Source organism: Hyaena hyaena, unplaced genomic scaffold, assembly GCF_003009895.1.
Source record: "Hyaena hyaena isolate Hyena2069 unplaced genomic scaffold, ASM300989v1 scaffold_7, whole genome shotgun sequence".
NCBI lineage: Eukaryota > Metazoa > Chordata > Mammalia > Carnivora > Hyaenidae > Hyaena > Hyaena hyaena.
The window spans coordinates 4,026,720-4,098,808 of NW_024080639.1; the positions used below are offsets into that span (position 1 = coordinate 4,026,720).

General features: G+C 44.5%; 1 long non-coding RNA gene across 1 annotated transcript; it reads right to left on the reverse strand.

Moving 5' to 3' along the window:
* Nucleotides 1–36,719: 36,719 nt before the first annotated feature.
* Nucleotides 36,720–44,471, reverse strand: LOC120237975. Its single transcript, XR_005530104.1, has 3 exons — nt 44,440–44,471; nt 36,987–37,090; nt 36,720–36,828 (listed from the first exon to the last, which is right to left on the reverse strand). It is a non-coding gene; the product is annotated as an uncharacterized LOC120237975 (long non-coding RNA).
* Nucleotides 44,472–72,089: the final 27,618 nt, after the last annotated feature.

Here is a 72,089-nt window from a genome sequence, read left to right on the forward strand (position 1 = left end):
ACCTCAAGTTTGCCAGTGTCACCCAAAATGATAGCCGAGATTTCCAGCCAACAGCCTGAGGGACAGGCATGACTCAAGAACTCGCTCGCTGGCATTCACGTCCCAGGATTGCCCCTCCCCCCGCCAGTTCAGCACAGCTGGGTGCCTGAGTCCGTGGGACTTTGGGGTACAATTCAGGGTGCCCCTCCATTCTTGGCAGCCTCAGCAGGCAGGTATTTCCAGAGAAGCAACCTTCAATAGTTCCAGGTGAAAGGTGGAATTGTAGGGCCCCCAGCCCCTGCCTGGCAGTCCCTTCTCTTCTGCTCAGTAATGGAGTTCACCTCCCCTGGGGGTCCCTTCTTAGCCCCCGCGAGAGCGGGACATGCTGAGATCTCGCAGGTTCTCAGGGGCTGTTCTCTCTCTGCGCCATAGCATTTTAAGTAAATTACAAGGCTCTTATCGGTGGTGGGGGCTTTATTGTTCTGCTAGGACATCTCCCTGTGTCAGAGAAACAATAACTTGTAAGTAGTACTTTTTTAGGTTTACCATGCAGACAGACTAATTGTATCTTTTAATCTGGGTCAAACTGCTCTTGCTTATTACAAATTGGCTCCGAATCCTAAAAAGAAGGGGGGGGGGGCAGAATGTGAAGAACATTTGCAAATAATTTAGAGGCAGAATTACCTTCAGACAAACATGATGTCCTGTTGGGTTTAAATGGTTCCCTGCTCCTCAGCCCGATGAGGCTCTGGCTGACCCCGAGGGAGACCGGGGGACAGAGAAGACCCTCCATTACGGACTCTAGCTGCTTATGTGGATCATGAACCAGGGCAATAGCACATAGGATCAGGTATGGCAGGCTGGGTGATTGTCCCCGAAAGCACTAGGTCCTAATTCCCGGAAGCTACAAATGGTGTCCTATTTGGGAAAAGGGCCTTTTAGAAATGACCGAGTTAAGGACCTTATGTGGGATCACCGGGCAGGTCCTAAATGAAATCTTTCTTAGGACGAAGAGGCAAAGGGGGAGGTGACCCAGACAGACAAGTAGGCAGAGGTTGGGGTGATGAGAGCTCACAGGCTAAGGAATGCCAGCAGCCTCCAGAAGCCGAAAGAGGCAAGGAATGGGCTCTCCCCGAGAGCCTCTGGAGGGACCACGACCCCGCTGGCATCTTGATTTGGGTCCAATAAACCTGATCAGGGGCTCTGGCCTCCAGACCGTGGGAGAATACATTTCCTTTGTTGTAAGCAATCGGGTTTGTGGAAATGTATCATAGCAGCCTTAGGAAATGAATTCACCAGGGGACTCCTGTCAGTGGCGCACCCCTGTGCCCAGGGGACCTTCCAAGCCTGAAGAGGCCCCCAAGGGACATGGAAAGTGTCCTGGAGAGCATGGCCCTTAGATTGGTGTCGTCCTAGGTTCTAGGTCCTGTGTTGCTCCTTCTTAGTTGCATGACCTCAGACAAATAACCTACCCTCTCTGAACCTCGGTCTCTTCATCAGTAGAACAGGGATAACCACAGACCCCCTAGCAGTGTTGCTTGGGGATTAAATGACACGGCAAACGTAAGCCAGAGCCTGGTGTGTCACGGTCTGACAAGCAACCAAAGTTATCCTTTTTCAAGAAAGGTTTTTAAATTTTTATTGTGAAACCTTCCTTGATGTTCTAGAGCTATTATCGGGGTGCTCTGGAAGTACCCTGGGGCACTGTAAACTGTACCCGTACCCCCCATGAACCCAGCAATTAGTCCGGTGCCACTTGCTTATGTTTATGGGCTCAGATCACTGAAGACTAATTTCTCCTAAGCTCAAAACAGTTTATGGAAAGGGTTGATGACAATGGACAAAAATGGAACCCAAGCCAGGAAGGTAACCCCTATATCAAGGGGGGGGGGGGCAAGAAAGATATATATCACCTAATTGATTGAAGGAAAAGAAAGTTCCTCTGATAAAAGTGATAGAAAAAAGAATTAGTCATATCTATGCAGCTCTTATCATTCATACAAGGTTAAGGCGAAGGTGGCATTTACCTATACAAGGTGTGTTTTCAAGGGTACTTCTGGCACTCCTAAATGCCTTCCCAGACAATAACTTTCACCATTAGAGATTTATTCCTTTGGCGAGTTCAAACATTTACCTATTGAGAGCTGGGTATCACCAAAAAGCCAATTCTAGCCATTAATATCTTGGTGCAATTTGTAATTTAAAGTCTTTTGGTGGCTTCCTGATGCTGCAAGAAAAACCAGAATGTCTTTTCTACGGCCTCCAGGGCTTGCATCGTCCGACTTCCTCCTTGCTTTCTTTGTGTTTCTTCTGATTGTTCCAATGTTTGATGGTCCCCACTGCCTTGGGTCTTTGAGAAAGCTGCTCTATCTGGTTAATAGGCTCTTTCTGCCAGTAACCCTTGAACTCTTGAGGACAGAAGCAGGGGTCTGCTGCTCATTTCCGGATTTTCAGAACCAGGGTCAGTACCAAGTGTATATCTTACTTATTAAGTACATGTTTGTTGAATGAATGAATGAAACCAATGTTAGAATGGCAGCACTGAAAACATGGTAGAATTTCATTTGTTTTATGTAAGGAAGAGTGGAAAATAAATGTCAAGGTTAGAAAGAAAGAGACAATGCTGCAGACAGGCTGCTTAATAAAGATTATGTTTGGGCTGCGTATCAGAAAAAATAACAATTGCTTAAGATAAATAGGAAGTCCTGAAGCGGGCTGGCCGAAACTGGCCCAACGCTGTAAGGATGATCAGAAACCAGTCTCCGGCATTTGTGTTCCATCAGTTTTATGACAAGCTTCAATCCTCAAGTTTGCCCCAGGGTCCAAAAAGGTTGCTAAGGCCCCAGCTATCACATCCAGATTCCAGACAAGAAAAGAGAGCAAAGGAGTGACTGTTATATTACTCTGTCCCCAACCCCCACCCAACCACTTGTGTTTGCATCCCATTGGCCATGCCTACTGGGGAATGTAATGTTTTAGTTAGACAAATCGCCTGCCAAATAAAATGGTGAGTCTGTTGGTAAGGAAGAAGGGGAAAATGCCCATTGGAGAGGCAGCCAGTGGTCTCAGCCACAGGGGTTAAGGCCTTGGAGGAGGGATCCAAAGCAGTGTACTTCATTCATACACTCCACTTACTCATGGAGACAGACTGACCCCCTGGAGGCCGGATAAGAACCAGGAAGGGAGGAAATATGGGGATAATAGGACATAGTTCTCACACCCGGGATGGTCACATTCAAGTAGGAGGCGCAGGCTGGGAAGAAGCCAAATCCAGACAAAATGGGAGACTGCCAAATACTACAGATGTTGAGAGTAATTCTCTTTCCCTGGAGGAGGCGGCGAGTCCAGGAGGAAGCAGGAGACTTGGTGGATGGGTACAATTTTGCCAAGTAGGAAGCTTGGCAAAGAACCCATTTCGGTGGCATAAACAGCTCAGGCAGGGACAGGGAGGTCACATAATGTGAGCATCCAGAGGTGAACATTAGCAGAGACAAGAACCCAGCAGCTGGAAGTAGCCCCAACAATCAGTACTGGGTTTCTCACCATCGGTCCCATCCGGCACCCCAGTTTTCCTCTCACGCACCCTGGTTTTTACCCCGGAGTCAGGTAAAATGGTAAAATGTTTTGCTCAAAGTGTACTTACTTGGAAAAAAAGTTTCCTGAAGGCTTTATGTACTGCCTCTGTCACTTAAACTCTAAAAACGTTAACATTTTTCAAAGTGTCCAGGATATGTACGTACAAGGGTATATGTTATTATACAGATTGTGCAGTCTGCCTTTTGTTTGAATATTTGAAAGAATTTAGTCTTATGTGTTTTCAGACTTAAAATCTTTTAAATTTTGTTTAACAAACCCTTTGTGTATCAAGGTACTCTTTCCCTCCATTGTAGAATTTGTTTATAAAAATTCATTCCTTAAAAAAAAAGTAAATAATAAAAAATTTTTAAAAAATTCATTCCTTGAAAATTTTGGATCCTTTCTAATATTAGCCCCAACATTTGTACTATATTGCTTTTTAATATGTTGAAAACATTTTTGTAAATCTTATTCATCTGGGTAATATACCCTTTTCCTCTTGCTTCTTTTTCTTACCTGGAAGCAAGAGGTGATAGCTGGAGCCTCAGCAACCTTTTTGGAAACTATAGGATAGAAGTCACATGGCCTTCTATCTGTGTCCCCAGTGAGTCTATCCTTCCCCACATCAGGCAGGGCCTTGGCTTATCTCTTCCCTTTGCCTCGAGAGTCTTTTCCACTCTTTACCTAGTTGGACATGTCTCACCTTCCTCATCTCAGATCAAACATCGCTCCCCATAGAAACTGTCCACACTGTTCTCTCCAGAACAAGTCCACTGTGTCCTTCTCACACAGCGCACCTTACTCTGTGCTTCATGACATTTATTACAGTTGGAGATACCTTTCCTTGTGAGATTATCTGATTAATGCTTGTCTCCCCCATTAGACATGAGCTCTGAGAGGCTGGGACTGGCTCTTTCGGTCTGTGGCTTGGAGAAGCTTAGCACAGAATGGGCATCCAATGGAGTTTCATTGGATTAATTGATGTGTGTGTGTGTGTGTGTGTGTGTGTGTGTGTGTTATAGCTAGACATTGACAGGGGGTTAATGTCCAATGAAGATAAAATGCAGAAAATTAATTGTGCTCTTGTATACTTTAATTCTGAGAGTTAATTGGTTATTTGATGAAAGCCTGCTGCCTTGGTCAGAGATGTTAGTACAGGCGAAGACTGGATGACCAGTGGTCTCCCGGCTTAAAATGGAAGGCGTGGAATCCAAGCATTTATGAAATGCAAATATCACTTAGCAAAGGTCTAGAGCCAGGCACAACTTCTGTTTTAGATGATTAGCTTTGGGCACGTCCCAGAATAGAGCTATGGAAATACCGGCCGCTTATTTACAGACAGACCGTCTCCTGTGGCTGGTCAGCTTCCATTTCTTCACCCAGAGACGGGAGAACCTGACTTCGCGGATTTCACTCGTTGGGAATTTGGGATCACTGCTCTCAGCTGGGCTGCAGTGTGCTCTAAGCCCCCTCAAAGGAAAGTATTTCCGGTAAATGAGCCCAAATCGCAAAATTTCAAGGCAGAAATTCAATCCAGGAAACCAAGGCACCCTACAGCAACATCGAAGATTCTATTTGTTTATAATTAATACATGAATTGCAAAGTATCAGCCATTATTCATCGAAGTAGGGGACTCCTGAGGGTATTTGTGCCAGGTAATGCTGGTGGCCTTCCTGGCATTTCTGTCTGCAGTTAAAGATAACACAACTACCTTTCCTTGAGATTAGCGTAAAAGGAGGGAAGGAGGGGAGAAGGAGAGGGAAGGGATCTGCAACTGATATTTGCCCAGGAATCAGTGTGCGGGTCACGGGGTTAAGTGCTCTCCACACCGCTTCCCTTAATTCTCCAGCCACTCGGAGATAGTTAGCGTTATGCTTTCCATTTCACAGATGAGCAAAACTGAGTTTCAGAAAGGTGAAGTCACCTACTGAAAATTGCAAGACCTTATTTGCAGGGTGTCAAATCCAGATCACGTCTGGCTGGAAAGCGCATCCTCTCCCAGCACATCAGAACCACACCATTTCCAAAGCCTACAAGCTCTGAACTTTATACGTGTACAGGGGCCTTCCAAAGATGAATGTAAGTGAGAAAGGTTTAAATGCTTCGCTGTGGATGTGGATGTGTGTGTGTGTGTGTGTGTGTGTGTGTGTGTCTGTGTGTGTGTAAGAGAGAGGGAAATGCCGTGTAAACCATACTGAGGTACCTCCTTTCCAATGAGAGCAGTTGGAAAATGTTTTCAAAGTCTGGCAAACCAATGCCAGTGAGGTGGTGGAAGAGTAGGAACTTTCTTACCTCTCTGGTAAACGAGTATATTGGTAAAATCATTCAGAAACACATGCTGCCGGCATCTAGAAAAACTGAAGATTCCGATGCCCCATGGCCCAGCATTTTCTCACCCTGGGTATATGCTAGAGAAAGTTTTGCACATTTTCATCAGGAGACATGTATAGGAATATTAGCTGCTACAGTGCTTGAAATGCAAGGGAAAAGAATCTAATCAAGCTAAGGATCCATTAACAAGACAATGGATAAATCAAGTGTGGTCTTTACTCCATGAAAGGCTGGGGGGCGGGGGGAGATAGGGAAGCTGAACTAGAACCCCAGGGCACAACATGGAAAGCTATCAAAACAACGTTGGGGAAAAAATAGTCTTCAGCTGCTGGAGGCTACCAACAGTGTTATAAAATTTTTTTAAGTTTAAAAGCAGATGGACGCATACAAATGTAGTGATGTTATCAAAACACGTATGGGAAAATTCACAACAGCGCTCAGCACCGCGAGGAAGGAAGGAAACTAGCATGAGGAAGAGACTTCGACTGTGTTTTCAATGTTTCCTGTCTTAAGCTGAGTCTTGGGGACCCCAATATTTACGAAAATACTCTCAGTGGCCTTTTTTTTTTGGCACACCTGAAATATTTCAGCACAAGATAATGTTAAAAGAAGAGAAGGGAGCGTAATGGTTTGATTTTCCATAAGAAACGCCCCTGGGGGAGGGGTGGTCCCTGTCCATGAACCGGGGGAAAGCCTATTTCCCAGTGCTTGGCCAGTGACACCCCCCATCGGTGGGCAGTCCTGCTAGCCTCACAGCCACACGTGGCATGGCCTGCAGGCAGTGTGTGTGGCGAGCCTCCCAGGTGGCCCCCGTGGCTTGTGGCAATGCAGTGTGCATTCCCCGGCAAGTCGTGCTCCCCCCAGGTGAGGGATGGGATCGCTCCATCTCTGTCACCTGCACAGAGAAGGAAGTGCCGTAGAGAGACAGATTAGATCATCTATTATCAAGTAGACAAAAGATAGACTGAGGGGGCACCTGCAGCTCGCCAGATGCTATATCCATCATCAGAGGGGTGGGAAAGGCGGGCCTTACCCACCTGCTCCCCCAGCCAGCCCAGCCCTTCCAGGGAAGAATTAGACACGAGACTGACTCACAGACCAGTTCCCTCAAAACCGGCCTGATGTTGGGGAGGGAGCCCTGCAGGCAGGGACAACTGCTCCTGGGCTATAAAAATAGCCAAGAAGAGAGGGTAATCTTGAAGGTTTGTGCACTCTGGCCAGTGACAAAACATGGTGAATATATCCCTTAGAACTTAAAAAAAAAAATCCTAGTCAATACTATAGCTGTTGTCACCATCATCACAATCATCATCATCATCATCATCACCATTACCATCATCATCATCATCATCATCATCATCACCATCATCATCATCATCACCATCATCACCACCATCATCACGATCATCATCATCATCATCACTGTCACCATCACCACCGTCATCATCGCCATCATCACTAACATCATCACCATCTCCATCACCATCACCATCATCATCATCACCATCATCACCACCATCACCATCATCACTGTCACCATCATCACTGTCACCATCACCATCATCACCATCATCACCATCACCACCATCACCATCATCACCGTCACCATCATCACCATCATCATCACCATCATCACCTTCATCACCACCATCATCAGTATCATCAATATCAAATGCTTCCTCTAAGACAGGAATTCTAAGAGTTTCACCTGCATTTTTTTCATTTATCCTTGGCAACATCTTTACAACAAAAGCACTATGAATGTCCCCGTGCTATAGCAGAAGAAACAGAGGCAGGGAGAGATGAGTAAACAACCTGAGGTCTCCCCAAGTGGACTCCCACAAACAGGCCATATCCTTTCACAGACATCGCTCCACAGGTGAGAGGTGGGGGTTTTGCTGTATTCCCAAGGCACCCTGGGCAGGGATGGCACATCTGAGACACCTGCAGCTGACCAGGCAACCCCCTAAAACACGAACCCTGAGGGGTTATACAACATCCTCCAGGACACGAAAGACTCTTCATAACCTTATGAATCTTTGGAGATGAGCATGGCTGTTATCAGAAAGCAGAAGCCTGGAAACACCTAACCCATTCCCACAGAAAGACCCCAGTCCTTGAGGTCTTGAGAACGCCCCTCATACTCCAGCTATTCTACCTGGTGGACTTTGGGGAGTGGGCAACAGAGAATGGTGAGCTTTACCATCACCACTCATGCTGTGCCTAATACCTATGAAGGGGATCCAAATAGACCACCCCAAAACATGCATCCTTGGCATATTGGTTATTTTAAGTTGGTTGTTTTTTTTTAAAAAAATGACAGCAGCACCTGGGTGGCTCAGTCAGTTAAGCATCTGACTTCGGCTCAGGTCATCATCTCACGGCTCGTGAGTTCAAGCCCTGCGTTGGGCTCTGTGCTGTCAGCTCAGAGCCTGGAGCCTGCTTCGGATTCTGTGTCTCCCTCTGTCTCTGCTCCTCCCCTACTCTCTTTCTCTCTTTCTCAAAAATAAATCAACATTAATTTTTTTTTTAAATTAAGAAAACAGCACACACAGGTGAAGCTCTGGAAACTGAGTAGAAGTTACCCTTTTATAAGAGGCATTTACATTTATAAAAGAAATATCCATTTTAAGGGCATCTCCCTTGCTACACCAGGATAGGGGGATGGTTCAATCTCTAAAAACTCTTATCAGTGGAGAAGGATAGAACTTCAATCAGCATCAGACTTTCCCCTGTTGACTACACTTTTCCTCCCCTGACTGCATCCACCTCCAATATCTTCATTTATCATTAGCTAAAGATAGTATTGAAGCTGATGGCTTGGGCAATTTGGGGGAGTGGCTCAGTTTTCCCGGGGCCCTCTCATGTATACAGAAGATACATATACATGCTCTTAAACTTTCTCTTGTTAATCTATCTATCAATTCAATTGTTAGATTATTATTACGAGACCAGCCTAAGAACCTAGAAGGGAAGAAGGAAGTCTTTTCCACCTCCTCTGCATTCAGAGCACTTTACCATCTGATCTGGAAACCTCTTTTGACATCTGCTGATACTCTGTTTCAGTGAGTTTGAGGGAGCACCCAGGTATGGACATTTATAAAGCACCCACAGGCTACAGGCACCTACAGACTTGGCACACACTGCCTTAGGCTATAGAAGTTTCTGTTATAAAGGAGACTCAAAATGGAGTCACTTGTGCTAAACAACGTGTAAAGTAAAAGACAGTTCCTAATTGCTCACTTCTGAGTTTTCACTAGAAATTAAGGGTTTCTATGGGTTAAAAGTTTGAACATATATAATTAAAACTACTTGCAATAAGGGAAGGAAATTTTTTTTTTAATGTTTTATTTATTTCTAGGAGAGAGAGAGACAGCATGAGCAGGGGAGGGTCAGAGAGAGAGGGAGTCACAGACTGAAACAGGCTCCAGGCTCTGAGCTGGCAGTCAGCACATAGCCTGAAGTGGGGCTCGAACCCATGAACCGCGAGATCATGACCCAAGCGAAAGTCGGACGCTTAACCGACTAAGCCACCCAGGCGCCCCGGGAAGGAAATTTTATGTGTGGTCAGGACTGGATAAGATTAGAATGAATTTAATGAATTAAATGAGTTTTAATATAAAAAGCAAGTCGGAACAAAATTAGAATTTGGTTTTCTCTCTGTTAAAAGGACAAACCTTTTTTATGTTTTAGTCTGATCTTGATAAGAAATTTTAATGGAGGAGCCTGGGTGGCTCAGTCAATTAAGCATCTGACTCTTAATTTTGGCTTAGGTCATGATCTCACAGCTTTTGGGTTACCCATGTGGGGTTCTGCACTGAACATGGAGCCTGCCTGAAATGCTCTCTCTCTCTCTCTCTCTCTCTCTCTCTCTCAAAAATTTATTATTTTAAAATAAATAAATTTTTAAAAATAAGAAATTTTTATGAAATGTTTTTTTTCTTTACCTTTTAAGTAATCTGCCAGGAAAGCAAAGATTTTGTGTTTTGTCAAAATAATTTCCTGTGTTGTTTTTATGAAGTCTTTGATTACTTAATAAAATTGAGTCTTCTGCATTAAAAGAGCTAAGTTTTACTTACAAATATTTAACTAGCTGTATTTGCTTGCAAAAATCTTTAATTGTCACTATATTTAAATGAGTAAGTATTGGTTCAGAGTGAACTATGATCCCATTTGACAAGTGTTTTCCTTTTGGCATTTTTACCAAATTTCTCAAAATCAAATGCTAAATGAAATCTTTTTGACCTCAAATTAACTTTGAGACTTTTCAGAGAGTCCTTGAAACATCTCAAAAGGCTGTTCTCTCTCCTTATACAAAAAGGGGGATTTTAAACTGATGAGGCATATTTGATATGTTAAATTACATGGAAAGTACTGAAAATAAGAATACTGAGCTCTCTTTCTATTGTATTTGTGTATGTTGTATATAGTCTAGAAATTATACGAGATTCCCAAAGTCTGATATGTCCTGGTATAATGTTTTCAGCCATAATCCCAGTTAATACCTTCGAATACTGTATGTTACAGAAGTAACCAAATTTCCTTATCAATTCCATTAAAAATAAACTCTCATCAGATCTCTAACAATGGACATTATTAAAATCTTTTGGGGGCACCTGGGTGGCTCAGTCGGTTAAACGTCTGACTTCGGCTCCGGACATGATCTCACGGTTTGTGGGTTCAAGCCCCACGTCGGGCTCTGTGCTAACAGCTAGCTCAGAGCCTGGAGCCTGCTTCAGATTCTGTGTCTCCCTCTCTCTCTGACCCTACCCTTCTCACACTGTCTGTCTTCTCTCTCACAGAAATAAATAAAAAACATTGAAATTTTTTTTTAATCTTTTGTAATTTGCAGACTATTATTGTTTTACTCTGATATTTTGCAAAAATCTTCCTGCAAAATACTTTGTCTTCAAGATTCAAGGAAAGGACTTTGGACACGTAAAAGTTTTCTGATAACTTTAAGATCATAAAACTTAACTGGGTAAGACTTTCCAAAACTAATGAAAAACCTAGATTCAAGCAGAATAGGAATTAATAACTTGGGGCTAAAAAAAACCTGAGGATGATTATACGCTTAATATGTCTTTTTGTTTCAAACATTACTGGTTCTTTAATGTTGTGCTTTTTCTAGATTTAAAGAAAAATTTTTTTCTCTTAAGCTATCTATGACTTTTAACAATTTGGTAAAGAATACCTTTGTAAGCAAAGATGATACATTTACTTTTTCTCTTTACCTGGTCCCTGCAGATTTTAGAAACTCTTTTGAGTACTTTTATTTCATGGCAATCCATTAGTTACTTGCAGACGTTTAGTAAGAATCTGTTCTTCTTATAAAAGGACACGGTTGAATCTGTTGGCCATGTTATCAAGGCTTTAGATGAAACTTTATATTTGAGAGACTCAGATATGACCTGGCCATTTTAAGGAACTAAGGTTGACTTTACAGAAACAATAAAGGCCCTCAAAAAATTCAGCCCAATACTTTGCGTCCAAGACTCATGCAAAGAAGTCTTAAAAAGAGCTTATATGGTCAGTCACTATTCTCGGGGCCCTTATATAAACAATCACCCAACGCTAATGCCAACAAATTTGTTTTACTGGGATTATTCCTGGGGGAAAACAGCGATAATTGTAAGAGAAAAATTATGTTTGCACCACTGTCTACATTAGATTCTAATCCTGTTAATCATCTTTGAGATTTTGTTATATATTTGGAACCTGGACCGAGTCCTGAATCCTTCCAGTTTCAAGTGTCTGACTATGACTCTTCCAAAGTAAACGTTTCCAATTTTCTCCCGCCCTCTGATGTGGAATCAATAAGAACAGAGACTGACCTTGAAGCTCCTTGACAGAGACTATACTGGGTCCTCCTCACTACCCAGATGGAAGCCAAACTTCAAGTACTTGAACCCCAGACTTACATCTCACAGCTGAAGAAGCCTCCATCTGACCTCCAGCCCTGTGCCAACACTGGAAACCTCCAAGTGAAATTGACTAGGAAGAGAAGTGGCCAACATCAAGGTTGTCAGCTTGCTGCCAAGATGGCGGATCAAAACTCCAGTTTCACTAAACACAAAACTCTTTCTTCTTTTTCTTTCCTTTACTCTGGTGCTGGCCTGGAAAGATAATACCGTCATCCATATGTCCCAGGTCACTGCTAAGGAATTTAAAACAACATTTTACTTTAGGCTTGGAGAAAACCTAACTGACTGCTGGTTTGAACAGGCTAATCCCTGCAATGAGCCCATTAAATGCCCTCTTAGCAGGAAGTGGTTTGTACCCTGACAGCATTTGTCCTTGCTGAGATGGTTCTCACTCTCCCTGGGCCTGTGAATGTCTAGATTGCTGGCATGTGGCTAGGCAATTTCTCTTCCCCAGCTTTCCACAAATCAACTAAGAAACCTCATTGGTTCGTTCCCCTGGATTTACATCATGAAATTCGAAAGAAATTACTAGAAGGCCTTCATGATTGAGGATTTCTCCGTTTGGTAGGACTATACTTCTTTGATTAGGAATAAATGCAAATAAGAATGTGATCAGAAACCTCTCCTTAACTCTTAAAGATATTACAGGACACATTGCTGAGACAAAGACTGCCCAAGCAAACCTTAGACTCTGCCGTGAAAGTTCTTGATAACAGGACTGCCCTTGATTATCTTTCGGCTGAGTAAGGAGGTGTCTATGCTATGGCCGACACCACCTGCTGCGTCTGGATTCACACTCCTAAGGAAGTCGAAACTCAGTTACGTAAGGTCACTGAGCAAGCCACACAGCCTAAAAATGCAACATCTTCATAGGGTCTTTCTTGGACTCATTTGATTTTGATTGGTTTGCGTCTTGGGGGACCATGGCTTCAACGTTCACTGCATTGGGACTCATCTTGCTTCATAGTCATAATAATCTCCCTGGTGTGCTGTATTTTCTCAAAAGCTTTAAATGCATATTCACAGCTGCTCACCACCAAGCAAATGGCTTTCCTAAGATTGAGACTCTAGAAAGGGACCAAAGAAAACAGCCAATGTAAAATGTAGGAAGCTGAAGCCTTGGCCTGTGAATATCATAGAGGTTGAGCAAAAACCATCATGACCCGTGAATGCCCCATAAAGGATCAACAAATGCTGTCAGAGCTACAGAGCAGTAGCTCAGAGTGGCACTAATGCTTTAAACTTTTATCAGATCTCTCGGTTAGACAGAGGGTCTGATCAAAAGAGAGGAATTGTTCAAAAGGAGACAGGAGCTCCAAAATGGAGTCACTTGTGCTAAACCCCACATTGGCTAATGAAGACTTAGTCTCTAACCTAATTGGAATTTCAACTCTTCAGGAAAATAGCATTTAACCTGTGGACGCAGAATTGCCTGGTCAGCACTAGCAAGGGAACCTATCCAGTAGGCCCTTCTGATCCTCTTAGAAGGACAACCTTCCCTGAAATGATAGCTTCTTTGCTAATAATTTCCTTTTAATGCCCCCTTTCCACCTTTACAAACTGTTCCTTTTCTATGGCTCTGTGGAGCTCCTTTCCACTTGCTAGATGAGATGCTGTCCAATACACAAATTGTCTAATAAAGTCAATTAGAGTTTTACGTTTAATAAGTTAATTTTTTAAAAATAATGTTTATTTATTTATTTTGAGAGAGAGAGAGAGCAGGGGAGGGGCAGAGAGAGAGGAAAAGAGAAAATCCCATGCAGCCTCTGTGCTGTTAGTGCAGAGCCCCACCCAGGGGGGGCTTGATCCCACAAACTGTGAGATCATGACCTGAGCTGAAATCAAGAGTTGGCTACTTAACCAACTGAGCCACCCAGGCATCTTTACTAAGTTGAATTTTTAAAATAGTCCTAGTGTGAAATTGGAAGCATCCAACTCACAGGAGAAGAAGGAGGAGATGGCGAAAAGAGAAAGATGGTAGCTTTACTGGCAGAGGAGAGAACTGTTTCATGGAAACATGACCCACTTATACATCCTCTTCTCCTCCCTTAGGGACACAGGTGAGTGATTGTATCATGTAGGGAGGAATTACCTTCCAGAATTTCACAAGCTAAGAACTGACCTCAGGTCCACCCTAATCTGGCCCAGACCCCCTTCCTTACTCTCCTGAAATCATTCCGTCCAGAGCCGGGTTCACATTCAAAGTCAGCTTCCATTGTCCTAACCACTGGATGCTTGGGCAAATCACACCTTCCCAGTCCAAGGAAAGTATATTAGTCTGCTTGGGATGCCATAACAAATACCACATACCAGGTGGCTTAATCAACAGAAACTTATTTCTAATGGTTCTGGAGGCTGGGAAGTCCAAGATCAAGGTGTCAGCAGGTTGGGTTCTTGTGAAGCCTCTCACAAGTTTTGTAGATGGTATCTTTTCCCTGTGTCTTCCCATGGCCTTCCTTCTCTGTATGTCCTAATTTCCTCCTCTTATAAGGACACCAAGTCAGATTGAGTTGTGTTACTCTAATGACCTAATTTTAAGTTGATTGTCTCTGTAATATTTATTTATCTTTGAGAGAGAGACAGAGCTTGAGCGAGGAAGGAGCAGAGAGAGGGAGACACAGAATCCGAAGCAGGTTCCAGGCTCTGAGCTATCAGCACAGAGCCCAACAAGGGGTTCGAACCCATGGACCTTGAGATCATGACTGAGCCAAAGTCGGTCGCTCAACCTACTGAGCCACCCAGGTGCCCTGAACTTGATTATCTCTTTAAAGGCCCTGTCTCCAAATACAGACACATTCTGAGGCACTGTGGGTTAGGTCTTCAACATATGAATTTTGGGAAGATACAGTTCAGTCCATAACAGAGGAGAGAACAGCTTGCAGAGAAATGCAGTGAGTGTAAGGTCATCTGACGATTCTTTGGTCCATTGGAATCATCCCCTGGGTTGACATTCCCCTCTCATTCTTTTCGCTCCCCCACACTCTCTAAATCTTGACATATTAGAAGCTATCACACTCACTAGTGATACTATATTTTCTCTTTAAAGCCAAAATTGGAGCAGATTTAAAGCATCACTCTAAGTGCAGGAGACGAGCCCTGGAGAATATTATTATCCAGTATCTACATACTATATCTTCCAAATTAGGCTCACCTGCATTAATTGATTAGCTCATGAATAGCAGCCATTAATTACTGGTAGACTCTTCTCGGAAACTTCTTATATGAATTTTTGGAATATTCACTCAAGACACGGTCAACAGAGATGCCCAAAATATTCTGGAATTCCAAGTGTTTAGAGGAGGCCTGGCCCAGCATTTCCCCCATCAAACTGAATAACCTGGAATTTATAAAACCTGGGGTTAGGGCTGGAATGGATACGAAGGAGAGAAGACAGAATGGAGTTGAGGGAGCACAGATGATCACAACTGGACAGACAAGAGCAGCCTGCCCCTCACCCCTCACTGAGCCCCACGTCTTTGATCATCTCCAGGGAGATGCTGCCCAGAGGTGGTCTCCTCCATAACCCCAGCGGAAGAACGAGCCCAAAACACCTCCTGACTGACCCAGTGATTTCAGCTAACAATATGGCATTAGGAAGTAGCATTAGGGAATTGTTCGCATGACTGGAGTAATTTTAAAAAGCATTTGCCAAATTCCTATGGACAATGGCCAAGGTATATTTTACTAGGGCCCTCGTTCCTTGGGTGAAAGCCTCTAAATGCACTGTGGACAGAGCCTACTAACCTGTAGTTGCCTTTGGGTACAGAGGAAATCTCCTACTCTGGGAAAGCATTGTCTGCACTCTACCCCCAGTCAGTGATCCTTGGAGAGAAAATGGTGCCCAATCATCTGCCAGAGGGATCCTGCCCAAAAGAGGGTCCCTAGGACAGTCTGGTGCATAGAAAGCACTGTAAAGCAGCTATTACTGTGATTCACTCTAAGCTCCATGGGGGTGAGGACTGTGCCTCTCTGGTCCACCATTGCTTAACACAGAGCCTGACAGGGTCCCAGAGTAGTGAGAAGAAACGGTGGGTCCCAGGCAGATGAAACTATGGTAATAGCAGCAAGTAAGGACCAGAATCGTGCTTTGTAAGATAAGAGCTACTTATCTCACACTTGGCGCTCATATCACGCCTTATGACTTGAGAACAAGGATTTATGTTGTATGTAAAATGCAATCTCGTAAGTTTACATACTATATTATTCCATGTACATAGCATTCTAGACGTGACAAAATTATAGGGTTTCGTGTACACAGAGCTGTCACATTTGTCCCAATGGCCTCCCCACCCAAATGGCAGTATCTAATTCCTCTTCCTCTATGCCATGGCTTAATCCAGTGTCAGGCTCCAGAGTAGGTGTCACTATCAGCTTACTGAATGAATAAATGAATGAATGACCAGATAGAGTCCAGGCAAGGAAAGCAGGTGGACAGAAAGGAATTCCAGGGAACCAGGCTAGACCTTTAGAGAGAAATTCAACAGTCCATAAGGTGAATCCAAAAGAGAGGCCAGTCATTAGCCCCACAATGACACTTCCAACCAGGAATTCTGTGGTTCTAAAGGGCCAGGGATTTCCAGGTGCCATTAAAACAGGTGAGTGGCTTCACCGGGCCAGAAGGCTAGAGGTAAACCTGCAAACTGGGTTCCAGAAATGGACCCATTTGCCCAGCAGACTCTGTTCTTTGCAAAACAGCTGCTCTAGGTTGGGGGGAGGGGGTGGTGTCTCTGGGAAGCCTGGGTTCCTTCCAGGTGCTAATCTAGAGCCAACTCTGTCCCTGGTCTTCCCCCCCTTCTCCTAGGTCCAGATGTCCCTTTGCACCCACTGTCAGTGCCTCCTGTCTTAGGAGTAGGTCTAAGATGCTAAGACTGCACGGTTCACATCGTCAACACTGCAGCTACCGGGAGCTGGATATGTATAGGTTCTTTGGAAACAGTCTGGAAATGGCTGAGCTGAGACCTTCCTGCCCAGCTCATGCAGAGGAGAGCAGGAGGTCTCATTAAGCTGCCTCCCCTCACCCCCTCCCTTCCTGGAGCCTGGTGTGCGGGGACCAGCCGTCGATAACTTGGCAGGGGAAAGAAATCTATGTTTTGAAGAAAATGGAGCTGAAAGCATTTAACCTCAAATCATAAACAGAAGCAATAAATTAGAGAGAGGCCAGGGAACAGGAAACCATAAGGGAAGAGGCCCATTCCCAGCAAAGAGGAGATGACAATCTTCATGGAGATGTGGGTGCCTGGGGCCAGGCGGTGGGGCTGCTGGGACCATTGAGGGAGGAGTCTGCCCCCGAGGGGATGTTCTGAGCCTGGCCTTCACTGAGTTCTCCATCCCATTATCCCCGGAAGCCCAATCCAAGGCAAAATCCTTTCAGGACGGTGAAAGGGACAGAGATCTCAGTGGGAAATGGGCAAGTTTTAACAACCCAGCAAGGAGTGCATAATGTAGGCTCCCGGGGAGAGGAGGGGAGAGCTTTTTGAAGAAAGGGTACATTTCTAGCACTTCTTCAGCGGCTGACTTGATTTGCAACTTTGGGCAACTCGCATCAACTCCCTGGCAATGCAACATGGACAAAATGGACATGGACAAATGTACTTGTACAACGTGTACAGAATGTAGAGCTGTTCTGAGGGCTTACTCTGGGCCCATTGAGGCAGAGACCAGTGACACGCAGCTCTAGATTTCCAGAGCTGCCCAGTGGAGGTGGGGGAGAAAGAAACACCAGCCTCTCAGCATGACATCAAGCAAGGCAGCCAGTAACGGGGTGTCCCACGTGAAAATGATGAAAAAATAAGTCAGACCCAGGTCACAAAGCAGCTTTACCACATCCTGCTTGATGGACCTTGGGCAAGATTTTTCTACCTCTTGGAGCCCGCGTTTCTTAGATATAAGAAGCAGGGACTTCATCATCTCTGGGGAAATGTGGTCAGCAAGGTCAAGTGCAGGAGTGTGAATCACACGGAAAGAAAGATTCAGAACGTTGTCCTGATGCTGCATGGGTGTGATCTGGAGGTTTTGGGGGTGGACTTCTAGAAGCCCTAGTGAGGGTTGCCTCGTCCACGAGCTAAAATCCGAAGAAGTGTCGGGCAGTGAAGCTATTCTCGCATTTGGCCCAGGATCGGCACTAAACAAGTGTTTGCTGAACGAATGAGAGAGAAAGTCAGAGAAAAAGCTAGTAAATAGGAGCATTACTTCAGGACTGACTTCCTTACCTCTGAGCAAGACCCTCAGCTGAACCCCTGAAAATAAAGATTTTATTTATTTATTTATTTCCTTGATGAACATATAGTACTTATTATGCATGAGGTATCATTCTCAGTGCCTTACCTGAATAAGCTCATCCAACAGTCACTACAACCCAGGCAGGTGATGTCACTATTATCCCCATTTTACAGGTGAAGGAATCTAAGCCCGGATTAAGAACTCAGCCTGAGGTCACATAACTGAAAAGGTAGCAAATCCGGCTTTGACCCCAGACATTTTGGCTTTGGGAAGTCACACTGCTACTCCAGGAAGGTCTCGTCCATCTACAGCAGTCAGCTCAGATGGGTAGCCCCTGAGAGGGTTTCCAGAGCCCAAGTCCTGCCTTCCTCCTCTGTTTCGAGTCAAGGGGCCCTCACCATCAAGCCCCCTCAATATTACTAAGTCCTCTCTGAGCCTGGGCTCATGGCTTGAGTCTATGGCAGTCTTTCTCTCCAGGTCCTCTCCGAAAAAGCCCTCTTACCCAGCTCCTCTCCAGGGCCTCAAGCAACAATGAATGACAAATAGGTCTGCCCTTGTGACAAGTGAGGCTAATCAGTAGTGGTTACCCACAATACTAAGTGAAAAAGTAATCAGGGTCACATTTGGACTCACCAGGAAAGATACCCTGGTCACCGATGACCCAATGGGCATAGGACACAGGTTTGCTGTCACTGACCTAGTTGAGTGTTAACTCAACCCCATGGCTGAGCCCGCAGTCCTTTGCCCTCATGACCAACTGGGCTGGACATCTTCCTCTGGTCACCTGTGAGCTGAGAGGCCATGATGCCAGACAGGACTCCTCTGGTTGCAGGTGACGGAAACCCAGCGCTACACTAACAAACACAGAAGAGGAAAGAACTGGTTCACATCGCTGAACCATTCCAGGGAGGATTTCTCACCCTCTTTTCTCTCTATTTTCTTCTGTAGTATCTCATCCTCGTGTAGATTCTCCAGCTCAGGATGGCAAAAATAAATGGCGGCCAATAGCACCGAACATGATCGGCAAAAGTTCCAGAATTGAGTCTCATTGGCTTGAGTTGTGTCACATGGCTCCCTTTGAACCAATCATTCCATCCAGGGAATGTTCTAGCAGGCCATGCCTGGGTCACATGACTGCCCCTGAAATGCGATGGGGTTTTGGGATTGGAAGTCAATTCTACTAACATCCTATGAATCTAGAGTGGAAGAGGGCTGGATCCCCACGGGAAACATGGGATAATTTTTCCCAAAGACTGGGAATGGATTCTAGGCTGGCAAACATCAGATGTCCACCATGACTTCCAGGTATTTGATCTCATTCAATGGGTATATTTAGTTCTTAGATCTCCCTCCTATTTTGGTCTATTCTCTGGTGTGGCCTGTTTCTAGTAGAACTAGAAGGTCAATGTAGTCCTGAATAAGAAAGAAACACTTGCCTGTGCTTTCAAAGGGAATAGATCCTGGTCATTTGTGTGCCTTTCCTCCTTTCCTCTATGGTGACATCAACTAGCTATGCTAGAGCTAGCTGCCTTCTTCCCAAGTTACCAAAAGAAGAGAGGCCAAATGTCAAAGGCCATGCCACTGGAACTGGTACCCTTATACAAGGGGAAAAATCACAGCGGGGTGGGGGCCGGGGAAGGGAAGGCCCAGGATTGGTCTTGAGGTCACCACTCCTGCATCCACTTCTCCACCACCACTGCCACCTGACTCTCCTGCCGGGTCTAGCGGGGGAAGAAGGCAAAGGAATGAGATGGTAGACTGAGACCCTGTTGTGGCAGATCTTGACTACCATGAGAAGGAATTTGGGCTGGTGCAGTTGAGCCAAGAAGCCCTTGTGGGATGAAACAGTGTTTTCAACGGGTCTTTCTGGGAGAAGTGTTTACGGGATGGATTGGAGCAAGGAGTCCCACCATCTTTGCAAACTAGTCCCTCTTGACCTCGACTCTCTGGGTTCTCCCTCAGAGAACTCTGCTGGGGAGATGGGTCCTCTGCTGGCCTTGAAGGTCACTCCCATCAGAAGGGAGTGCTGTTCCTTAAGAATTTTTTTTTAATGATGGAAAGATTTCAGATGCAATCACAAGTGTAGAGACTAGTCTAATCACTGCCCCAGCCCGTGCCCATTCCTGGGCTTCACCAATTATTAACTCAGGGCTACTTTTGTTTCATGTGCAGCCCCACCCATCCCCGCTCCACCCTGGATTACTTTGAAGCTAATCCAGACATCATATATCTTTAAGATGCCAAGATTGCGAGTGCCCCCAGAAGATCTGGAGATTCCATTCTTCTTGAGAGGAAAGGAATCCGGTCTGTTATTACTACGTCACTCAGCAAAGGAGCGTTTTGCCCTTTCTCCTCCACGAACATAGCTCTACTCTCCTTACGCGATACGATGCCTCTTTATGGAGGAAAACTGCGCTCTAGTTACACTTGTCCAGACACGCTCCGCGGGGCGATGGCAGTGTTCTCTCCCTGGGCCACCCCCATTGATTGCCCTCCTCTTGCCATCTTGCCCACCCCCAGCGCTGCCCACTTTCTGGTTCCGTAGCCTTGTTTTCTGGCATGCTCCCCACTCCCTCCCTCCTCAGGACCTCAAGACACACAGATGGTCCAGGGAACCGCGACGGCCTGAAAAACCGATTTCCCATTTCGGAATCCCGACACACAGCCATCTTGTTCCCATGCACCATACGAGCCCACAAGTTTCCGCAGATGCAGGAATCAAAGAGAGACTGGCCTTCTACAGTAAACATGGGCTGACCTTGCGCTTTCAAATTATATGATATGGCTGCCCCAGCAATACTCCTTGAATAACTAATAAATGCAAAAGAAATTTGGGAGGGGGGAAAACACCCCAACAAAAATTATTATTATTACCTAAAGAGCTAGAGAAAGATAGCAAGGTCCTTCTAAAGTTACAACATCATCTTTAGCAGCTGCAGGGTACATTAAAGCAAGAGGCCGGGGGAGGGAAGATAGGGCATATTTCAAAGCTGACTGTTGCAGTTACAAAACGCGAGGGGGGTGTTGTGTGGAATACGCCAAGTGTTTGAAGTGGACAAGATTTCTAGCATGTTGCCTTGATGCCTGTACATACTTAATAACAGATGTTTGGTCTCTCTAGGCAGATAATTGTCCTGCTGTAAGGTTGACTTGACCTGCCTGAGCCGTTCAGCTCCGAATGCCACAGCAGTAACAAATGATCCCAGCTTCTCTCTGTTTTACTAGGGGAATGCTCAGCCACGCTTCCTTTTAAGCACATAATTACTCGGCGGCAACTGAAACCCATACATCCCCCTCTCCTAATGGCCACGGAGCCATTCGGCCATAATTTATGGGGACAGGGTTCAAAGTTTTAATAATATTTGGATAATATCATTGCCCACACGTCAGTGGCGTCATGATGAATAGAAGGAGAGCAGGCTTATTTCGATTCCATGCATGACAGTGCGAGCGTTAACGACTGGGTGCCCGCCATGGCCTTTATGGAAACTGCCACCAGGCCATCAGCTCATGAATTATAGATCTGGGCATGAAGGATTATAAACAGCAGTGGGGATCACACAGGGACGCTTGTTCATGAGGAACTGTCCTGTTAGCGCCTTTTCCTTATGCAGATAAATGAATTGCAGGGAACACCAAAATGGCGTAAATAAACCCTTAGTGGATAACGTATTAGCACATCAACATAAAAAACCCAGTGCCGGGGCCTCCTCGGGGATATTTATGTTTATACTCTCTGCTCAAGTGGCTTCCTGGTTTTTTGGCTTCTTCCTGCTCACCTCATAATTCCTACCTCCTAACGGCACCTCTGGGCATGGTTCTCGGATGCTTGGCAGAGCCCGTTGGCATTGGTACACCAGGCTGCTCAGAGAACCCCTTCGGGGCAGGCAGACGGGTAAAGGATGCTCATCCAACTCAAGGCAGACTTAGGATCCCCTCGGCAAAATCATGAAGTACCTCCAACAGAGGAGCCCCCCACAGGCAAGGGCTCATGGAGAAAGAGTGAGCCTCTATGTCCTTGAAGAGCAGAAAGCAGAGAGATGGGGTCATCCATGAGCCAGGGAGGGAAGAGCCTTGAAGATGATTGAGTTCAACTCACACCACTGCCAAAGAGCAGGTGGGAAAAAATGAGACCCAGAGAGGAGAAGGAACTCCCCCCACCCCCAAACGATACAACTTTGTTGCCAAGCCAAGATCCCTGACTCCCAAGTGTTGCCCCAGGCGGCCTTATCTGGCCCGAGTTTTCTCTCCCCAAAATGTAAACATTCGACAGCAGTCCCAAATGATAGCGTTAAGCCTAAAACAACGTTTGCCAGCTTCCTCCTGTTAGTCTAGACTGACTCACCCTGAACTTTGACAAGACTCACGTGCCATGAGTAATCGTTGGACTTGCTCGATATCCATTTAATCTGAAGGATTTATTTGGAACGAACAGCAATTATAGCTGCACCTCAGAATAACTGGGAAACAGCACATTTAAATCTCTGTAAATAGCTTACTGGAGTTCTGAAGAGTTCCGTAGCTCCCCTACGCTCAGGTTCTGATCTTGAGCTGTGGAACAGACCAGGAGCAGAGCATCCTGGCTTCCTTCTCTACCGTGGGGCACTGTGTACAATGTGTTCTGCTTTCTAGAACATCTAAAGACATGTCGTCTTCTTGTTTATCTTGCCGGGGAAAAGGAGGTAGCCGAAAGACAGCAACATTTATTGAGCCTCCACATTTTCTGAAATTCTCACACAAAAACCTTATGAATTTATGAACACAAGTACAGATAGAGCCCTGTCGCCACCACTATAATCAGGATACAGAGCAGCTCATCACCCTCAAATCTCCCTTCTGCTAGTTTTTTAAAAATCAAACCCTCTCCCAACCCCTCACCCCTAACCCCCATCAACCACCGATCTGTTCCTCATCATTATGGTTCTGTCTTTCAGGAATGTCGTATAAGTGGAATGATACAGTATGTAACCTTTGGAAACTGGCTTCTTTCACACAGCATTATTCCTTTGAGATCCATCCAAGTAGTTGCCTGTATCTATAGTTGCGCTTTTTTTTTTTTTTTTTCTTCTGAGTAGTATTTGATTGCAAAGCCTCCGCTTAGAGTCAGGCGTGTACCAGGCACGTTATGGGATGATAATAACAGCGAACGACTGGGGAGCCCTGGCCTGGTGTTTCTACATATTCATTCGTTGAATCTCTCAACATCCCGCTGGGGCAGCTATTAGCATCGTGTCCATTTCGCAGATGGGGAAACAAGCCCTGGAGAGGTTACCTAGCCCACCCCAAGTCACACAGCAGGTAAGTTCAAGAACCTCCTGTAAGGTTAGAGAGCAGTCCGACCTTGCTTTTCATAAATAATCATAAATGTCTCTGGTAGGGAGATGAAAAATTTAACTCCCCCGGAAGTGCCAGTGACAGAGAGCATTCCCTTCCAGAAGCAGGCGGTGCTGGGGACTGGGGCTAAGGGTTTCCCCTCCCCCATGTCACTAAGGACCACTTCCAGGTTTTATACCCACTCACACACACCCTAGGAGAGAATGAAGCTTTACACAAATGCGACAGCTGATAAATAGGAAACATCCCCACCTCCACCCATCCTGCCTAGTCTCAGCGCTTGGGAAGGGGACCAGACCTGAGAATTTGGGATAAACTACCATGAATCCCAGGGCTGCCAATCTCAGGCCTCCAGTAAGGCAGTCGTCAACAACTGTCTTACCCAGCATCCTTCAAAGCCCTTCATGTCCCCCCCTCCACTTTTTTTGGAACCATAACTGCCTATAAACATAGATGTGGATTCTAGGAGTCATCTCATCCCAGAATTGGGTATGTGGGGAAACTGAGGCCCAGAAAGAGAATGGAATTGCCCAAAGACGTACAACCAATCAGCAGCATTTCCAAGACGATGGGCCCTTCCCTTCACGGACTCATTCACCCAACCGTCCATTCAATAACTACTGGACTGACTGTGCGCTAAGCACTTTTCTAGATGCTGGAGACAAATGGTGAGTAAGATACAGTACGTGTCCTCATAGGGTTATAGTTTGGGTAGGAAAAAAGACATGAAACAAAAGATCATGAACAAATAGATCACTTAAAGCTATAATAAAGACTGTAAGATTGTCTTAAGACTCACAGCATGTGCCCCTATAAGCCCCTCTGTTTCCATCTCCTGAAGGAACGAGGGTGAAGTTTCCTATAGCCACAGATGCCTCCATGGGCTCTCTACATAAGGTCGTGCAAAACTATACTTACATAGTTCAACAGCATTTTATTATAGATGTCGATGCTGCCTTCCAAATATCACTAACAACTTGTTGATGAGGCAAAGTGAAGTCAATTGGTCACCGCGGTGGAGAACACAGTCTTGACAGAGCTTTAAGAGCATCTGAAAGAGGAACAAATAAGGTGAGGTTTGTACCGAGATTCTAAACTCTGGCTTCAGGAGTTTGCCAAGAGGCAGGAGGGGGAGTTGGTTAGAATTTGGTAACTGCCATGATGTAATAATTTAGGAACTGATGGAAACAGCAGGGTGATTTGAGGGGAGGGTTTCGAAGAGTCTTAGAGTATAAAATGTTGTTGGATGTTTTCTACTGCAGAGTTTATGGGATATTCATGTAATGAACAATAAAGTTAATTGACTGGGCAAAAGTAGTCATAGAACAGTAATGTTATGCTAATGCAGACAATAGACAAATAAAACCATGTGATTTTACTGTAGATACTAAGCCATGATGGGTAGATGATTTTGGTTCTCCTAGAAGTAATACCTGTTCTGAGGGCGCCTGGGTGGCTCATTCATTGAAGCGTCTGACTTTGGTTGAGGTCATGATCTCACGGTTCATGAGTTCGAGCCCTGCATTGGGCTCTCTGCTGTCAGCACAGAGCCACCTTCGGATCCTCTGTCTCCCTCTCTCTCTGCCCCTCCCCCACTCATGTGCACCCACTCTCTCTCTCTCTCTCTCAACTATAAAAAAACACTTTTAAAGAAAAGAAAAAGAAGTACTACCTGTTCATTCTAAGCCAGCCCAAAGAGGTAATAATAATAATAATAATATCCCCCATTCCACGTCAATCAGTGAGTGTTAGGAAGGCATAAGGAGACATATTTTACAGATGTTCAACTCTCAAGCGGAGGGGGGCCAAGAAGCTCACCTGAGGCCTCTGGTTCAAAGCAAGAGAACCAGGATTCAAGTGCAAGTCAGTGTGTCTCCATCTGCATTCTATTGACACCCAGCTAAAGAAGGAGAAGATGAAAATTACCCATCATCCCATCATGCCATCACCAATAGTCAACGGTAACCCTTTGGTGATTACCATCTGAATCTTCTCTGTGCATATGTGAACATACATAATTTTAGTAATAGTTCAATTTGTTTTACTCAACTGTCTCAAGTTCTTTGATCAAGCTGTGTTTTTCTTTCTTGCTGGTCCAAACCTTGGTGCCTTTCTGGGAAAACACTGCAAAGTTCCTCTGGAAGCCCCCCTGCCTCTTGCACAGTTAGCCATACCATTCAAATGGGGTTTACCACCCTACCCTGCCCTCAGAGTGCCCACGTTACCCTGGTCTGGCCACTCGACTTGGACTTGAGTTAAAGTGATTGATTCTGGGAGTCATGTTATGCAAGCCAGGCCAATGAGAGTCTTCCTAGAAATTTTCTGAGAACACTGAGGAGGAAAGTCTTGCTCCTCACCTTCTTCATCAGCTCTACTGTTTCAACCTTTGTATTTGGGGTAAGTTGTTCATTCGGCCCTGAATGTTCTTTCTCCCCAGTCCAACTGAAGAACTTTACTTCAGATTGAAAAGCTCAAATTGAGGGTCTTCTCTGTGAAAGCTACTTGCTTCCCAACCACCACCACCTAAACCACCATTATCATCACCACTGCCATCACCTCCACCACCACCTCCAGCACCTTCACCATCACCTCCACCACCACCACCACCACCATCTTCTCCACCACCACCTGGACTGAGCTAATCATGCAGCCTTTGTGCCATTCCAGAAAGGTTATCACATACTCGCCGGGGGCTTTGCAAGCTGTTTGTGCAGGTTGTTTGTATACTCACTGGACAGGGAGCTCCTTGAAGACAGGGATCCTTTGATGGAATCCTGAGCCCCCAGCAGTTTGCACGTGGCCTTGCCCACAGCAGGCAGCACACGATCACTGACCGATGGAACGTGAGATTCTGGTGTGACGCAGATTTCTGCGCAAGCAGCTGTGGTAAGGTTCTCAGCTCACTCACAAGTACTATGTTGCTAATGATGATGATGATGAGGGGGAGGAGGAGGAGGAGGAGATCTATCACTTCATGCCAGTCATTGCGCAGGAGTCTGCGAATTGAAGGGGAGGCCTGGGCAGGCTTCCAACCCAGGGATTTCTCACTCGGTAGCCTGGGAACTCCTGGGAGGCTTGCACCGACCTTGGTTCAATCAGAGCTCCCGCCCCTGAGTCTTACCAAACAGGAACCGGAAGTCAGCCAATATTTGTTAAGTGAAATGAGTTTTATTCCCATTTATTTACTCTTTAACCTTAGAATGAGGTCCCCTAGTAGAGTACTTTTCAAATTTCAAGGGGTACGTCAGTAATTCCTTGGACGGCTTGTGAAAAAAACCTGATTGCGGACCCGCACCAAGAGTTTCAGATTCAGCAGGTTGGGGTGGGTCTGATTATTTAATTTCTAACAAGTTCCCAGACGGTGTTGATGCCGCTGGTCCAGGGACCCCAGTGAGAACCACACTGCCCCTGTGGGAGGTGGAAGGCACCGGGACTATGCACGGAGAAGCCAAAAAGGACCACACTTCCCCACTCCATCTTCTCCCATCCCGTTCCCCACCTCAAAGGGCCTCCCTGGGGTCCACCAGGGCAAAGGTCAGAGGTGTCATCAGCGTCCAGCCTAGAAGCCAGGACAGGGGCCGGGGCGGACCCTACCTGGGGAAGGGGAAGATCTCTGGGTCCGAGGGGCCTCCTGTTTAGCCAACAAACAGACGGGGCTAAATCCCCAACTGGACCTGCTTTTTCAGTAAACACGGTGCAGGGCCGCCTGTGTAAACACGCATTGTCTACTGGAGGATTAAGAGGAGCAGGGCCTGGGCTGTTTTTTCTTTCCTCCTTTCTTCCTTTTTTTTTTTTTTTAAGCACTGAGAAAAGCCATTAAGGGATTAACACCCCGATTTATGAAAATGGAGGATGATAAAGGAACAATGGGGTGGCAGCATTGTGTAAACGACATTGATTCATTTCAGAGACAGGACTGCTAACTGGGAGAAATGGAGAAATAAAGAAATAAATGGAACAATGAGAAGATGCTTTTACCAGCTTGTCATTAATTAGCCGAGAGTACAATTGTTTTATTGTCCTTTTGAAAAATACAAAATTGGTAGGAAAATACAAGCAGTGAGCGAAGTGATTATTCTCTGTCACCGGCTGACATCTGCTTTTCCTTTTCTTCCGAAGCTCTCGCCTCCGGAAGTGTTTCATAAGGTAGGAGAAGAGACATCTCCCCCGCTGCTGAAGAAGATTCTTGCGAGGGGTGGGAGTCCAATGAGCCTCCCCCTTACCTCCCCCCCCCTACTAGGACTCCTCCAACTTCTTGGCAGTGGAGGGTGGGCTCGACCCTGGTTCTTTCTGGCCTTTGCCAGTGAGGGAGTAGGTGGGAGGTGGCCTCCTGGGAGGTCTCCGTAAACAGGTGGGAAGGGACAGGCACCCGGTGGCCGGGGGGGAGGTGAGCCTCCAGGGGCAGGGAGACCAGCATGGTGTGCCCCCACGGGCCCCCAACCTGGGCTTGGTGGCTGGGCCAGGCCAGCACTGCAGGCTCAGATGAGTCCCATTTCCTATACGGTTGGGAGCAAAAGTTTGAAATATGCCCACATTGGGATGCATGTGATGAACGGGCTTCTCCAGATCAGGAAAGTGGGCTCAAATCCTGACAGCAATGGCGCTTCCAGAGCCGTAGACCATCCCAGCCTAGCTTTGGGGAAGACACAGGAACACAGGTGTGGGACCATGAGACTCTAGAGAAGACCCCTCCAGGCCTAGAAGCTTCCGGTAGTATGAGCTGAAGGGACAATGCACGGCAGAAGATTCAGGTCCTGGAGGCTGGCACACAGCCAGTCTGTGGGGGACTCCCGATGGATTAAGTTGGGCGTGTGCTGTCTGGACCGTCCTCACCCAGCCAGCCCTGGCTTGAACCGTGCAGTGGGGTCGAGCTGAGGCCCAGTCAGCCCTCCATGTGTAAGGGCCACTTGGAAACGGGAGCGCCCCGTGTTCAGATTCTGAGGAGTCCGATCTAGAAAACGTGGCCAACTCTGGCTATTTCTAGAAAGAGTCAAGCCATCACGGAAGGGTTAACAGCCCTTATAAAGAAGCGGGGCTCACAGAAGCAAACAGGGTGCCCGGCAAGGAGGCTGTAAACAGCTTTCCCATTGTTCTTGCCTTCTGTGACTGTTGGCCATTGTTTGGCCTTTAATCTGGAAACACTATGGATATAAATATAACGATCTTTATAGCATTGTATCTTTGCAGGCAAAGATGAAACAATGCATCTTTGCATCTCAAAGCTTTATATTTACATAAAGCTATCTTTATTCGGGAAGATTATGTATGTATGTCTCAGATAGAAATGGTGAGCTGTCTTGGAATCTTATCCATTCACACCACCCGCTCCGTGTCCCCTGTGTGCCAGGCACTACTCTAGCGCTGGGCGTAGAGCACTGAACAAACAAGAAACCCCCCACCCCCGCCCCCGCCCGCTGTAGAATTTACATTGCTGGGGTATGAAAACAGAAAATAAATATCTAATGATAGAAACCGGTCACATAAGAATTAGGACTACAGAGAAAACTGAAGCAGGTCCAGGCGGTAGGGAGCGGGGAGGAAGTATTCTTTTCTGTGAGGCGGTCAGGAAAGGTGGCAGCTTAGGTGACCCAGGCAGAAGGCAGAGCCAGTGCCTGGAGAGTTTGACGATCCAGCAAGCGCCCGTGAGGCTGGAGGGACAAAAAAGGAGCAAAGTTCAAGACAAGGTGCTTTTAAAGCCATTGGTGTTTCCTCTGAGGGCAGAGGGGGCCACTGAAGGGCTGTGGGCACAAGGGGTGCCCTAATCTCATGTCTCTGGCTACAATGCACAGCACAGCCCAAAGACTATGTGTGTAGCTAATATCCTCAGCTTGACCACGCATTCTAAGGCGCCGGCAGGGAGGGGCCAAGCAGGTGCTAAAGGGAATGGACAATAGAAAATGGTGGCAAGTATGGCCAACAGGAGCCCGCTTCTTTCTCTAAGGCGGCGGGCGCTTGTCAGTTCCTGCCGCTTCTTGACCTTGAGAGATATCTAGCCACCTTAAAGTGAGGCTGGATTCTTAAGCGAACTCAGCTGATTTTAAACCTTTTACAATCAAACAAAGCAAACTTGAGGCCAGACAAGCCATCTGTTTCTATTCTCCCTAAATCCCTCACCAGGCAAGGAGAATTCATGCAATACATCGTCTCACCCTTTGTTACCTGGCTTCCAGGGAGCTCAGGAGGAAGTCTAATTTTAAGGCATCATTCTCCTGCAAATCATAGGCAAAAACCATCCTTTCTTCTTCCAGTTTTCATAGTTGCCTATGATCTTGGGACACCTGGGTGGCTCCATGGGTTAGGCGTCCAAATTCGGCTCAGGTCATGATCTCGAGATTCACGAGTTCAAGCCCTGCGTTGGGCTCTCTGCTGTCAGCAAAGAGCCCGCTTCAGATCCTCTGTCGACCTCTCTCTCTCTCTGCCTCCCCCAACTAGCTCACACACTTTCTCTCTCACAAAAATAAATAAATATTTTTAAAAATATGATCTCAAATGTCCAGTTGTGGAACGTGTGCTTTTTACATAAACAACCTCAAATTACATGAAGTGAGGAGTGATTTCTAGCAAAACGCCACTGTAGGAGAATAGCTACACTCTATGGCAACCGTGTGCTAGGGGACGGGCGGGGGTGGGCAGGGAGGGGAAAGAAACGTATGGCAATAACAATATTTGATGAAGTATTTGTGTTGTTTGTGAGGTCTGGGCTCTCGTGACTGTAAGTGTCCCCGGACAGAGCTTGCTGTCACTTCTCTGCATCTGCCTCCCCCCGGCCCCTCCCCCCAGATTATGTTGCTGCCATTCCTCCCATTCCTAATTATTCCTGTTCTGCCCATGATTTGAGTGGAAATGGGCCCTGCCTTCAACATTCACACTCCCAATGCCAGCTCAGCCTGCCTAATGCTTTGATTCCCTAGAAAGGCACCTCTGGCTCATGCCAGTTGGAACCCACGGGAGGGGAAATCATTTGCATCTCATGTGCCAATTCTGGTCAGTTGGAAGTGGCTATCAAAAGCACATGTGTTAAGAAGGAATCTGAGGTCATGCTTAGGTTAAGTAGGAAAATGCAGGCTGGTAGATTAGGGATGTCTGCTGTCATTAGCAATTAGGCCTTTTCCCATGGTGGGAGGAGGGGCAGGGCAGGAGTTATTCCAGCCCTTTCTAACAGAATCACATACAGGGGCATAGGTGAACCCAGAAGCCACCAAATGCAGGCGGCCCCCCATTTTGTTCGGTCCACGGCTCTCAGCCTTTGGTGGTAAGAGCTCTGGATTCACATTCTGTCTGTCACAGGGGAGCCTGGGTGGCTTAGTCGGTTAAGCGTCCCACTTTCGCTTAGGTCATGATCTCGCGGTTCGTGGGTTCGAGCCCCGCGTCGGGCTCTGTGCTGACCGCCAGCTCAGAGCCTGGAGCCTATTTCAGAGTCTGTGTCTCCCTCTCTCTCTGACCCTCCCCTGCTCACACTGTCTCTCTTTCTCCTAGAAATAAATAAAAATATTAAATAAAAAAACAAAAAACAAATTCTGTCTGTCACAGAGACAACTTTGCTAAACCTTTGTCAAGTTCCTTAACCCCTCTGAGCCTCAGTTTCCTCATCTGTAAAATGCGGATAATAGTTGTATCCTATTTCACGGGACAAAGGGGATGATGATTAAATGCAAAGACCTTAACTTGGTTACAGTTAAGTCTAAGTGGTCATTCAATATTATCTATTATTGCCGTTATTAGCAGGATTTTTTGGAGAGTTACTGCTGGGTCTGCCTGTCCATAGCTCTGTCAACTTTCCTCATTCTGTGAGTTTCACCACATCCTTGCATCATGCCCTACACCCAACACCCTCCCCTCCTGTCTCACCAGTCACTGTCTCCGGGAGATCATTGTCTTTCGTGCTGTTGGGCTGTTGCGAAGGCTCAGCTCCCCCTCAGCATCCTGCCCTCCAGCCCGCCGCTGCTCTGTTCCTGAGGTTCCCTCCAGCTGACTCTTGGGAAAACCACTGAGTTCACTGGACCCTCCGCCATCTTGATCCAGTCATGGCCCCTCTGCCCCTGTCGGTGGGAAGACTCAAGTACAGCCAAGACAAGAATGGCAGATAGTGAGACTGTCAGAGGCAGGGGACCCCAGTGTTACCCACAGCACCTCCCCAGAGATTCCTTGTTGACTGACAGGTGGTTGAGGTACAGTCTGTGGCCTTAACTGTGTCCTGCACTAGACTATAAACAGCCTGGGGGAATGGACATATCACGGTCGCCATATGCCCCCTGCCCAGGCCCCAGGGGGCACTCAGGAAAGGTTTGGCAGATTCTTCCAGAAAAGAGTTAAGATAGCAGGGCCGGACCACTTTAGCTCTACAGGTCTATGCTTATGCGTCAGTGAAAAGGGGTAAAATTGCTGTTATTTCACTGAGTTCTTGCAAAAGCATATGATTTACTTATAAAAAAAAAGGGAAAATAGGGCACACTTATGGTTAGTCCTCTTTAACGATGTTTCCTAAACTTTGCATTAGTCAGCCACTGACTGAAGTGGATTCATCAGCACCCTTCTTCAAGGGACAGAAGCCCAACGTCCACTGCCTTGGGCCAAACCAGTGTAAGAATAACAATAAGGAATTTATGGGCTCACACAGATGAGAAGTGTCAGAGGCAAAATCCTGGCTCCGCTGGCATCCCGGCCTATTGATCTGACCCTGGAGCCAGGCGTCCTAAGTTCAAAGCCCGGCTCGGTCACCTTACAGCCACAGGCTCTTGGGTGAGCCACTCACCAGTCTGGAGCCTGGTGAGTTTCCTCCTCTCCTCAAAGGGGGTGGTGATGATAGAGCCGACCTTGCAGAACCCTTGTGAGGATCAGGTGATGTGATATATAAGCGTTATCATAGCACCCGGCACATAGTAAGCTTCTAGAACTATGATTTCTTAGCGGCTATTTTTGAATACTTATTCTTTCGATCAGCCAACTCATTAACCTCCATTCACCACTTTCTGAGTCCTGGAAGGAGCAGAGCCCACCTCTCTCAGGCAAAGGATTTAAAAAATGACAGATACCCACCCTCCTGAGATCCCTTGCAGCCAAAAAGGAGGCGTGTGACCTGTGCTCCACCAATCAGAAATGTCTGCCGAGGTTATTCCCTGGGAAAAAGTTGGGCCTGGGAAGCATGCTTGGGGCAGTGGTGGCCCTCACAGCAAGGTGGGGTCTCTGGGGGACAGCTGTGGTAGGGCCACCCCACAGGGTCGGCAGTGCCTCTCTATGAGTGGAGCGGTGGCATTCGCGCCCTCGCTGGACCTTTCCATTAGATGATAAGGGTGCCTGCCTGCTGTCTGTCCTCTGAGCCTGTGTCTCCAGGTCTCCCTGAGCCAGTGGTGAGCCTCTCATACGCCTGCATTAATTCCTTTCCTTCCTAAGTCAGGCTGAGTCGGCTTCTTTTACTACATACCCTTCCTGATTCAATAATGCAGGGCAGAGGCTGTTCTCAAAGCTCTGGAAAGACTTCAGCTTGGATTCTTTGAAATGATTCACCTCCTCAAGATGCCTCTTACCATGACCAAGCCAAAGTAGCATACCTAGGTGCTAGGACGCTGCAGCTGGCATTGACTCACACCCCCCCACCCCCCTCGAGAGGCCAAGAGCTTGTACGCAGCCTACACGGTCACCAAGAGCCCTGGAGGCTGTGCTCTGCCCACTACTCACCCCACCAGGGTGCTGCCTGCACTCTCCAGGGAAGAGGGGGTCGAGAGGAAGTCATGAAGGAGGTGGGGGGGACAGCGGAGAAGCTCATGGCAGCTCTGCACTTATGGTACTAGAATCAAAGACTAAGATGGCTCGGGCACAGAAAAACGTGGCCAGTACAGCCTGGTGCCCACCCAGAGACAGCTCACTGGAGAGGAAACCAACTGCAGTTTCAGGAGGCTTTGAAGGTCCTGGCAGATTGAAATCAAGCAGCCGGATATCTTCCCACAGTGGTTATATATGCATAGCTTCTGAGCCACAACCTGCCATGGCCACCAGCGACCATCCTTCCCTTTGAGATGGCCAGACCGCTGTGGGGAGCTAGTCCTGGTGAGGGGTGGGGGGAATTGGGTTTATTCATTGGCCTCAGGGCCAACAGCAGCCATTGGAATTACCTGGAGGACCTGTTAAAATGTGGATGGGGGGAGGGGGCACTGGTGTGGCTCAGTCCGTTGAGATCCAACTCTTGATTTCAGCTCAGGTCATGGTCCCAGGTCATGGGATCGAGCCCAGTGCTGGGCGCCATGTTAAGCATGGAGCCTGCTTAAGATTCTCTCTCTCTCTCTCTCTCTCTCTCTCTCACTCTCTCCCTCTCCCTCTCTCCTTCTGTCACTCTCCCCTGCTCACTCTCTTTAAAATAAAATTTTAAAAAAAGCAATTGCAAGGCCCCATTTCAGAGTTGCTGATTTGGAAGGTCTTGGGGGAGGCCTGGAGAATTTGCATTCTAGCAAATTCCCAGGTGATGCTCATACTTTGAGAACTATTGATTTAGGTTGAGTGACTTAGAGATTTTTCATCTATATAATGGGCAAAGTGACCCCCCTCACCAGATGGTCCTCAGTGGCGATTACGTTCATGGGTGTGAATGGAACGGTCTACATCTGAGTTGTTCATGATAACGCTAACAGATGTTTGCAGAATCAAGCTGGCGTGCAGCTATGCAGTCATTAAGGAACATGAACCCCCATAATGTGCTTGCACTGCTCAGACCATGGAAGTGTGAAAGGGATCCCCACCACCCCAGCAGCAGCCTGTCCATGAGACTTCTCATTTTACCCTCAAAACCTTTTGGTTTAGTACCTTTATTTCACACAAGAACAAGTTAGTTCCAAGATGTGAAGAGATGTCCCAGAGGCCACCGGTAATGGACACTTCCCTGGGTGCCTGGGCCTCTCCCAGTTGGCCCTGGCTCTTCTTCTTGGAATTGACTTCCTACCCTCAGGGGCTGACTGGATGTCATCTTCATGCTTCGTGACCCTGACATTCTGGCCAGAGTTGTTGGATCAAAGGTTGACCTTTGACCTAGGCCAGTCCAATTAGTACCTCCCTCCTGGGAATGTAGACCTGCTCCTAAGAGACAGTGACTGGGTGGGTTAACCAGAGAAGGGAGAGGAATAAAGGGAATAAAGCGCTCTCTCTCTCTCTCTCTCTCTCTCACGCACACACACACACACACACACACACACACACACACACACAGAAAGCATCAGAGACAAGATCCAGAGTGTGCTGGAGCTTCTGAGTTCCTGTTTCCAGTAACTTCTTGGGACCCCACTACCTTCCTAACTCCGGATTCCATATTATAGCATAGTAGAGAGTAAAGGTTTTTTTTTATTTTCATTGTAAGTGAAAGAAAACATATCAAATAACCTTATATAACAAAGATATTACTGAATGTTGTTCATGTAACTAAAAAGCCCAGAGGTGGCTCTGGCTTTAGATGGGGGTGGTTTGGTAACTAATATTATATGAGCAAAGATTCAGTTTCTCTCTGTCTCTCTCTTCTGCCTTTTGTGATGAGGAATTATTCTCAGGAACCATACGGTCCTTTGCAGCTCTAGGTTTTTCTTTGGTGGTAACAAAATGGCTGCAGTAGTTCCAGCCCTCACACCATAACCTAAACTATTTAAAGGAAGAGGGAATCTCTTCCAGTCGGCTGTGTACAAATCCTCGGATTCACTGTCATTGCCAAAACAGGGGCCACGTGCCCATCTCAGAACTAGTTGAACGGGGAGATAAGACATGATGGTTAGATTGAATCAGGCAGGATTCTCCCTTGGAGCCAGGGCTAGGGTCTTATCTTCCCACACTACATGAATGAAGATGAAAGTAAGGGTTCCCCAAAAGACAAGCAAGCATTTTTGGTGGAGACAGGAGGCAAGGGAGAGATGTTACAAAGACGACCAACACATTCCCACTATATCCTATAGCCTTAATAAATGTTTCTTTGTAAAAACAAATATTTCTTGAGTCAATTTCTAACTTTTAACCAAGGAGTCCTAGCTAGCAAGGTATATATGATCTTCCCCCCTTTATTTCAACTAATTTACTCTAAATCATTCCTGGGAGCTCCCAGGTTACTCTGCCCAGTTTATGCAAGAAGAGAAAGAAGTCAGATCACTCATCAGGGGAACAAAGTCAGATTTAAAATAATTTAATGTGTATTTAAAATTTTTTTTAATTATTTATTTATTTTGAGAAGACAGAGTGTGAGTGGGGGAGGGACACAGAGAGAGACACACGGAATCCAAAGCAGGCTCCAGGCTCTGCACTGTCAGCACAGAGCCCGACCCAGGAATGGAACTCACGAACTGTGAGATCATGACCTGAGCTAGAGTCAGACGCTTAACCGACCGAGCCACCCAGGCACCCTGAGAAAGTCAGATTTGATCAAGCTCCCTGTCTCTATGAAAATATAACAGAAATGTAGTTATTGTGACCAATAATAAGATATAAACAAGATCTAAAAGAATGAGTCTCTGTAAAATTATTAGGATCAATTGAAAATATTTTAAATGCAAATCCTACATATTTCATAATGGTTCATTAACTTATAATAATCCATTTCAATCAAGATTTTGTTGCTTGACTGCTACTGAACACATCTTAGTTTGAGTCATTGTGATTTTTTTTAAAGACTTGTTTTACTAGATGTCTTATATTCCTATATTATTCCTATAAATATTTGCAGAGAGGAAAACTTGCAAAATCTTACTCCATGAGACTAGCACATAACGTTTCAGAACCATCACAAACGCTGAAGCCATAAATAATGCTGTATAATTTGCAGGATGGGTGTAATTGCCCAGGGAGAAAATGCCAGAAACAATAGCCATGCGCCCTTTTAGGAAATGCTGACTCACCAATGTGCACGGTGGCAGAGGGCAACGTTGTGTGGATAACACACTGAAATCTCAGAGTCAAGGAGAAAATTGAAAGCGTTGGGCTTTTTGCACGAAGACGTCTTAACAGTGCATCTGTGTTTGCTCAAGAGGAATATGGGACTAAAATTGTGTTGAAACGTGTACAGAAGCCCTTTCAATTCACTTAATTTCAAAATTCCAGCTCTAAGAAAGCACTGCAGGATACCTGCTTGGTGGCATTTTTCTCCTTGGTGGTATGTGAACTGGCCAGTTAATAGCATCTTGGATTTGACCATCTCATAACCTAAAAGCTCACGCAATGTGCTTCCACGTTACTGTTATTCTCGTTCCACTTACTTTTGCCACTAAGGTCCATTTTCCAATACCTCATACACTACTTTCTTTCTCCCCCCTCCCCCCACATATACACATCACAGCCTGAGGAGAGTGAACCTTTCATGTTCAGCACATTCGCTGGTACGGGCGTTATTTGTGGTTCTATGCGAAAGGGTACGTACATTTTACAGACAATTTTACAGTAGTACAAATGCAATTATATTGAAACGTTTCCTGTGGTTGCACCCCATTTCCTCCGTGAATCTCAGGTCTGTAAAACAAAACATAGGAACCATGTTCAAACACACTACCGTTTACGGACAGGCACTGATAGCTCGCATGCAAACGGAGAACAGATCAAATAAACAAATGCTTAGTGGCGCCCAAAGAACTGTAAACAAGATGCGAACAAACAGTGGGCACATTTACTTCCTGCTCAGGCATCAGTTCCATGTTGGTTGATCTTCTGCTGTGTCTTCAAATGCCTCCACCTGGATGGGATTCATCAGCCAAGTCGCCTTCCATCTCTGTTTCTAGAAAATCAAGGCTGGCATTAATGCTAGAACCATGTGAAAGCCTGATCATGCCTCTTGGCAAATCTTTCTTCTCGTTCATGGCTGATCATTCCATTACGTCATAATTATCATACAGCTATAGCGTAAATACATAGTTATTTCCATCTCTCCATCCAGATGGTCGGTTACACGATAATTACAGTATGTTTGTACTTACTGGGTTTAATTACCAGATAATCAGGAAGAACATGCAAATTGCTAGGTTGTTGTTACACAGTACATTGAACCAAGTAAAACCTGTGTATTGCATAAAAGTAAACAAGCTCGTACATGGGATTGTGCACTGTAACCTGTGACGGCAAGAAGGCCGGAGGTTTGTTATGGGGCCATTGTGCAGGTTAGCATTACACTTGCTGAGCTTGGATTAATGTCCAGATTATAATGAAATGTAATAGGAGACACTCACGCTGCCACACCCGCCACGGGAACAATGGGGGACTGGCCACAGGAGTGGCCGAATAAGGCGCCAGTTCTTGGCTCTGGAGTCCTACTCCGTTCCAACCAAGTGCATTCCAGAGTCACGTGTGCACATCTATTCCCAGCCCAACCGTGTACCTGCCCTGGTTGGCAGAGAGAGACTGCAAACCACCTACCAAAGAAACCCTCCCAGGAATAAAATGTCACTCTGGGTAGAAGCCACCTTAGGGTTCCCTGGTGTGTCCATTCTGCCACAAGTACCATTGCTAAGAGTCACCCCAGGCTCCAAGGGGAGCTGCCTGGGTCAGTGTCTTCTGATTCCCATGATCAGATCACTGTCTCATGTCCTGTGATTGGGTCACTGGCACAGTTTGCTACCTTCCCCTTTTGACTTCCACTTGAAATTCCATGTTGGTCTAAAGAAGCCAACTTCATCTCCTGCTCTCAGGAGCGAAACCTATGACCTTGGCAATCATCACCTGCCCTCTCCCTGCCTCCAGCGATTGGTTTAGAGTTGAACATAAGCGTCAAGCCACTGAATCCACTCGTGGAATAGAACATTTTCTGATTCCAGGAACGAGACATTTTCTCTTCCCTCCTGTGTACGACCAAATCTGAAACCTCAGAAGCCACAGCAACGCATCGTGCAATTGTAACGGAGAAAGTGGGTCTTAATATCGTTGAGCCACAGGTTCAAGCTCTACCTAAAACCTAATCTATATTTTCCAATTACATGAGTGAATAAACTCTCTTTGTTGTCTGTGCCACCAAAATCTGGGTTTTTGTTATTTACAATGAGAAGTGTAATAACTTATAAAGTTGCCTGGCATGCCACAGAAAATCTCATAAATATTTTCTTCTGTCTCACTGCCCAGACATGAGCAGCCTTCATGTTCTGCTCTATCATTTTTTTCTCCAGTTTAATGAGATAAAATTGATGCATAACATTTAGTTTGTGGTGGGCATGATAATTTGATATATGCACATATTGCAAAATGATGACATGGTTGCAAATATTTTTTTCTTGGGATGAGAATTTTTAACATCTACAGTTTTAGCAACTTTATTTATTATTATTTATGATTAATTATAATCACCATACTGTACATAATATCCCCAGAACTTATGTATCGTAAAACTGGAAGTTTCTACATTTGACCACTTTCACCTCCCCGCCCCCCACCTCTTGCAGCCGCCCATCTGTTCTCTGAATCTATGAGTTCAGGTTTTTGAAGTCATCACACATAAGCAAGATAATATATTATTTGTCTTTCTCTCTCTTATTTCACTAAGCCCTGAAGGTTCACCTGTGTTGTCGCAAGTGGCAAGATTTCCTTCTTTTTATGGTTGAATAATATCCCATTATGCATATATACCGTATTTTCTTTTCCCATTCATCTGTCGATAGACACTTACATTGTTTCCATAACTTGGCTCTTGTAAATAATGATGCAGTGAACATGAGGGTGCAAATACTTATATACTTTTTGAGATAGTGATGTCATTTCCTTTTGAAGTCAGGGCGCCTGGGGGGCTCAGTCAGTTAAGCGTCCGACTTCAGCTCAGGTCATGATCTCACAGCTTGTGGGTTCGAGCCCCACACTGGGCTCTGTGCTAACAGCTAGCTCAGAGCCTGGAGCCTGTTTCAGATTCTGTATCTCCCTCTCTCTCTCTGACACCCCCCCCCCACCTCCGCTCATGCTGTTTCTTTCTCTCAGAAATAAATAAAACATTAAAAAATTTTTTTTAAAAATGAAATATACCCAGAAGTGGAACGGCTGGATCATAGGGTAGTTCTATTTTTAGTTTTTTCGGAACCTACATACTGTTTGGATAGTTGCTGCACCAGTTTTACTCCCAACCATAGTGCACAGGGTTCTCTTTTCTTTACATTCTCCCCAACACTTGTTATCTTTTGTCTTGTCTTTTTGATGACAGCCATTGTAACAGGTGTGAGGTCATATCTCAGCTGGGTTTTGATTGGCCTTTCCCCGATGAGGAGTGACGTTGAGCACACTTTCCTATACCTGTTGGCTATCCGTGTGTCTTTGGAAAAATGTCTATTCAGTTCCTCTGTGCATTTTTAAATCCGATTGTTTATTTTTTATTGTTGAGTGGTATGAGTTCTTTACATATTTTGGACTTTAACCCCATATCAGATATAAGATTTGCAAATATTTTCTTCCATTCCGAAGGTTGTCTGACACATCGTTTCTCAAGCTCACGAACTGATTGCTTTTCCTGCGGACTTGAGATGGCATTCCAGCCGACCTATGGGAAAGGCAGCTCCATCCCTGGGAAAAGAGAAAGCTTTCTTCATCCATGGGTGGGGGCTGGGAGAGGCACACGCGTCCAGGTTTTGCTCTGTTTCCCGTAGAGAAGTCTGGGTAGAAGGACCTACAGGCAAATCGGGTGGAATATTACGTGTGGCGACTCAGAGTTACAGGCCATGATGGACAGGAGCCAGAGACACTGCCAGCAAGCCCACAGAGACCACTGACTTACAGGACTAGAGAGGAAAGGAAAGTGGGGAGGGGCCTTGGGATAGATACGTGGGGTGGCCCCACACTTATGGGTGAACGGCATACACTGGATCATTCCTGAACAAGGGGCTTTTATCTCCCTCTGAGTCATGACTTGAAGCAGCCATATCAGGCTGGACATTGACTTATCCCCACTCATTACCTGTCAAGGTATAGAGAGACAGAACTATCCCAGACGTTGAGTCAAAGATACATACACCCCATGTGGCCCTTGCGCTAATCCGTCTAGCCTCCTCCAAGTGAGGCAAACGAGTAAACAAGCAGTTGCCACACAACATGGCAGTCGCCAGTCTAGAAGAGAGATGAGATGTAGTGCGCAGATGCAAGGAGACAAACCAGCCAAATTCAGGTTCAGGGACAACTTTCTGCAGGAAATGACATTTGCACGAATACCAGAGGGATGAGCGGGAGGGGAAGTGCTCCAAGCAGAGGTGAGAGCATTTGGCAGAGAGGAAGAGACAGACTTCTGGGAACAGGAGGGGCCCATGGAGCAGAAGGGCAGTAGGAGGGGTGTGATGGGAAGCACAGCCCCCTAGGCAGGGAGTTCACGGTGTTTCTCAAGGGCAGTCCCTAATAGGAGGAATGACATGATCAGATCTGCCTTTCAGTGGGCCCTGGCCCACATTTTGTCTTGAATGTATCTCTAAGCTACTTTTCCAAGGTCTTCTTTGGGGCCGTAAAGGGTAAGGGGACAGCACCAAGAAAGCTCGAAACATAAGTTCCTTATAAAATCCACGTGCGGCAGAAATGAAGCCCCACCCGTGGGTTTCAGATGCACGTGCACTTCAGCCACAGCCCCCTTTGCACAGCTGTGTGATGCTCAACGTGCCGTTGGAACACTTTCGATAAATCTTTTAAACTCTGCTTTTCCTTGAAGTAGGAAGCCTTGTCATCAGAGTGTGATTAGCTTGCAAAGCAGCATTTTCCAGACTCTGTTCATGAGGCTTGATGGAGCCCCCAGCCCTGCCACATACCCTGCTTTATCCTGGCCAGGAGGTCTGTGGACCATGAGGCTATATCGGTAGCCTCTTCCTTCCTCTTCCGACACTAAAGCATGAGAGGGACATTAACCCAGGATGCTGTCAGAATAGGAAAGGGCACCTGGGTGGCTCAGTTGGTTGAGCATCTGACTTGGGCTCAGGTCATGATCACATTGTTCCTGAGTCTGAGCCCCGCATGGGGCTCTGTGATGATAGTTGGAGCCTGGTTGGGATTCTCTGTCTCTCTCTCCCCAACCTCTCTCAAATAAATAAAAAGCATTAAGAATAAAAGACTGTACCTTGAGTGTGGTGGCTGGGGTCTTCTGGCCCAAGACAGATGACAAAGAAGGGCAGGAAGTAGATTTTCATTTCCATGAGTTGGCCTCTGTGACATTTCTATTTTTTAAATATGACTAGACATCGTTATCAGAGGTGGAGGAGGAGATTATTAGCAAGAATAATGATCTATAACAGCACTGGACAATAATGGCTATCAGTCAACCAGTTTTTAGAAGGTGCCAGGTCCAGAGCTAAGCATCTTCCATGAATTATCTTACTTTATCCTCACGATAACCTTGTGAGCTGGCCAATATCATTGTTCCTATTTTATGGATGTGAAAAACTGAGGCCCAGAGAGGTGAACAGCAGCAGATGCTGTTGGGAGGATTTGAACTCAGGCCATCTCACTGGAAGGTTCGCAATATGCTTGCCCCATGGAAAATCTATTCCTTATGAACTCGTGGAAAGTCGGTCCCAAGGCCCCCTGGGCCGTAGCTTCTGTGCTGCCCAGTCTAGGACAGAAATCCGCCTGCTTCCCGAAGCATTTCTCCCTGGTGAACTCCCCTGTTAGAACCACAGGGCTGAGCCAAGAGAGGTCCAATCACCTGGGCCAAGTTTTCATTAAAATGTGTGCGCGTTTGGGGGCTTAATGATTATTTTCAGTCCCGGTTCCTGCTTATTTGGTTTGGGTTTTGCACGATTAATTAGGAGCCTAAATTAATGAGAAGGGAAACACGTGTCCAGCTGGTCCTCCCAGATGTTCCTGGAAACAAACTCTCCAATTTGCACAGCATGACAGTGTAAACATGACTTGGGGAACTCGCTCCGCGCTGGTTCAGTACCCAGCACTCCTGGCTGTGAGGAACAGGTCTTGTCTGGAGGGTACGCTTTCCCAGGTCTGAAATAATGTCTTCCCCTGTGCTGGCTGATGTCGTTCTCTGTTACACTGCTCGCCTGAGTCCCGGGAAGAAGGAAGTCTCGACTCAGAGCAAGAGATGGAAACGAAGGAAATGACGAATGAGAAAAGCCACTCCTCATAAAGATGGAGGACAGAAAGTTCTCCAGATTTCACTGGTGATGTCACTCTCACCGGTGTCCTGGGGTACAGAAGTCCAGCTTTCCTTTCCATCCTATCCCTGTCTCCCTTTTATCTTTAGGATGAGAACAGACCAATCTCCCGATTCCAGTTACATCCGGTTTGGGGTGGTGACTGGATGACACTCAATCAGAATCCGTTAGAATCATCTGGTCTATGGCATGAAATGCCATCGGGGGACCCTCCCCATCTGTGGCCCACACTTACAGGAAAAGTATCACCAATATTGAAGTGGACAATACTAGGAAGTCCACAGAAGATCAGGGGGTTTGACACTGTCTCTCTTTCAATGTATTGGGCACCTATTTTGTGCAGGTGTGAGGCCCTGGGGCTGTGAAATGAACAAGGTAGGCATGATGGCCATCCTCAAAGAGCTTATGGTCTGGCTGTAACTCCTCAATCAGTCACAACCCTGACCAAAGAAAGACACTGACACGGTCCAGAAGGTCCCTTGGGGAGATACGTAACCTGAATATTATTCAGTCTTACAAATTCTTTTGGGAAAGTCAAATTGCAATCACAATGAGATGGCCTATGTTCCTGTAAGCATGACATGCCTAAAAAGTAAGGCTTTACCTAAAACGTAAATGCCCTTTACTTAAATAAGGAATGAAATTCTGACGCATCCTACAGCATAAAGGAACCTTGAAGACATCGTGCTAAATGAAAGGAGCCAGACACAAAAGGGCAAATATTGTAAGGAGGGACCCGACAGTTGTCAAATTCATATTGACAGAAAAGAGTCATTGCCAGGCCCTGGAGGGAGACAGGCCTGGGGAGTCAATGTTTATTGGGTAGAGCTTCAATTTGTGAAGATAAAAAAGTTCTAGAGATGGATAGTGGTGATGGCGGCACAACATGGCGGGTGTACTCGATGTCACGGAACTCTGTACTTACAAATGGCGAAAATGGTAAATTCTCTTTGCGCTTTACCACAATAAGAAAAGAAGGAAGAAGATCTGTTAGGTCTCACTGGACACAGTTTCTGGAGCGATGGGCAGGTTGGGAGGAGCCTCTGTAAACAATCTCCCACTCTACCTCCCTGCTGCACGCCCTTTATTCAAGTCAGACCATCACTGATACACAGAGCATTCCTTCAACAACACGTTCCCGGATACTGCTGTAGGCACGGGGAACACAGAAGTCATCAGACAGAGAAGGTCCGGCCCTGAGGGGCTTACATTCTAGTGTAAGTCACCCAATGAGCAAGTAAATTGCAAACCCCGCCCCCAACATGCTTCGCCCCGGCACTATTTACACTTACATTTTTAAGTATATATCACTTTTTTGTGCTGTTTAAACTTAACTTTTATCACATCTAACATAATACCTGTGTTACTCATTTATCCAGTGTGCCTGTGCCTGTCCACTAGAATATAAGCCCTATTAGAATGATTTTGTTGGGGTAACCCTGAGCCTGGCTAGAATAGTACCCATCACATAGTAATCGTCCATATATGTGTAAAATAAATGAAAGTAAACAAAGATATTACCAGCATAATTTGTGATTATCAGAAATATTTTACTTTTTATTTTTTCAGTAGTTTTTTTTTTAAGATTTCATTTTTAAGCAATCTCTACACCCAACGTGGGGCTCAAACCCACAACCCCAAGGTCTAGAGTTGTAAGCTCCACCCGCCAAGCCAGCCCCAGGCATCCCTGTCAAAAATAATTTAAAGATAGTTATTGGGGCACCTGAGTAGCTCAGTTGGTTAAGCTTCTGACTTCAACTCAGATCATGATCTCCCGGTTCACGGGTTCCAGCCCTGCGTTGGCCTCTGTGCTGACAGCTCAGAGCCTGGAGCCTGCTTTGGATTCTGTGTCTCCCTCTCTCTCTGTCCCTCCCCTGCTTGCACTCTGTCTCTTTCTCTCTCAAAAACAAATAAACATTAAAAAAAAGATAGTTATTTTTTAGTTATGTTAAAACATACATAAACCTTAGCATTTTAGCCATTTTTAAGTGTACATTTCAGTGGCATGAAATACATTCACCTTTTAGTACCACCATCACCACCATCCATCTCCAGAACTTTCCAACTGTCCCAAACTGGAGCTCAGAACACAGCAGATTATAACTGCCCATTACCTCTCTTCCCTCAGCCCCTAGTAACTGCTGTTCTAGGTTCTGTCTCCATGAATTTGACTACTCGGGTAAATGGCATCATACAATACTTGTCTTTTTGTGACTGGCTTTTTTCGTCTCGCATAATGTTTTCCAGGTTCCATCCATACCATAGCGTGTATCAGAATTTCATTCCCTTTTAAGGCTAAATAATATTCTATGGTATGTATATACCATATTTTATGTATCCCTTTCTCTGTTGATGAATCTTTGGGTTGTTTCCGCCTTTGGGCTGTTGTGAGTAATGCCGCTATGAACGTAAGTGTACAAATATCTCTTTAAGGCTCTGCTTTCAATTCTTTTGGGCGAATGCCCAGAAGTGGAATTGCTGGATTATATGGCAATTCTGTTTAATTTGGGGGAACAGTACTAATGCTTTCCACAGCGGCTACACCATTTTACATCCCCACTAGTAATGCACTAGGATTCCAACTCCTCTATATCCTCACTAACACATGTTACTTTCTGCTTTTTCAAAAATAGCCATCCTAATGGGTGTGGGGTGAGACCTCACTGTGGTTTTGATTTGCATATCTCATAATAATTAATGATGTTGAGCACCTTTCCATGAGCTTCTCAGCCATTTGTATATGTTCTTTGGAGAAACTTCTATCCGAGTCCTTTGCCTATTTTCAAACTTGGCTTTATGGTTTTGTTGTTGAATTGTAGGAATTCTTTACATATTCTGGATATGACTCCCTTCACAAATATTGTCTTGAAAATTTTTTTCTCTGATTTTGTTCATTGTCTTTTCACTCTGTTGATAGTATTGTCAGATGCACAAAAACTTTTAATTTTGATGAAGCCCAGTTTATCTATCTTTTCTTTTGCTGCCTGTGCTTTTGATATCATATTGAAGAAATCACTGCCAAAGCCAATGTGTCCTTATACTTTTCCTCTATGCTATCTTCTAGGAGTTTTATACTTTTGGCTCTTCCATTGAGATCTTTGATCAATTTTGGACTAATTTTTGTGCAAGGTCTAAAGGTAGAGTCCAACTGCGTTCTTTTGCCGGTGGATACCCAGTTTCTCAGCACTGTTTATTGAAACAGTTGTCTCATTCCCATTGAATGGTTTTGTCACCCTTCCAGAAAATCCTTTGATCATACATTTGAGGGGTTTTCTGGACTGTCTATTCTTTTTCATTGGTCTCTATGTCTGTCTTTATGCCTGTGCCACACTGTTTTGTTTACTGTAGCTTTGTAGGAAGATCTGAAATGAGAATGTTAATACCTCCAACTTTGTTCTTTTTCAAGATATGTTGGCTCTTCAGAGTCCCTTGATATTCTATATGAATTTTAGGATGGAGTTTTCTGTTTCTGCAAGAGCATAGTTGGGATTTTGAGACCAGTTTAATCAAATATGTGGATTGCTTTGGGAAGTGTTAATATCTTAACCATATTGAGTTTTTTTTGTCCACAAACACTGGATGCCTTCTTTTGATTGATTGACTGATTTTTTATTAATTTTGTGGGGAGCCGAGAGAGAGAGAGGCAGAAAAAGAGAGAGAGGGAGGAAGAGAGAGAGAAGGCGAGAGAAAGAGAGAGAGAGAGAGAGAGAGAGAGAGAGAGAGAGAGAACGAGCAGCAGAGCAGCAGAGAGAAAGGAGGACAGAGGACCTGAAATGGGCTCAGACACTTAACTGAGTGAGCCACCCATGTGCTCCTCTTCTCTTGATTTTAGTCATTAATTTTTTCAACAGTGTTTTGTAGTGTTCAGTGTACACATCTTTGACCTCCTTGGTCAAATTTATTTAAGTATTTTCTTATGTTTGATGATATTATAAATGGAATTGTTTTCATGATTTCCAGATTTTTCATTGTTAGCATATAGAAAAGAAACAATTTTGTGGGTTGGTCTTATATCCTACAACTTTGCTGAATTCATTCATTAATTATAACAAGTTATTCATGGGGTCTTTTTGGTGTTCTATATATAAGATCAGGGTATCTGTAACCTGAGATTATTGTTTTTTCTTTTCACTGTGGGTATCTTTTATTTCTTTTTCTTGCCTAATTGCTTTGGCTAGAACTTTCAGTACTACTTCGAAAAGAGTGGCAAAAGAGGGCATCCCTCTTTTGTTCCTGATTACAAGGAAAGGCTTTAAGTCTCTCACCATTTAGTATGATGTTTGTTGTGGGCTTTTCATATATGACCTTTATTGTATTGAGGTATTTTCCTATTGTTCCTAATTTGTTGAGTGTTTTTTGCCATGAATGAGTGCTGAGTGTGTCAAATGCTTTTTCGGCATTGGTTGAAATGATCATGTGCTTTTTTTTCTGTATTCTGTTAATGTGGTGTATTACATTGATTGATATATCAACGATAATCATCTGTTGAACCATACTTGCATTCCAGGAATAAATCCCACTTGGTCATGGTGTATAATCCTTTTGATACACTGCTGAGTTCCATTTGTTAGTATTTCTTGAAAACTTCTGCATTAATATTCATAAGGAATATGAATCTCAAGTTTTCTTTTCTTGTACTGTCATTGTCTTTGATATAAGGTTAACGCTGGCCTCATTGAATGAATTAGAAAGTGTTCTCTCCTCTTTGTATTTTTGCAAGAGTTTAAGAAGCATTGGTGTTAATTCATTTCTTAGTGTTGCATAGAAAAAAACCACTGAGTTATTTGTTATTTGGTCCAAGGATGTCCTTTATTGGGATGTTTTTGATTGCTGATCAATCTCCTCATTAGTTATAGATCTACCCATGCTTTGTCTTTCTTCACAATTCCGGCTTGCAGGATTGCATGTTTTCAGGAATTTGTGCATTTCATGTATGTTATCTAATTTGTTGGCTTACAATTCATCATCCTTCTTACAGTCTTTTTCCCCCATAAAATCAGTAGTAATATTCCCACTTTCATTTCTTACTTTAGTAAATTGAGTCTTTCCCCTTTTTACATAGTCAACCTGGTAAAAATTTTCTCAATTTTGTTTTCAGAAACAAACTTTTGGTTTAATTTATATTCTCTATTTTCTGATGTTTGTATAACCATCTAGTCTACTTTGGGTTACTGTTTGCATGGAATATTTTTTCCATCATTTCACTGTATCCTAGTTACGTCTTTAGATCTAAAATGAGTCTCTTGGTGGTAGCTTCTAGTTGTATCATGTTTTTGCATCCATTCTGCCCACCTATGCCTTTTGATTAGGAAGACCAATCCCTTTACCCTTAAAATAATTACTGGGGCTCCTGGGTGGCTCAGTTGGTTGGGCGTCTGACTCTTGATTTCGGCTCAGGTCATGACCCCAGGGTCATGGGATCAAGCCCCACATCAGGCTCTGCACTGAGTGTGGGGTCTGCTTGAGATTATCCCTCCCTCTTTCTCTTTCTCTTACCCTCTGCCCCACTCCCTCACTTGTGCACTCTCTCTCTCTCAAAATAAAAATAATTACTGATAAAAGAAAAGACTTACTTTTATCATTTTGTTATTTGCTTTCTGTGTCTTATTAGCCTTTTTGTTCATTTCCTTTGTTACTGTCTTCGTTGTATTGAGTTGATTTTTTGTAGTGACACATTTTGATTCTTTTTTAATTTTCTTTTATGTATATTTTATAGATTTTTCTTTGTGGTTATCATGGAGATTACATATCACATCCTAAAGTTATAACAATCTATTTTGTGTTAATATCAACTTAATTTCAATGGCATACAAAACTCTACTCCTTTACAGCTCCCTCCCTGCTTCATTTTATATTACTGATGTCACACACAAATTACATCTTTATGTATTGTGTATCCATTAACATAGGTTTTTTTATGCCTTTGTCTTTTAAATCCTATAAAAAATAAAAAGAACTCCAAACCATAATTACAATAATACTGGTTTTATATTCACCCGTGCATTTACTTTTCCCAGGGATCTTTATATTGTCGTATGGTATGGCTTTGAGGCTAGCATCCTTTCATTTCAACCTGAAGGACTTCCATTAGAATATCTTTTAGTGTGAGTCTATTGGCAATGACCTCGTTGGCTTTTGTTTACTTGGGAATGTCTTAATCTCTCCTTCATTTTTGAAGAACAATTTTACCAGGTACAGAAGTGCTTGTTAACCAGTTTTGGTTTTTCTTTTTCCAATCAGCACATTAAATATAATATCCCACAGCCTTCTGCTGAGAAATTGACTGATAATCTTTGGAGGATCCCTTGTACATGATGAGTCACTTTTCTCTTGTTGTTTCCAAGATTCACTCTTTATCTTTTTCTTTCAACAGTTTGATTACATGTCTAGATATGTATCTCTTTGATTTTACCTTACTTGGAGTTCATGGAGCTTTTTCAACTTGCTTTACATGTATTTTCTTAAACTTGGGAAATTTTCAGCCACTATTTCTTCTTTATCTCTATCTTCACCTTCTGGGACGCCCATAATGCATGTGTTGGCCGAGTTCATGAGCTCGTAGGCTCTATTCACTTCTTTTAATTCTTCTTTTTTCTTTCTGCTCCTCAAACTCATTAATTTCAAATGTCTGATTTTCACGTTTGCTTATTCTGTCTGCTTCCTGCTTGAGTATGCTAGTCAACCCTTTTGTAAATTTTTCAATTCAGCTATTATAATTTTCAGCTCCAAAATTTCCATGTGGTTCATTTCTATAATTTCTTCTTTTTAATCATATCCTAACTTTATTCATATACCATTTTCCTAATTTTCTTTAATATTTGTCTGTGTTTTCCTGTAGCTCTTGGAGAACATTTAAGATAGTTTGTTTAAAGTCTTTGTCCAGTAAACTTGATGTCTTTGGGGTCAATTTCTACTCTATTACTATCTTTGGATTGTGTTTTCCCTTTCTTTGTGTGCCTTATCATTTTGTTGTTGTTGAAAATTTGTCATTTTAAAAAAATGTTTATGTATTATTTTTGAGAGAAAGAGAGAGCATGAGCAGGAGAGGGGCAGAGACGGGGGTGGAGGGGAACAGAGGATCTGAGTTGGGCTCTATGCTGACAGCAGAGAGCCTGATATGGGGCTCAAACTCACAAACCATGAGATCGTGACCTGAGCCGAAGTTGACTGAGCCACCCAGGTCCCCCGAAAATTGGCCATTTTTTAAAAATATTTTTATTTATTTCTAGGAGAGAGAGAGAGAGACAGCGTGAGTAGGGGAGGGTCAGAGAGAGAGAGGGAGTCACAGACTGAAACAGGCTCCAGGCTCTTAGCTGGCAGTCAGCACAGAGCCCGACGCGGGGCTCGAACCCACGAACTGCGAGATCATGACCTAAGCGAAACTCGGACGCTCAACCGACTAAGCCACCCAGGCGCCCCAAATTGGCCATTTTTAAAAGCCTTCTCTCCCTGTCTTTGCAGACTAGGTGTGAGAGGGAAGTCCTTCACTAATTAGCTCGGCATTTTTGGAGCTTAAGGAGAAAGTTTAAGGTCTTCTCAGATCTTTTCTGAGCATGAGTCTTTCCTGGACCTATGTGCCTATTTTGAGTCCCCTGTATACAGACCTGCCTTTAAATGTTTTAATTTCCCATAGAGCCTCTCCCCAGCTTCTCCTGGGGATCTTAGATGGTCTGTTATATGTCTCTTCCCATGATTTCTTGCTCCAAATGTCCATAGTATTAGTCTCCCTCCAGCTTTCCCAAGTAGCGTCCATTGCTTCTTCCCACCTGAGATTCATGTTAGGTGAAACAAAATTGTTTAGGCAGTGTCTGGACAGACAAAACGTTGCCAATGAGGGCTGCTCTGCTCTCTCCAATTGGAGGGGAGGAGTTGGGAACTGGGCTGCTGATTTCTCCAGACCAAGACCACACTGCTCTGGGCAAGGGGTAGAACAATGAGAAGCACAAAATGCCACAAACTTTTCCAAATGTTTTGCGTGTGTCTTTTTTTCCTTAATTGGGTACTACTTTGATTGCTGTAGATCTTTGACTATTCTCCAGAGCTCCTATAAGGTTACTTTAGCAAGTTTGTGGCTGTGTGTTTTTTTGTTTTTGTTTTGTTTTTAGTATCTCCACGGGGAACAAGGGTTTGGAGCTTCTTGGTCAGCCTTTTTGTCTATGTCAGCTTCACTAGAAAACTCTTGTGAATCAGTCTTGGCTGAAAAAAAAAAAAAATCACAGACCTCTCAGGAAGACACAGCATAGAAAGACGAGACTGCATGAGTTCATTTGAACTTGGGCCTCAATAAGACATCCATTAAAGTGAATGTTAGCACCAAAATGAAAGCAAAGAGGAGCAGGGATAAGGCTCAGGAGGGATTGGTTTGTCACAGGGAACTTTTGGCTCTATGGGCCATGGAAGCATTTTAAAAATAGTTTCATTGAGGGATAATTGACTTGCAATAAATTGTACACCTACGTGTACAATCTGATCTTTCTGACACATGTCTAGATTTAAGAAAGCAACACCAAAGGTGTGCAATGGCAGCTCGTTGTGCTTTTAATTTGCACTCCCAGATGATTAGTGATGTTGAACATCTCCTCATGTACTCACTTGCCTTCTACATTATCTTCTTTCTTTGTGCCCACTCAAATCTTTAAGCCATTATCTACTGAATTGTTTGCTATTGTTTTCTTTTACTTTTAATTTATTTTTGAGTGAGAGAGAGAGAGAGAGAACTTGAGCAAGGAAAAGGAAGAGAGAGGGGGACAGAGGATACAAAGCAGGCTATATGCTAAAGGCAGAGTGCCTGATGTGGGACTTGAACTCACAAATTGCTAGATTATGACCTGAGCCAATGTCAGATGCTTAAAACTGAGTGAGTCTCCCAGGTGCCCCACTTTTGTTTTCTTATTATTGAGTTTTGAGGATGTGAGTGTGTATATGTATGTGTATATGTGCATAATCTGGAAAAAATTCTTTACCAGATATATAATTTCCAAATATTTTCTCCCATCGTATCTTACCTTTTCATTCTCTTAACAGTGTCTTCTGAAGACCAAAATTTTAAATTTGGATGAAACCCTGTTTGCTATTTTATAGGTGACATTTTTGGTGTCATATCTAAGAAGTTTTTGACTAACTTAAAGTCAAAAGATTTAACCTAGGGGCGCCTGGGTGGCTTAGTCGGTTAAGTGTCCGACTTTCTCTTAGGTCATGATCTCGCGGTTCATGGGTTCGAGCCCCACGTCGGGCTCTGTGCTGACTGCCAGCTCAGAGCCTGGAGGCTGCTTCAGTCTGTGACTCCCTCTCTCTCTGACCCTCCCCTGCTCACGCTGTCTCTCTCTTTGTCTCCTAGAAATAAATAAAAAAACATTAAAAAAAAAAAGATTTAACCTAATTTTTCTAGACGTCTTATAGTTTTACATTTTACACATAGATCTAAATTCATTTTGAGTTAAATTTCTTAAAGGATTTCTTTTTTAAATGTTTATTTATTTTTGATAAACAGAGAGTGTGAGCAGGGGGCAGCTGAGAGAGAGAGGAATAGGAGATCCAAAGCACACTCTGTGCTGACGGCAGAGAGCCCGATGTGGGGCTTGAACTCATGAACCATGAGATCATGACCTAAGCCGAGGTCAGACGCTTAACCAGCTGAGCCATCCAGGAGCCCCTTGAGTTAAATTTTTTAATAGGTTGTAAAGAAAGGATCACAGTTCTTTTTTTTTTTTTTTTCTTGTTTGCATATGGCAGTTCAATTGTTCTGTCACCATGTGTTAAAAAGACTATGCCCTCTCAACACAACTGCCTTTACACCTTTGTCCCCATATGTGTGGGTCTACGTTTGCACTCTCTGATCTGCTGCATTCACCTATTTGTCTATCTCACAGGAAAACTGTTTCAAAACTGTTTCTCTTGATTACTTACCTTTAAAAAAAAAAAAAAAAGCTTATTTATTTTGAGAGAGAAAGGGCACAAAGAGGGGAGGAGGGGCAGAGAGGGAGACTCCTAAGCAAACTCCACACTGTCAGCATAGAGCCCAACACAGGGCTCAAACCCACAAACTGAGATCATGACCTGAGCTGAAGTCAAGAGTCAGATGCTCAACAGACTGAGCTACCAAGGCTCCTCTTGATTATTGTGGTTTTTTAAGGAAGTCTTGCAATCAGGTACTTCAGTCTTTTGTTCTTTCACACAGTTGTTTTGGCTATCATAGGTCCTTTGCATTTCCATATGAATTTGAAAACTCCCTTGTCGTTTTGTTTTGTTTTGTTTTGTTTTGTTTTGTTTTGTTTTGTTTTACAAAGTGAAAACTTGTTGGAGTTTAGATTGGGATTTCATTAAACCTCTATCTATAGATCTATAAATCAACTTGAGACGAAGGATATTGACACTTCTGACCCATGAACATGGTATATCTCTCCACGTACTTAGATCTTGTAAATTTCTTACAGCAATGCTTTATAGTTTTCAGTGTACAAGTCTTTTATCCTACTGAAGTATTTTAAACAGGGTATTGGCATGGTCTACTCTAATTTCTAATGCAGGAATACAGGGTTGAAAGAGGATGAGAGTGGGAACATGGAGACCAACTAGAGTTTACAGCATAGTCTAGGCAGGTGGTGATGATGACTTGGAAAACGAAGGTATCAGTGGTGATGGACACAGGAGCTAATGTGAAATGAATTATGTTGAATCATACGGAATGACCACTTTTTGTAGGTCAAAGAATCTATTGGCAACTCCATATGGTTCAACCTAATATTTCGGAGATCAGGCAGGACTCAGGGCTCGCTGGCCATTTAGATGCAGACAACCAATGTTAGGGAAGAATCAAGAGTGGCACTCAGGTGCTTACTGCCAACAAACGAGCAGACGATGATGCCCTGTCCTCAACGTGTAATGACTCCAGAGTTTGGGGGCAACCGTGCAGCCCCATTCTCTACGACTTTCTTTTTTATTCCCGGGTCTTTCTTTCTTTCTCTCCATCATCTTTAGATTTGGGGGGAACACAATTATCACAGGGCTACATGTTTACTTTTAAACATGTGCTTTCTCCCACCCAGCTCCCTGTCTGACATTTTAATGACTTCTGCTGGCTTCACTTTTCATCGGCACGGCCTACAAAAAGAACATATTTTCTGTGCACGGTTTGAGGCTCGTGCATACTCCCTTGATTTTAATGCCATAGCAACACGCCCCTAACTTTTTATTTCTCTGAGCCCGGCCCTCATCTGGAAGGGTTCTGGGCCACATTTCAGGCAATTTGGTGCTGATCATCATGAGGCTCCCGAGTTTATGAAGGGAAGGCTCAGAATGCATGCTCAAGTTTATACTCAAATTACTACCCTAAATGACTCCATGGGGGGCTTCTTTTAGGGGTCACCAAGAGCCAGAGTGGAATGTTTTTCCTTCTTCACTTTATCCCAGGTCTAGGGCACAAGGAACATAAATGCAGGTAATGCGTTTTATAGCCAGATTCTCGAGGTTCATTTTTCTACCTCTCTCTCCTCCCCCCGTGATAGCCACAGAGCTCCACAGAGCCAGCTGGAGACTTCCTTTGTCCTTCCCTGTTTCTACAAAAGCTGAGATTTGGGTGGTTGGGTAACACAGCAGGGTGCATTCGAAGAGCATGGTGCTTCCTGTCTATGGCTCCGCCAGGCATGTGTGCTTACCCTCGAGACCAATAGAGAGGCCCATCTTGGGAAAAAAGTGCATATCTGATAGTAAGCTCCCCATCACTGGAAGTGTTCAAGAAGCGCACAGACACTTGTTTGACAAAGGCGTTGTAATTGGCGATCTATGCAACCAACAAGTTGAACTATAAACTTTTTTTTAATGTTTTTCTTTTATTTTATTTTTGAGAGAGAGAGAGACAGCGTGAGCAGGGGAGGGTCAGAGAGAGAGGGAGATACAGAATCTGAAGACAGGCCCCAGGCTCTGAGCTGGCTGTCAGCACAGAGCCTAATGCGGGGCTCAAACCCATGAACCGTGAGATCATGACCTGAGCCGAAGTCAGACGCTGAGCCACCCAGGCGCCCCTGAACTATAAACTTTTAAGTGTCTTTATATAATACAGACTTTTTCAGACTAAGATATCCCCTCATTGTTACAACAGATATTTATTGAACATCTACTGTGGGGCTGGGAATTGTACCCTGAGAATACAGCCCATGAACAGGGTGGATAGAGGCCCTGCCCTTAGGAGTTTGCTGTCTAATGAGAGTGACTATAAATAATTTACAATGAGGCGATGAAAAGAACCGGCTGTCAGGTACGAGGCCAGGGTCCTTGTTGTCTTTTTACAGGGTTATCTCGGAGATGCTTCCTGACCCTAGAAGGCCAAACTCCACTTTACAAATTATGAAATGCAGGCTCGAAAAGGTTGCATAAATCTTAACTTGACACAGCTGCCAGCTGCTGCAGCTGGAGCAGCAGGCCAGACCTCTCCAAGGCCAGGGTCTACACACTTAACTAAACCTCTAGTTAAGCCCCTTACAAGGCCAAGTTAGTTCTCAGGTCCTGAAGGCCCAGGTCTCGATGCAGCCTACCCAGACTCTCACCCCGAGAAAGGTAAACAGTACGGATCCACTCACTCTCTCTCTGCTCACTCAACATACTAGCCCTCAGAGGCTTCCAAATAAAAACCATCTCTAGGCCTTACGCAATTCAGTTTGGCCAGCTCCAAAAAACACGGTAATAACACGTCTCACTTAAAACTTGAGGCTTGATACTTGCCAGAACTACCCCATCGTGTTGAATGGGAAGGGTAGGAAAGGAAGGGCAACATGCCTTGTGAACGCCCTACTGTGTGCTCAGCCCGGGAAGGGAGTGAGGGCTGGGCAGCTGGAGGGTAGCACACAACTAAAAGATATGCTCCTTGCCCCTGATGAACTTAAAATATCATTGCAGGGAGGCGCCTGGTTGGCTCAGTCAGTTGAGCGTCTGACTCTTGATTTCCACTCAGCTCATGACCCCAGAGTCGTGGGATCGAGCCCCATATCAGCGTGCAGCCTGCTTGAGATTCTCTCCCTGTCTTCCTCTGCCCCTCCCCCACTCTCTCTCTAAAATAATAATGAGAAAAGTTTCATCGCAGAGACACAGAGTAGGTGAGCTAAGGGTAGGCAACAAAGGACCAAGGAAAAGACTAAGATACGGCATCGTGATAGGAGTTTTCAGATCCTGGGTCTTGCTGTGCATCTTTGGACAAGTTCCTTTGCCTCTCTGAATTTCAAATCTTCATCTAGAACAGTGCTGTCCAAAAGAACTTTCGGCGATGATGAAAATGGTCTGCATCTCCAGGGTCCAACAGAGTGGGCATTAGTCACATGTGCCTTTGAGCTTAGAAACTGTGCTCAGTGTGGCTAAGCACTGAATTTTTTTATTTTACATACCTTTAAATTATTTTATTTTTATTTTTTATTTTTTTTAAAAATATTTTTAATTATTTCTGAGAGAGAGAGACAGTGTGAACAGGGGAGGGTCAGAGAGAGAGGGAGACACAGAATCTGAAACAGGCTCCAGGCTCTGAGCTAGCTGTCAGCACAGAGCCCGACGTGGGGCTCGAACCCACGAACCGTGAGATCATGACCTGAGCCAAAGTCGGAGGCTTAACCGACTGAGGCACCCAGGTGCCCCTTATTTTTTAATTTTTAATTATTATAAATTTATATAAATACATGAGGCTAGTGGCTACCATACTGGGCAGCATAGATCGAGACAGTTAGGAGTTAAGAGTCTGCATCAATCCTACCTAATATGTGGAGAGAGAATTTCAGGAATGTGCGTTTTGCCTCTGGAAAAAAAGTATTAGTGAAACACTTGGGCTCCGGAGCCAGGGTCTTACATCCCAGTTTTAACATATCTGGTCGTGAGGTCCTGGACAAGTCCCCTAGCCTCTGGGAGCCTCGTGTCCTCATCTGTATAGTGGGGATAATTAGAGGCCCTCATTCACTGGTTGGAATGAGGATTAAGTAAGGTAATAGACGGGACTTTCTCAGAACAGAGCCTGATACTTGGTAAATACTCAACATACACAGCCGTTTTTTTTTTAATTTGTTACTTGTTTTTATTGTTAGTGGCACTCAGCAGTATTCAGCCTCCTAGAACCCCACCTTGTCCCTGAAGTGACTCACTCCTCACCAGGGTGGCATCAGGAACAGCCATATTCTTTTGAGAGAGAGAGGGTATGAGTCAGTGAGGGGCAGAGAGAGAGGGAGAGAGAGAATCCCACACTGGCCCCGCACTGTCAGCACTGAGGCCAATGCCAGGCTCGAACTCTCAAACCATGAGATCATGACCTGAGCCGAAGTCAGAGGCTCAACCGACTGAGCCACCCGGGCGCCCCAAGAATAGCCCTATTCTTGCTCTCAGTTGCCAAAACTGAAGGATGAAGGCCGAGTCCAAAGTCTAAGGGCACCCTGTACACACAAAAAACATTTCTCACTTTAACAAACACTGAGAGCCTCTTCCTGTACCACACCTGAAACGACATAAAGCGAGTTTAGTATCTTTAACGGTATCAGCGCCTTGGAGACTTGTGTCAAAGGGATTATGACAGTTTGGGGGTTTCTAGATTACACTTTACCTGCAAACCACCAAGACAATATTTAAGATGAGACATTCAGATATTTTGCTCTGGAAGACTGCTTTTTAAGGTTGCTGAACAGCATTCACATGGACCTGACAAAGAACACAGCATTTGTTTCCTTCTTTTCCTTTCTTTACTCATTTCCAATGCATTTGAGAAAGGGGGGAAAAAATCCTTCCAGCATGGAAATCTGTTCTTAAATTGGTTTGGATTCAATTAAATATAATGGTCACCATGGGATTTCTGTGCATGGGCAATTCCCCATGGAGACCCAGTGATGTCACCAACTCAGTGTGTGATCGTGGGCAAGTATTCTCTTCTTTGGGCTTCAGTTTCCCCGTGAATTCAACAGGGATTTGGGCTGGATTGGAGAGTGGCTCCTTAAAGACCTTTTCAACCCTGAGAGTCTGAGCTTCAATGATACTCTTTCTTTTCAAATTGACAATATGACAGGGTCATAAAGGATTCATCACTAAACAGCATTTCCACTCTCCAGACCCAGAAATGCACGAATCAGGAATCAAAACCTAAATGCCCCCAGGAGGCAAGCAGGTCCCAGAAAGGAGCGAACCAGGGCTGAATAAGAACTAAGGGGAAGCGGCGAGCCCACACCCCGTCCCAAGGACGCCGCTCCTCTCTGACAGCACGGGGACATTTTTGGACAGCTCTTCAAGTTTTCCAAGCAACACCGGCAATCTGGATGTTTAAGTCAAACACTGGATTTTAAATGTTGTCTCAAAAAGAAAAAAGAAGGAAAAAACCCTTTTATTGTCAGTTAAGCTAAGAATATGTGAAGGAGGAAACATGCAGATACATACTCATCTCTCGCTCTCCAACACCAGTTGCAGATGGTGGAACCAGAAGTCAGTGGCCTCACTCCAGGACAGACCTTGGAAGGTGAGGTGTAAGGTGATGGGATATCAGGCGACTTCTCTTCGTCAGGCTCTTTCCGCAAAACGTCAGCACAATGACCTTCGGCCAAAATCAGTAAAGTCCAACCTGCAACTAAAAACTGACAGCAAACACCATTCCTGCCGATTTCAGGGAGTCAGTCCCCTTGCGTCAAGAGTTGACTTTCAGAGCTCTGTATTGCAGGCCATCAAATTTCCAGGTAACGGGACACAAAATTTCGCTGGGTCATCTTGAATTCCTAGGCAGCAAAGCAATCCAGAAATCCCAACTGCTGAGTCATAGAATCACGTTCCCAGAAATGTCGGGAAAGAAACACCCAGAGTGGTGTCCAGTTCCCCCCAAAACCATCCTGGAGGCGGTGAGTGGTGGGCCGCCTTTCATTCCCTACCTTGGCAGCCTGTCTGTGTCTTTCCCAGCATGCATCACTAGCCACACGTTCAAAACTGTTTTTGTTTTTTGGGTTATGATCCGCATCCTTCTCCCCACTTAAATGGAAGCTCCATGACAGCAGGGCCACTGCCAGTGTGGCTCGCGCCTGTCTCCTGGCTCCTTTAATGGAGAGGGTGCAGTGAGGTTCCAAACATACACTGTTAAATAATAAACTAATGAATGAACATCAAGGTGATATTTTACTATCTCCGGAAACAGGGAGTTATTACCTACCCCAAACAGGCCATTATTTCTTTGGACACTCTTGCTGCATAGAAAACTTTTCTAGGGACGCCTGGGTGGCTCAGTGGGTTAAGCAACCGGCTCGTGTTCTCGGCTCAGGTCACGCATGATCTAACCGTTTGTGAATTCGGCCCCAAGTCAGGGTCTGCGCTGATGGTGTGGGGGCCTGCTTGGGATTCTCTCTCTCCCTCTCCCTCTGTCCCTCCCTGCTTGTAATCTCTCTCTTTCAAAAATAAATAAATAAACTTAAAAAAGAACTTTTATACAACAGTTCTGAGTATACACAATGATCTTGTTAGCTCCAGTTTTATCTCTGGGGTCACACACAAACTAAGCTTATATTGTCTTCCAACTCACGGGTTCCTAGGTGTCTAAAGACAGATGTCATTTCTCCTTTAGTCTTGTTTTCAATCCGGGCAAAACTTGTACCTTCCCGCATTTTGATCCCTTAAAGGGGAAGAACAATGGTTGGGGTTAGCAAAGAGGTGCGAAGAGGGGAAGGAGGTCAGTGAACCAGAAGTCCTGCATACAGGCCAGAGTTGGCAATCTCACTGGCACTTCTGCTTCTGATGTGTATTTTAAAGCCAGATGATCACGTCTTTTATTTTATTTTTTTTTAATTTTTTTAAATGTTTTATTTATTTCTAGGAGAGAGAGAGAGACAGCGTGAACAGGGGAGGGTCAGAGAGAGAGAGGGAGTCACAGACTGAAACAGGCTCCAGGCTCTGAGCTGGCAGTCAGCACAGAGCCCGACAAGGGGCCCGAACCCACGAACCGCAAGATCATGACCTAAGCGAAAGTCGGACGCTTAACCGACTAAGCCACCCAGGCGCCCCGATCACGTCTTTTAAAATGTGCATTTCTCATGGGGCATTGGGGCGGCTCAGTTGGTTGAACACCTGACATTGGCTCATGCAATGATCTTCTAGTTCGTGAGATTGAGCCCTAAATCATGCTCTCTGCTGTCAGCATGGAGCCCACTTTGGATCCTCTGTCTCCCTCTCTCTCTCTGCCCCTCCCCCCACTCATGCACATGCTCTCTCTCCTTCTCAAAAAAAAAAAAAAAAAAGAAACATTTAAAAATTAATGAATCAATTAATTAACTAAATGTGCATTTCTGGCCACATTTGGATATATACGTTGAAAAATAAGCCTGTGTCTTTGGGCCCAGTCATATTTCCACGTGAATGTAACAGAAGGATCTATAAGTCACGCTATGAAAGAACATCTTGGGCCCTGCCAGCCTTGAGATTCTAGAACGCCGTGAAGAACACCAAGCACTGGGCCCAAGAATGGTGGGTGCTGGCCTTGAAGGAGCCATATCCCTTGGGTGTCTAGAGGGAAATCACCTTTATGGAAGACAAGGCTATGCTTCTCTGAACTGACCAAGCCTGCTAGGTATCCAACAGAGTCCGAACAGGAAGCAGATTGGGAGGCCCAGCCAAGGCCCTCTGAGATGAAGACAAGCTACATGCCCAGTCGGAGCCCACAGAAGACTGTACACTCATAAGGTCCAGTGCCCAGGCAGGCGCCACTTTTAAAACACCAGAGGCCAGAGAAAAGAAGGAGTAGCTAGGGCTCCATGTGTCGTCAGCCGAGAGCCTCTTTGTGAAGGAGAATGAAAACGACAGCATGTACAGCTGGAGACTGAATATGCTTGAATCTTAAGCAAAGTCATTTTTCTCTAAAATTATTTATTGATAAGAAGGGGCTGGGTTACATTGAAATCTGCCTGGAAACTCCCACGTTGTAAAAGGCTCTCTCAAATATTTTATTTTGAACAAACAGTACTATTTCAGGAAAACAAATTAGCCTGAAATAACCTCAGCCAGCTGGTGTGGGATGCCGAGAGAGGTCACCTGACAGAATCAATAAAGAAAGAGGGCAGAGGCATTGGAAACAGATTTAGTCATTCTTCCTGAGGGTATGACTTTACGAGAACAAGTTTTGAATGTTGTGGTACACAAGGCTTTGAACAATTGGTTCAAAAAGCAATATAGTAAGTTATTAGTACCAGGAGATCAGGAACAGTTCTTGTGCATTGGGATAAAATTTCCAATGACAGCATCATTCAAAGATTCAAAAAGTGGAGCATCTAGACACAAAGCAAGATGGTTTATAATGCTAAAAAGGTTGGTCCCACGAGACCCAAAAGCCATCAAGATGTAGGCATTTAAAAACAGAGCCCCCAAATTTCTGATGCAAAAACTGATAGAACCAAAGGAAAAATAGATATTTCAGTAATACTAGCTGAGGAGTTAAACGCCCCACTTGATACAATGGATGGAACAATTAGAAGATAAAGGAAATGGAAGGCTTGAAGGGCGCGATGAATCACGAGACACTCCGGACATCTCCAGCACACTGCGCCCCCCAAACACAGAGTAAAGCACATTCCTCTCAAGTGCGCTTGGAACGTTCTCCAGGATAGGCCATATGTGTTAGGCCATAAAACAAGTCTCAGTGAATTTAAGAGGATGGAAATCATACGAAGTATATTCTCTAGCCATGATGAAATCAAACTAACTATCGGTAATCAAAGGAAATTTGAAACATTTGTAAATATGTGGAAATTAAACGGCACTCTCCTAACCAAAGGGTCAACAAAGAAAGCACAAGAGAAACTGAAGACTACTTTGAGGTGAATAAAAATGAAAGCACACCATACCAAAGCTTGTGAGATGGATGCAGCAAAAGCAGTGTTTAGAGGGAGAGTTATAGCTGTAAGTGCCTATATTTAAAGAAAAAAACAAAGGAAGATTTCACGTCAATAGCTTACACTTTCACCTTTCAATAGCTTAAACTTTCCAGGCACTGGAAAAAGAAGAGCAAACCCAGAGCAAGCAGAAAGATGGAAATAATAAAGAGTTGAGTGGAAATAAACTAAATAGAAAATTTAAAAATCAGTAGAAAAAAATCAGTAAAAGTGAAGATTGGTTATTTGAAAAGATCAACAAAATTATCAAACCTTTGTTGAGAATGACCAATAAAAAATGGAAGGAGATTGGAGTTACTAAAGCCATAAATAAAACAGGGGACATTATTACTTACCTTACAGAAAAAGTGCCTTTGTCGGTTTTGACAAACTAGTTCTAAAATACCTATGAAAAGGCAAAGGAATTGAAAAAGCCAAAATAGGGGCGCCTGGGTGGCTTAGTCGGTTAAGTGTCCGACTTTCACTTAGGTCATGATCTCGCAGTTCGTGGGTTCGAGCCCCGCGTCGGGCTCTGTGCTGACTGCCAGCTCAGAGCCTGGAGCCTATTTCAGAGTCTGTATCTCCTTCTCTCTCTGACCCTCCCCTGCTCATGCTGTCTCTCTCTCTCTCTCTCCTAGAAATAAAATAAAAATATTTAATAAATAAATAAATAAATAAGCCAAAATAATTTTCAAAAAGAACAAAGTTGGAGGACTCACATTCCCTACACTCCAAGATTCAGGACAGTTATCAGAGTTCCTGTGCTGCCATCTTGGATTCCCTCCAATCAGATCCTTCTGCATTCCCAAGAGAAACTGCAAACTTCCAGCAGAGTACTCATTGCACTATCTTGTGTGACGCCCTTCTTGAGGACACAGATGTCACCTTTCGTTCTTATACCCCCAGGATCTAAAACAGATCAAAACGGAAAAGATAGTTAATGAATGTTATTTTAAATGGATGGATGAAGGATGAAGGGATGGATGGATAAATGGATGAAAGGATGGATGGATGGAGACTGGATGGATGGATGATGGTTCTGGAATACTTTACTTGTGTACAAATAAATGAGCCAGTGTGGTTTCTTAGATGGTTTACCACAGAAGGAACACTAAATTGGGAAACTGGGACCTCCAGTTCTGTCATGAGCATCCTATGTGACGTTAATTGAATTACTTTCTCTTTCTGATCCTCAGCTCCACCTGGAAACTGTGTGAGTTTTACTAGATGATCTCTAACCATCAACCAGACGTAGATTCTGTTTCCCTAGGACTACACAGATTCTTCAGGCCATGTCCAGGACATTTCACATTTTATAGAATTGGCCTTTTAGAAGCAAATTGGAGAGGCACGCTCACTAAATGTCTCAAAGTGGTCAAACCAGCTGAGTGCCTACAATAATCTATGTCTCTCAAAACATTTTGCACAACTTGAGCTCAATACCCTTTGAGCTCCTTTTATGGGAAATGTACATGGCACTCCATCAGCTGACACAACAGATTTTCAGCACAGATAATTTATCAGCCACAACTGTGTCTATAAACTAGCCCTAATTTCCATTTTCTGTTATCGACGGAAAAGGCTATGTAATAGACTTTATGGGGTGCCTGGGGTTTGACCGACAGTCACTTGGGTGAAAGAAAAGGGCAAAGGTGGTCTCCTTTGGTATTTAAAATCATGGGTCATGGGCATAACTTGGGAGTTGTTTTTAATGTACCATAGGAAAGGAAAGAACGGCTCAGTCTTTTTTTTTTTTTTTGGCCACTTGGTTTTAAAGACAATCTGATTCAAAATTGCATTATTTCTCAGATCTTATTTTTTTAATGTTTATTTATTTTGAGAGAGAGAGAGAGAGCATGTGCAGGAGAGGGGCAGAGAGAGAGAGAGAGAGAGAGAGAATCCTAAGCAGGCTCTGGGCTGTCAGCCCAGAGCCCAACTAGGAGCTCCATCTCACAAACCGTGAGATCACGACCTGAGCTGAAATTAAGAGTCAGACGCTTAATCAACTGAGCCACCCAGGCGCCCCTCTTCTCAGAGATTTTCTTAACACAGAAAAAGTGTGGGGGGGGGGGCTTGGTCTCATTTCAGAATTTTAGCACATTTTACATTTTGACCAAGACATCTACTCTCTTTCTCATTCTGACTCCAACCACAGGACTCATTTTTCACTGTCCTTGTCCAGGCCAACATGGTGACTTAAATCTAGTGCTTGGACACAGACTCTTGAAATTACTTAATTTATCCCATCTTTGCGCTAACATTAGTCAGTTCTGCATTGGAACATTTTCCAGGGGTGCTGAGGACCACAAAAGCTCCTAAAATAAAAGCATAACCCTTGTTAGTAGGGAAAATAAAAGTCATCCTTTAGTTGAAGGAGTTGGTCATTTTTCCACTGGTGTCCTCGAACTGATTATTCTTATTCTAGAAATGTTATAGTTAAGAATGTCTAGAATTTGGGGCGCCTGGGTGGCTTAGTCGGTTGGGCATCCAACTTTCACTTGGGTCATGATCTCGCGGTTCGTGGGTTTGAGCCCCGCGTCGGGCTCTGTGCTGACTGCCAGCTCAGAGCCTGGAGCCTGTTTCAGTCTGTGACTCCCTCTCTCTCTGACCCTCCCCTGCTCACGCTGTGTCTCTCTCTCTCTCTCTTTGAAATAAATAAAAAACATTAAAAAAAAAAAAAGAATGTCTAGAATTAGAATCTTCTTTTTATACAGCACCACTTTATAGTGATTTTGCAAAGTGGTTTTTCTTTCAGTCACTATAAGAAATTCTTAAACATCACTAAAAACACCTACAATTTTTATGCAAAGTGATTTTGGCTTATCATTTCTCTAATTTGATTTCTTGCAGAGAAAGACAAAATGGGACACTAAGCTAAAATAGGGGGGGGGAATGTGTTTCTCTCACTTTCAAAGGAGTTCATCAGGAGGCTATTAGAAATCAATGGGCATGCATTCATTCAAGGATACAGACCCACGAAAGAATGCTTCTGTATATATTTGGTTGGTGACCTTGGGACATATTTTCAGACTTTCAGCTCCACCATAAATCCTCTACCTGTGAGCTGAGAATTTAGTTCCCCAGTGCCTTCACACACCAGCGCTCTCACTGACCAACTGTGTGTCTGTGTACAAATTAAAGGAAAGGATTTGACTATCAGGCTTCCTGGGAAATAAAAGTCAGAGGGTTTATTAGAACCATCAAGACTTGATCGTCCAGATCCGTGGAAAGAAGAAGTGGCCTGGAACTCCAGGCGACATGGGCATTCCCTCTGCAACAGCTGGGAGTGTTTTCCCTGCCCCGTTTCTTATTCCATTACCCTCCTTCTACACCAGCTTCCTTCTCTGGGAGGAAGTAGTTTGTGGACCCTGAGAACTGATCCAAGGAAGAATCTTCTTTGTTTTGAGGAGTCACTTAGCAAATTCTGGGTACACACTTGAATTTGGTCAAATGGTGATGTGAACAAATTTTAAAAAATGAAACAAGGTGGGTGTGGTCTCAGCACAGATTCAGGAGGCAGAAGGTAGAAGGGATGAGGCCTGGCCATAGGCCTAACCCTTTGACCTCTGGGCAATCATCTCAGGTCCCCCTGACCCCAGCAGGACATCCTTCTAGACTTCCCAGTCAGGCAAATGATATGGTGATGGCATCCCTCACATTTATGCCATTGCTTCACATACAAGGTTCCATAATTTCTCACCATCAGAACCCAACCATCATCCACCCCCATGATAGAAAAGATAATCCCAGGGGCACCTGGGTGGCTCAGTCAGTCAAACAACTGACTCTTGATTTCTGCTAAAGTCGTGATCTCACAGTCATGGCATTGAGCCCCACATTGGGCCCTGGGCTGACAGCACGGGGCCTGCTTGGGCAGGCCATTCTCTCTCTCTCTCTCTCTCTCTCTCTCTCAATAAAGAAATAAACTTTTAAAAAAAGAAAAAAAAAAAAGATAATCCCAGCAGGTAGACAGATTTTGTATAAAAAATACTTTATAAGATAGATGATAGATAGGTGGGTAGATGGACAGTTGAATGGATGGATAGATGATAGATAGATAGATAGATAGATAGATAGATAGATAGATAGATAGACTGGAGGACAGATAGATGGATGGATAGATAGGTAGGAAGATAGGTAGATAGATATAGACAACAGATGGATAGGTCATGAAGAGAAGAATGAATAGATAATGGATGGATAGATAGATAGGTAGATAGATAGACAGAAGATTATATATAATGGAAAGAAGGAAGAAAGGAAAACAGTAATAAAAGGAGTTGAAGCATATGGTTTCCTGACATTGCCCACTGGGATTATAGAACATCAAGCTTCTCTTATCCTAAGACACTGTACGTCATCCTTGGAAAATTACGGAAGGACATATCCCTTTAACAAACATTTATATACACCACTATTTGTAGAGTGAAATATCCCATATGCTGTGATCTGGCTTAATCGCTAGGAGAGCTCTTCAAAAATGCTCATTCCCAGCAGCCCCCTCTCCCCCAAAGATCCTAACTCTATAGATCAAAGGCGAGACTCAAGCATCTTCTTCCCTGGGTAACTTTACTGATCTGGTTAGCTGGAGAACCTCTCCTAGAGGGCATGCAAAAGAAAGCCAAGCCCTAACGACTTCTGTCCCAAAGAAATGTAAACATGATCCAGTTCCCACTCTAACCCAAGTGCATCTGAGGAAAAGCGAGAAAAAGACGGGGTTGGAAGCCAGCCCTGAACCTAAGCTCAGCTACCTACTCACATGGACATCTTAGCCAAGCCACTTAAACTGAGCTTTCTCGAGTCTAAAATTGAGGCTACCATTAGCTGCTATTCCATGGGGTAGTTGAATGGGTGGAATAAAACACCACATATAAAGGACTTGGCACAGGACCTGGGACAAATAATGAGAGTTTTTAAAAATTGGACTATGTTGTTGGTATTCTTTTCACAGCCAACTTAGAGGGGTCAGGCCCTGTTCAAGTGCTGTGACAGACAACAGAAAGGAGATAAGTTTAGAGACCGATACTAGTCAAAGAAAATATAACAGTAATCATTATCATCATCATCATCCTCATCACCATCATCACAGCCAAGTGCTACTCACTGTGTACCAGGCTCCGTGCCTGAGAGTTTCTGGAGACACACTTATCAGAACCCAATGGTAAGGTCTTCTTTCCAATTCTTCCATGGTGGCCCTTCTTTAGTTATCATAACTGAGGTCCAAACTAAGCTCTACCCATGCTGTAGACAATGCTTATAAGCCAAGTAGGGACTTTGGCAAAACGGTGACTCTGGGCTTGGCTTATTCCTGCTTCATTCGTTGGTCACCTTGGCCTGACTCCAGATACTCCTCCTTCTTTTTTTATTTAGCTTAATGTTTATTCATTTTTGAGAGAGAGAGAGAGAGAGCATGAGTGGGGGAGGAGCAGAGAGAGACGCAGACACAGAATTTGAAGCAGGCTCCGGACTCCAAGCTGTCAGCACAGAGCTCAATGCAGGGCTTGGACCACGAAACCAGAGATCATAGCCTGAGCTGAAGTCAGACACTTAACTGACTGAGCCACCCAGGCGCCCCCAGACACTTCTCCTTCTTAGCCAATGTTTAGGGCTTGCACTCCTTTCCAGGAAAGGACTAATAAACTCTGGGGTGCTTTAAATGGCATGGGGGCCCAAGAGAGATCACCCCCCCTCCATGGCCACCTGGAAATTTACATACTTTCTGAGAACCAGAAGCTTTAAACCAAGGGCATTGTCTCTGATTGTAGAGCCGGGGATATTCACAGATCTGATGGGAAAATGTCCTTAGGGAGGCAGGAACCCTGCCTCTCATGGCGGATGTTAGCCTGTCCTCAGGAAGTGAACACCGGGGTCCACACTTCCCAGGAAGCTTTCTCATCAGTGTCTCTGGGCCATTTTGAGATATAAACAAAGACGGTGAAGCCAATGGCTGGAGCCCAGAGGGCCCTCAAAGATCATGAAGTCTGGAATTCCCAAAGTAAGGGATGCATATACAGGTATCCCCTGCTCTCTGAAAGTTAGCATTCCGCCGCTTCGCTTTTACAAAAGTCCTATGTTAGTAGCCGCTTTCAGTAACCAAAAGAAATCTGAAGAGGCTTTTTGCTTTTACAAACACACAAAAATAGCATTCAGCGTTTGTTTTACAGTAAGTATTATAGAGACAGTGAGGGCACCGCGCTGCCAGAGGGCCCGGGCCAAGCTCCTTGCTGGGAGCTACACTCAGCATCTCTGCATCAGGCCACCAGACTTTTGAGCTGAGTCTGTGAGCATCTGTGCTTTATCCCAGTTTATGGTGTGCCTCCGTTAGCAAGATGTGCCCTAAGGTTTCAGAAGAGCCTAAGAGACGTTATTTGTTGGGCTTGGAAACGGTCAAAAAAAATTCCATATAAATTAATAGTAATTGCTTCTTTGCTCTATTCCATTCTAGATATTTTTTAATGCTTATTTATTTATTTTTGAGAGAGACAGAGCACAAGCAGGAGAGAGGCAGAGAGAGAGAGAAGGAGACACTGAATCGGAACGAGGCTCCAGTTTCCAAGCTGTCTGTGCAGAGCCCGATGCAGGGCTTAAACCCATGAACTAAGCACCCACGAACTCATGAGATCATGTGCTCAGCCGAAGCTGGATACTTGACCGACTAAGCCACCCAGGTGCTCCTTTTCCTTGGGAAAATTTTCACAGGAGCACTCTAATTTCAGATATTGGGGGAGCCTGTGATACATGAGCCATGGTGAGGGGCTGTACCCACACATCAGGCCTTCACAAGACTCCTTTTCAGCCCCCATCCTGTCCCTCTGACGAGCGGTCGAGAAATAAATAAGCCTCCGTGGGTCCTCATGTGTTTTTCCGCCTTCTCTAACACTGGTCTATCTCTCTCTTCAAGAACGACGGGTGCGCCTTGGCTCAGAATACTTAGCAAGCCACAGCATGCCATTAGAATTTAATAACAGCCTTTTGTTTTATTTGCATTATTATTTTTTAAGTACTTTTTAAGTTTATTTATTTATTTTGAGACCGACAGAGAGAGGACACACATGGGCAGGGGAAGGGTAGAGAGAGAGGGAGAGAGAGAAGGCAGGCAGAGACTGACACAGGGGTCAGTCCCACAAACTATGAGATCATGACCTGAGCCGAAATCAAGAGTTGGACATTTAGTGGGCTAAGTTACCCAGGCACCCTGCAATATACTTATTTCTTATAATTCCTTCTATGTATGCCAACTGACTTTCCATCTGCGAAAGTGAATAAAGATTTCTTATCAAAAAACGTTATTGAGTAAATTTAGGGAGCTAATTGAAAGAAAAATACTAGCAGTATGAATAAGAGTACATGTTCACACACCTGACTGAACTTGGAAAAAATGATATATACACATGCTTTGATTCCAGAAAACCCCCACCAACCCAGCCCATTAGTCTACTAATGGAGAGCCAAGGCTAAGGCCAAGGTCATTTGTTTGCTGGTAGCAAAATTCATATGCAGGTCAAGCTAAACATGCAGCTAACTCTAAGACACGAATAACTGAAGACATATGTCTGGCTTGCGTTAAACAGGATGATGGGGCAGACAAAACAAAAGGCAAAGGCCATGGAGAGTCTAATATCTGACCAGCAGTGAACTTGTAGGAATCTATTTGCAGGATTATCTCTGTTTCAGGTGGCCAAGTTCAAAGCAGGAGCTCAGCTAAAGCCTAGAGCTCAGGGTGTTTTTCTTCTCTATCTGTGGCTAAAATGGAAACATCTCAGGTCCAATCTCCTTGGCTCAGTTTTTGGATTTTAGGAAATAACGTATGAATGTGTGAATGTGAACCAAGAAGGTCAATAGGGGACATCATTTTGTACCAGCAGAGATTCTCACCAGAAAGAACAGTTGCCAGACTGCACTGGACTAATCTTCAATAGTGACTCCACGTGGCAGAGGTCAGCAATAGCAGCATTATACTGACTTCCTCATCCTTTCTCTTTGCTTGGTGTTTGGGCTAGAGTTGGCCATCCTGGGATTAAAGCATGGTTTCTCAGGGGCGCCTGGGTGGCTTAGTCGGTTAAGCGTCGAACTTTCTCTTAGGTCATGATCTCGCAGTTCATGGGTTCGAGCCCCGCATCGGGCTCTGTGCTGACTGCCAGCTCAGAGCCTGGAGCCTGTTTCAGATTCTGTGTCTTCCTCTCTCTCTGACCCTCCCCTCCTTGGACTGTCTCTCTCTCTCCTAGAAATAAATAAAACATAAAAAAAATAAATAAAGCATGGTTTCTCAATGTTGGCACAATGGACATTTAGGGCCAGAGAATTCTCTATTGTAGGAGGCTGTCATGAGCACTATAGGATGTGTAGAGGCATCTCCAGCCTCTTCCCCAAAGACGCCGAGAGTAGCCCACCTCCTAGCCCCAGTAATGACCAAAAATGTCTGTAGACGTTGGCCGATGACCTGGGGGGAGGAAGGGGCAATGTTGGCCCTGGTTTAAAACCACTGGACTAAAGTAATCCCAAAAGGCTCTTGGACAATATAAAGAAAGCATAGCGGAAGTCTCAAGAGGGAAATATCATATACCTTGATTCCAGGGGATACAGGGGCTCAAGAAACATATTAGAGAAACAAGAGCTGATACCACATGACTCTCTGGATATAAATATAAAGAGTCTGGCATATAGTCAGTGCTCAATATTTTACTTTTCCTTGCCATGATGTTGGCCCTTTGCATGTCTATTTCGTCCATAAGCTTAAAAAAAAATCATTGTAAACATGTATAAGTTCATTTCAAAATTAGCAAGGGAAATTGAATGGGGAAAATCAGAGGGAGGAAATCCTATATAACTGAGACTGTGGTGGGCACCATGGCTTCTCTGCCTTTGTCAGCTTGGTATTCCTTCCTTTCTTCATCTACATCTAGTGCTCACCTTTTATTTGAGGAAGTGGCAGCTTAAGACACTTCACGTAGTCTTGGCCACAAAGTGAGAAGAGAATAACCAAAGCCAATCAAAGAGTCTTTCCTGAGACTTTGAGTCTTAAGTAGAGGCGTTGAGTTTGGCCACATGATGGTTGCCCTTGAGCAAGATAGGTCATAAGTAAGATCGCTGGACGTGTTCGGCTCTGGCCAGTGGCTCTCCCACAATTCTATTTCTTGTTCCTTTTTAATAAAGCACAGTCCATTATCTGCAATCAGGGGATGCATAATAAAGTCTTTAAAACTCGAAGAGTAACACAGATTGAACCACCTTCCTATTTCGAAATTAAATTCAAAAGCTTTCAAAAATTAAATTCTATTCAACCTATCAGAAATATGTTACGGTCAATGACATATACAGTGGAAATAAATTTATTAACTTTTGAGGGCATTTGATGTGGGGGGAGGCAGGTAGTATAAATGCAAAAGAAGAAAACATTAAGTCAATATGGTCAGCACTAGACAGCTTATAGCAAACATTCTACACCAAGAATCGTGAGTGTGCTACACTACCTTGGCTGGGTGTAGTTTGCTTCTTGTGTTAGGGAGTACCGTTTGTAAATTTATATAGAATTGTTGCCCTGTACGGGAAGTGACATTGCTCAAGGTCAGCTAAGGAAGCTTGGGAAAGAGAGAAAAGGAGAAAGACGAAGAGAAATCTAAATGGGACGGACTGCGCCAGAAGTAGCTTGAAGTGAGATTCATGAATCAGCCAGCCAGCCCTTCCTCCAGCCTCAGTCTTCATGCTGCACACAGTAGGAGCAACTTTGTGCAGTGTAACCTTATGCTGTTCACACACCCTCTAAACTACTTCACTTACCACTCAGCGCAGTGTGCTGTCTTCCAACACTGGAGGAAACTCTAAGAGGGTTGGATTTACTGAGAAAAGGTTAGAGCAACTGAAATGTGTTGCTTTGACACCATTTGTTGTTGTTTCTTTGGTTTGGGTTCTGGTTGTTTTTTTTGTTTTGTTTTGGTTTGGTTTTTTTGTTTTGTTTTGTTTTGTTTTGTTTTTAGATTTTATGGTCAGAATCCATGTCAGTTGTTACTTATTTGTCCTGGTGGAATGGTCACAATTGGTGTGTGCTCACATCTTGTTACCATGCAACTCTGCAAACTAACAGCTGCTTGTAAGGAGAGCTGATTCTCTGCTGTGGGCTCTTTTGCTGGCCTTGGAAGTGGGGAGTGGTGGACTACCATTCACCCAGAAGCAACCCTCGACTAATAGCAGACAAGGTGGATGAACATGGCTTCCTCACCTTCCTGAAGCTTTAACTCTGAACTGAGTGTTCCGCTCTGGCTTTCCCAGTTCTCAGTGGGAGTGAGTCCCATTTCCTTGCAGTGAAAACTCCTTTATCTGACTGCCCTTCCTTCCCTGTCTCACTTATAAACCGCATGTTCTCAAATTCTCACCTTGGGATCTACTTCTAGAAGAACACAACCCCAGACTCGCGGTGATTTTAATATCTATTATCGTCGCCTCACTGCTATGCTTCAAAAAGGAGAGCTTGGTGGTTTTTGAGAGTCAGGATCCACCCAGCATTGCCTACCAATCCCTTTTCTCAAATAGAAACCATAGACATGCTTACAGCCTACAAGCTTTTCGAGGGCCTGTACCATGTTCGAGACCCAAAACAAATGGCACTGCCTCCAACATTTCTCCAACAGAGAAATCTGCAAAACCAAATGTGATGTGTGCCTGACTCAATGTCTACCAAACGTAGAATGAGGTCAACTAGTCAACCGCATCTCTGATGGAATCGTGTGCGTTTATATGTGAATTATAATTAATGTGGGGCGTGGGTATTTCCCAATGCATGTTACGAAGTAGGGAAAGAGCGTGAGAAGCGTGCTGTTGGGCATTG